Source organism: Piliocolobus tephrosceles, chromosome 16 (assembly GCF_002776525.5).
Source record: "Piliocolobus tephrosceles isolate RC106 chromosome 16, ASM277652v3, whole genome shotgun sequence".
Classification (NCBI taxonomy): domain Eukaryota; kingdom Metazoa; phylum Chordata; class Mammalia; order Primates; family Cercopithecidae; genus Piliocolobus; species Piliocolobus tephrosceles.
In genome coordinates, this window is record NC_045449.1 from 2,866 (window position 1) to 71,052 (window position 68,187).

Sequence of the window (68,187 nt, forward strand, 5' to 3'; positions counted from 1 at the left end):
TATATGACAGTAGAACTTAATATCTGCACAGAAAATATAAGTTCTCTGAGGACCAGGGCCGGGTTTATTAGCCTTTGTACTCCCACTGCCACTGTCTGGGACATCAGAGGCACTCGGTACAAGTTGGTGAAGAGAAAGAAAAGGCAGAGGAGAGACAGGAAAGCAGGACCAACACCGCAGACACAGATTCTCAGGTGGCTGGAGGAGAGGCAGGGCAGAGAAACTTCCTGGATGCTGGAATGGGGCTCACTGTGATACCTGCTGCTGGATTTCAAATGTCAAAGGTGATGCTTTGCTGACCTTGACCTCTGACTGCCCTTTAACTGTCCTTTAGCTTTCCCAACCTCAAGACAGGGCACTTAGAAACTGCAATGTCAAGAAATTATGCTTCATTAAAGCATGGGAATGTTATTTACATAGACCTTCATTACTTCATTTTTTACATGGGAATGTAAATAACTGAAGAGATTGTTAAAGACTAAATCATGCACATTCTATAACTTTGTAAAATATTAATGATAACTGAAACACAAATTTTGATGGTCCCCAAAAATGCTAAAATATAAAACAACACTGGCCAATTAAAGATACAAAACAATCCTAATGAAGCTCCCCACCAGACACATTAAAACTTCTCTGTACATTAAACATTTGGGATTTCAAAGGAAAACCCAGATTCATTCCATTCTTAATACGGCATTTAAAAAAAAAAATCTTAGGTAATACAAGATTTCATTTAAAATTTACAAAATTCCATTACATTCATTATATCATTTCATCCTCAAAACAATCTCCTGAGTTAGGCAGAACAGGTATTACTAACAACTAACTCCATTTTACAGGTGAGGGAACTGAAGTTCACAAAGTACTTGGACTTAACAAAAGCTTTAATAGGGCCACATATCGAAACCAAATCCTCTGTTCCAAAGAACTAGAGTAAGTTATCTTTTACATGTTATTCATACTTATGTCCTGTCAACATGCAAAAATGTTTTGAGGTAGCCTGCAATAATAGACATCTATCCAATAAAAACATTAAAATGAAAAACAGGTGGGAAAAAAAAAACAGTAGGTGACATGGGAGACAGACAAAGGTAGATACCAAAGACTGAGACTTAGAATCTAAGAAAACTTCATCTCTGACCTTCCAGTTCCAGGGAGATAATACTAAAGGAAACAAGATGGTTTATAGACTCATAAACTGACAAAAGAGAGGTTGCATCAGTTCTTAACTATGAAACGCTCCTGGCAGCTACGGCAAATCTCTAGGACAACATACCAATGGCATCAAAGCAAGAGTATACTTCAGTGATAGAGTGAATTAAGTTCCCTGTTTGGGACCCAGGCCAGGGCTAGAGAAAAGAACTCTGAAATGTAGAGCTCAAAAATATATCCTCTGTCAGCCAGGCACAGTGGCTCACACCTGTAATCTCCAGCACTCTGGAAGGCCGAGGAGGGCAGATCACGAAGTCAGGAGATGGAGACCATCCTGGCTAGCACAGTGAAATCCTGTTTCTACTAAAAATACAAAAAATTGGCCGAGCGTGGTGGCAGGCACCTATAGTCCCAGCTGCTTGGAAGGCTGAGGGAGGAGAATGGAGTGAACCCAGGAGGCGGAGCTTGCAGTGAGCGGAGATCCTGCCACTGCGCTCCAGCCTGGTCAACAGAGCAAAACTCCGACTCCAAAAAAACAAACAAAAAAATACATATATATATATATATATACACACACACACACACACACACACACACACACACACCCTGTGTCTTCTCCATACCCAAGTGTCCCCTTCTGTGAGAGACGTCCTTACACCATTGCGGGGAAGAGAATTTTTCTCTGCTATATTTGCTTGAAAGAATTAAAGGTGTAGGGCAAAAATTCTTGGAAATTATGTCATTTACGATCCTCAAAAGTGAGAAAAATGAAGCCCAGAAGAGAAGACCTTCCAGGAAAATTCCAGAGCCGGAGGTAGACCCAGTACATTGTTTCTGTTTTTGTTTTGAGAGGAAGTCTCACTGTATGGCCCAGGCTGGAGTGCAGTGGAGCCATTTCACTCACTGTAACCTCCGCCTCCTGGGTTCAAACTATTCTCCTGCCTCAGTCCCCTGAGTAGCTGCGATTACAGGAGCCCACCACCACGCCCAACTAATTTTTCTATTTTTAGTAGAGACAGGGTTTCACCATGTTGGCCAGGTTGGTCTCGAACTCCTGACCTTAAGTGATCCGCCTGCCTAGGCATCCCAAAGTCCTCCAATTACAGGCGTGAGCCACCGCACCCAGCCTACCTGGTAAGTTTTAATCAAGTACTCTGAACTATGCAACAAACACTAGGAAGTAATAGAAAAAAAAATTAATCTAAAAACTCTCTGGAGAGTCAAAGAATTGCAGATTTTAAATAGCATGAGTACTTGAATTCATGGTATTGAAAAAGGACCTCGCACTTACCCGCATGTACAAACTGCCTGCCCACCTCCATCAGAGTATTTTTCAAGCTGTGCTATAGTTAACTATGTACTGCCCAAAGCCAATCTGTCCCTGCAGGTCATAAGCTCTTAAAGACCAGGACTTCAGGAGAACAAGCAAAACTTCAGAGAGAAGGGAGCCACCGAAACAGAGTTCATAGCAATGGGTCGGCAGGAGCTGATGACTGGAAGTGGGCTGTAGCCTTGGGGTCTGGGACAGCGGAGGGCAGAGAAGGCAAAAGGGCCTGCATGACATGCTACAGGGCTAGGAGCCACAGCTGCGGTGATTAGTTCAGTTTTGTCTCGTATGTCTGTTACTTATACACCATCACTTGTTCAGAAAGAACTTCAGGTTGAGTATTTGGACTCCTTGAGCCTTCTGCTGTTTGTCTCCGGGAAGTTTAACACTCTTAAAAGGGAAAAACTGTCCAGTTCGATTTTGCTTCCCGGGACATTACAGGTTTTTCAAAAGTTTGATGAAAGCATTCACTAAGGAGTGATTCCACTTTCTCTGGTGGCTGAGAAATAGGCCTCTGAGGGGCAGCATCAGGTCTCCCCATCAAGCTGAGGTCGGAGTCTCCCCACCTATGGACCTCACCCTGGCTGCCCCCTCATAAATCTGACCTCTAACTGTAACTGCCTTGGCCTCATTCCGTGGGTGTGGATGCTCCTGCGTGAAACGCATTTTCAGCCCGCCAAATTCTTGGGAGAGTTTCTTCCACTCTCCAGGCGCTGAGAGCTACAACGTTCAATCTGGCTTTCCAGATTTTTTTTTTCTTCCCATTACTAACGGAAGAAATCAAGACACGCCAGGCAGAAGGGCCCTGCTCCCACCAATCAGAGCCCAGCCAAAGGCCAGAGCAGGAAGTGGGGAGGTGGGACGCGCGGTGACAGCCCCTCGCCCCCCGGGACCTGCTGGCCTGGGCAGAGGTCGGTGAGGTCGCTGCGGACAGCTCCGGGCCCACGCCTTTCGCTTTCTCCCGCCCAGCAAGTCAGAGGATAAATCACCGGGCGGGGGCAGTGCGCCCCCAGCAACCGCGCACCCCGCGCACAGACCCCCACTACACGCGTGTCCCAGGCGGGGTCGACCCAGACGAGTCACGGGGCAGCGCACAGCCCCACAAGCAGGGCAGCCAGGACCCACGCGCGCGGGTCCACGCAGCCACCTAGGTAAGTGACAAAACACTCAGGAAGCCATCATGCGGGGCCAGGAAAGAGCCCCCACCCAGAGTCACGGACTCCCTCGTCTGAGGGTCCGCGCAGTCCCCTCGGTGAGTCTGGCGAAGCAGTCTCACTGCGAGGGAGGGCGGGGAGGGCGTTGGAGTCTCCACACGCGGTGACCCGGACACCGTTCCATGAGTGGGTCCATGCAGGGCCCACTCTGCCGCAGGCGGGAACCAGCCAGGCCACGGAGGACCAGGCAGAAGCCAGCGCCCGGGTCCATGCAGTCCCCTCCGCGGCAGACGCCGGGAGCCGGGGAGCAGTGGGGACCGGCCCACACCCGCAGGGCGCCCGGGAACCCCCGCGCTGACCCACGCGGTATCGCAGCAGACGCGGAGCTCCCGGTGCCACCCGAGGCGGAGACAAAGCCCAGGCGCAGGGACCCGGGTTCCCGACCCCGGACCCTGCGGAGCCCAGCTCTGAGCCGCCACGCCCGGCGCAGAGACCCCCCCACCCCGTCCGGAGACCCCGTCGCCCAGTCTCACCTCCGGCCTTCGCCTCCCAGCGCTAGCTTCTCACTGCGGCGCCTGGGCCGACTAGAGCGCAGCTGAGCAGCCACAGAGACGCGGTAGCCTCAACAAGGGAGCGGGGCGGGGCCGCCGCGGCCGCCGCTTCAGCCGGTGTTCCCGGCTCAGGTTCCGACTCGGATCAAGGAGCTGCAGCTGGCGCTGGGCTGAGGCCGGGCCACACACCACGCAGGTGTACAGGGCCCCGCCCGCGGCCCGCCGCCCACCCCAGCCGCCCGCCGCCCCGCCCCCAGCGGAGCCGGGCGCCCACGGCCCGCACCCCCGGCCAATGGGGAGCGAGCTGTGCAGAGAGGGCGGGGCCTTAGGTAACATAGGTTGTGCCTTAGGCCTTAGGTAACATAGCATATGGTTGTAGTCCCAGCTACTCAGGAGGCTGAGGCAGGAGAATCACTTGAACCCAGGAGGCAGAGGTTGCAGTGAGTCGAGATTGTGCCACTGCACTCCAGCCTGGGACAGAGTGAGACTCCATCTCAAAAACAAATAAATAAATAAAGCCCCTTGAATGTAAGAAATGTGGTAAAACATTTACTCTTTCCCATTCCCTCATAAACATGAAAGAGCTCACACTGCAGAGAAACCTAAAGAATGTAGCAAATGTGGTCAAGCCTTCAGATTTTCCTGTTTGTGAAAATTTGGGAGGCCTCAGACTGGAGAAAAGCCTTTTGAATTTAAATTTGTGGTAAGGCCTTCAGTTGTGTTAGTTCCTTTGGATGACATCAGCTCGTTCCTGAGAAAAACCCTATGAATGTCCAGAACGTGGGAATGTTTCATTTCTCTCATACCCACTCAAGGACATATGAAAATGCACACTGTAGCTGACTGGACCTTGTAAATACAAGGACGTACACAGGATGAAAACTCTAATAGTTTAGAAACTGCAAGAATATTTTCAGTTTTAACATTCACTTGAAAAGTCATGTGAAATCTCCCACTGGAAAGAAATTCTATAAGTGAATCTTTTCTAATTTGGAAAGCCTGATGCAAATTAATTATGGTGCAGGGCTTGAAAAAAATGTATGAAATGTTAAACAAGTTACACTTAGCCAATGTGTGGGATTTTCTTATCACTGCTGCTTAACAGCATGCCAAAAGTCGAATCTTCGGACTCAAGTCTTGCCGGCCTTAGACATAATGGCCTCACTGCATGTGGAGCTAACCCCAGGAAGATGGAGTGGCACTCTCTGGAGGATGAGGTGGTCTCCATCAATATGGGTTGATGGGCTCCTGAACTCTTTCCTGTAACCATGCAGAGAGTCTACACTGCCAGCGATCATGTGCCTCAACTCTTTAGATGTAGAAACTCAAAATATTCAAAATATTCTGAAAGAGTTTCCATTGAAAGGAAAGAGAAAAGAGGTCAGGTGCCACGCTGCGGTCAAGAGAACTAGTAGATGGCTCACAAGAACACTCTGTCGCTACTGTCTGTGTCTCTGTCACAACAAATATCCTGATCCTTTAGTTTTAAGGGTACAGGGCCATTTTCCTCCCTTTCTTACTGGTAGTTCTCAAGATAACTGTATGATATACTGGGAATGCAATATCCTGATAATCAGGTGACATTGGTCAGAACAGCCCAGGCTCTGTTAGAGTCCCTGCTCGAAACAGAATGTCCTTTAATGCTTGTGTTCAGCAAACCACATCGTGTGAGAAAACCCAAGGTGGGTTCCTTTCTGGGGTCCCTCAGTTGTACTGCAAGTGAAGCATTTACAGTCAAAACTCCATCCATCTGCTCTGGGTAGCTTTCCTGATCTTGCAGTAGCGGTTCATGTTGAATCCCAGACTGCCATTGCATTGTCTTCAGTTTGCTGTTTGTAAGTAATAAATTCACTTCCTGGAATTTATGTATGAATGTGTTTGGTCTCATTGTACTCAGAAATGTTGGTAACCATTGCACAGTGAACCCGCCTCATAATTGGTGAAAACACTTATGGCCCCCTTATGCCACAGCAAGGAGGTTAATTCAATCAAACATAAACTTCGTGTTCATAAAACCCTGTAGCACAATTATTACCATGTGGGAGGCCTTTAACAATGGTGATGCTGATTTGAAAACTCTGAAGGAAGAAATTGACACAAATGGGTTGGGTACATGGGAGTCCCTGAAAACTTAAAGCAACCCTCACTCCCCTCTGCCTAAAAAATGTGGAGAGGCTGGGCGCGGTGGCTCAGGCCTGTAATCTGAGCACTTTGGGAAGGTGAGGCAGGAGAATTGCTTGAACCTGGGAGGCGGAGGTTGCAGTGAGTCAAGACCATGCCACTGCACTCCAGCCTGGGTGACAGGGCAAGACTCTGTCTCAGGAAAAAAAAAAAAAAAAAGTGGATAAGAACTGAAACAGGTTTAAAATTTCACCTAATTGGAAATGCAAAGTTTACAAAAATAATATTTAAAATAAAGGGTTAAGTGAGTGCTCATTGAATTTTATGCCTCCACAGAATAGGTTGTGATTAACTTCCACATGTGTTGAAAGCCACCAAAGTTGGGAAGCCTCCGTGTCTGAAATTCACATGTGGCTCAAATAAGAATCATCCCTGGGGATACCCCAAAGTGTAAATATGGTATCCCCTGTGATATTATGAGGAATGACTGTACATAAAACAGGTTGTCTTCCTTTAACTCTGAAAATCATATTATCTTGCCTAAATTCTCCATAACGCATTGCTCTGCAGTATCCTATAGTGGACATAGGTTTCCTGACCAATGAGCACTAAAACTAAATGTGTGCAATTCACCTATGTTCTTATCAAAATGGAAATCCCCGAATTCCACCAGTTAGAATAACGTGACAGAATGTCAGATTTTTGGAATACGTAAGTTTTCTGTAAGGTTATTAGGTATTGATTCCATTTTATTAATAGATATAAATATATTTAGATGACGTATTTCTCCTGTGTTTTAGTCTTAATAGATTGTGTCTTTTAATTCATCCAGTTGGTCTAAGTTACCAAGTTTGTGAGTTATGAAGACTGTAATATTCTTTATTATTTCTTCATCCATGGGCTCTCTAATATAAAGATCTCTTTTAATTCTTATGTTATTAGGTTGGTGCCAAAGTAATTGTGGTTTTGGACATGAATTTTAAATTTTTATAACTAGGCTGCAACACATCTTTATTAATCAAAATAGAACCCATTACAACGGGCGGGGCACAGTGGCTCACGCTGGTAATCCTAGCACTTTGGGAGGCTGAAGCAGGCGGATCAGGAGGTCAGGAGTTTGAGACCAGCCTGACCAACATGGTGAAATCCCGTCTCTACTAAAAAGACAAAAAGTAGCCGGGAGTGGTGGCATGTGCCTGTAATCCCAGCTACTCAAGAGGCTGAGGCAGGAGAATCTCTTGAACCCAGGAGGCAGAGGTTGCATAAAAATGAAGGTCCTTTCCTGTCTGCCACTAATTGCCTGTGTGATTTTTGACAAATATTTAGTCCTCGGCCCAATTCTGCTTCCTTATAAGGCTCCTTCCAGCTCTGAAATTTTGTAACTCTGGTTTCTACTCAAAGCTTCACTTTCCAACTCCCCACACTTGGCTGCTCTAAAACGTGTTTTGCCTCCTGATTTTATTTTCCATGCCTTTTTGGTTCTCCTCCACTTCTCATTACTATCCCATAGCCTTTTGGATTTAAGTTTTTCTAGAAAAGTTCCTCCTTTCTCAGCAATTACTTTTCAACTTCCGTTGTCTCTCAAAAAAAATTACAAATGGTAGATTTTATCTTGGAAAGAAGATCCAGAATGTGTTGGCTTCCTGTTTTGTTGGTGAAATGTCTAGAGCTTGGAGACTGGACTTGGGTCAGGATTCCCCAATAAACCTTACATGAGATAGCTTCAGAGCTGCTGGGCGGGCCGCTATTTCTCTCTCTCTGCTCTGTTTTTATTAAGCTCAATTAATTTTAAATATGCAGGATAGGCCAGATGTGGTGGCTCACGCCTGTAATCCTAGCACTTCGGGAGGCCACGGCGGGTGGATCACGAGCTCAGGAGATTGAGACTAGCCTGACCAACATGGTAAAACTCTGTCTCTACTAAAAATACAAAATTTAGCGGGATGTGGTGGTGCGCACCTATAGTCCCAGCCACTCAGGAGGCTGAGGCAGGAGAATCGATGGAACCTGGAGGCGGAGGTTGCAGTGACTTGAGATCCTGCAAGCGCTCTCCAGCCTGGGTGACAGAGCTTGACTCTGTCTCTCTCTCTCTTTCTCTCTCTCTCTATATATATATAAAAGAAAATATAAATATATATATTCAGGATAATGGCATATTTAATTCATCTGCTTTTATGGCCCAATATGAACGTTTAAATGGAAGCCGGAAATGAAACTTCCCGTTTTTCATCAGCTACTAGTCCCAAGCTGATGGCGCCCCCAGCAGCCGCCACGCCACACCCCCCGGCGGCTGGGGGCCCCCGATCGCCTGTATTGGGAGTCATATCATACTCTTCCCCCTGAATATTAATTACAGTATCCCAGGAATGTGTCTACTCTCAGCAATATTGCTTGTCACATCCTCCTCTCTAGCACAGAAATTCGAAGCAATATCACTGGGTGCGTGTACACCTTTTGTGATATTTAAAGTAATATCATCCTCTCCCCGGTGGATAGCAGGAACAAGTCTATTAATTATAAATATTAATAAATATAATAAATATTAATACTAATAATCGATATTAATGACCACAATAAACTTCGTAAAACTTGATAGTGGTAAAAAATAGTAACGATTTGCAATGGTAATTAATATTAATATCACCATTAATATTCAAATAATGATATCCGCAATTAATGTTACTTAAATCAATACAAAGTGATGTTGGCAAGAAAATAATGTTAGTATTAGGGACTAATAGTATTGTTAAACGAATTAATATTCATAATTAATATTAAGCGTGCATAATCAAGTACTTAAAATAATTCTCCATAATTAACAATGGTATTCTATTATTCTACCTAGCCCTAGCCCTAGCCCGAACCCAAAGCCCAGCCCTAGCCCTAGCCCGAACCCTAACCCTAGCCCTAACCCGAAACCCTAACCCTAACACTAAAACCCTAACCCTAAAACCCTAACTCTAATCCCCTAACTTTAACCCTCTAATCCTAACCCTCTAACCCTAACCGCTAACCCCCAACCCTAAAGCCTAACCCTGACCCCAAACCCTGACACCCAACCCTAAAACCTAAGGCTGACCACAGACCCTGACCCTTAGCCCTAACCTTGACCTGAACTGCTAACCCCCAACCCTGAACCCTAGCCTTCACCCTCAATCCTAACCCAGACCCTAACTGCTAACACCTAACCCTAACCCCTTTCTACTAAAAATACAAAAAATTACCGGGCGTGGGGGAAGGCACCTGTAGTCCCTGCTGTTCAGGACGTTGACGCAGGAGATTGTTTGCCCTTGGGAGTCAGAAGTTGTGGTGAACCGACATTGCACCTTTGCACTCCAGCCTTGGCGACAGAGTGAGACTCTGAGACTCCGTCTAAAAAAAACAGCAAGCAGCATGTTTGTGCACACCGCCTCGCGTTGTCCTTTCAGCATTTAAACGGATACAAAAACCTTAATGCTCTAATCGTTATTACCTTTCTTCTGCTAGGTTTGGCTTTAGTGTACTGTAATGTTTAGAATTCCTTATATGGAAAATTACGGTTCTGACTTAATATCTGTGTTCTTTCTTGAGGTAGACGTTTATGATTATAAATGTGCTGAACACTCATACGTTATGGTGTGTTATATATTCATTTTTGCTTTTCACCATTTATTTTCTAACTTTGTAATATTTTTCCTTGAGTCACATTTAAGAATGTATTATTTATCACATATGATTTTTGCAGCTTTTCTTCTTTTGTTGATTTCTACTTTCATTCCATTATGATAAAAAATATATATCTGGAAATATTTCAATCTTTTAAAATGTATTAGGACTTATTTTATAGCCTAACATATGGATAACATAATATCCTGGAGAACATTCCACGTGCCATTCAGAAGAATGTGTATTCTGCTGTTCTGTGTGTGTCTGTGAGGTCTATTTGGTATATAGTGCTGACCAAGTTCTCTATTTCCTTACTGATCTTTTGTTGTGTTGTCATATTTATTACTGAAAGTAGAGTATTGAAGTCTTCAACAATTATTGTTTAACCGTCTATATCTCCCTTCACTGCTGTCCATTTTTGCTGCATATATTTTGGGGCTCTGTTGTTAGTTATGTATAGTTTTACTATAGTTATATCTTCTTGCAAAATAGAAGTTTTTAATATCATGAACTTTTAAAAATTTAAAGTCTATTTTGCATGCCAATAAAGTCACCTTAGTTCTCATTTGATTAACATTTTCATGGAATAACTTTTTCCATAATTACACTTTTAGCCTCCTTATGACCTTATAGCTAAAGTGAGGCTTTTCAGGTAGCATATAATTATAGATGGATGTGCTCTCTTTAATCTGAGCTCCCAATCTCTGCTACTGAGTTTAATCCATTTGCATTTAATGTGATTATTGACAAAGAAAAATTTACTTTTGTCATTTAACTGTTTTTTCTTATATGTCCTACAAGCTTTATGCTACTTAATTCCCCCATTACTCCCTTTTAGTCTAACTTTTTCTAGTGTAACATTTTGATATCCTTCTTTCTTTTGCTGTATTTTTTTTACGTAAGTTGTAACCTTGGGCATTGCAATTAACATTTGAAACTGATAAGTCTAATTTGAATAATGCCAACTTCGTTTCCGCAGCACATAAAATTGTGCTCTATACTATACATCTCTGTCCCTCCCCCTTTATGTTACTATTGTCACAGATTGCATCTTAACTCATTATATGCTCAGTAACATAGATTTATTATTATTGTTTTATGCATATTAGATATTAGAAAAAGAGAGAAGTTATAAGCCAAACCCCAAATGTAATAATTCTGGCTTTTATATTTACCTATAAAGTTACCTCTGCTATTGTTATTTTTTTAACTACAGCTTCAACTTACTGTCTAATGTTCTTTAATTTCAGCTCGAAGGAGCCCCTTTAGCAGTGCTTGACAAGCAGGCCTACTGGTAATGAACTCCCTCAGCTTTTGTTTATCTGGAAATTTCTTAATTTCTTCTTCATTCTTGAAAGGTAGCTTTGCAAAATATAGAATTCATGGTTGACCATTTGTTTTTCTTTTCCTTTGAGGACTTTAAATATGTCATCACACTGCCTTCTGACCTCCACAGTTTCTGAGGAGAAACCAGCTGTTACTCTTACTGATGCGTTGCTTCTCTCTTGCTGCTTTCAAAATTCTTTGTCATTGTGTTTCAATGATTGACTATAATGTTCGTCCTCTGAGTGCATCCTTCTTCAAGGTCACTGACCCTCATGTATTTCCTCAGATTTGGCTGTTTTCAGTCATTTAAAAAATAATTTCTCATAAATAAAAACTTTTCTTTCCTGAATTTTTCAAAGCTTTATGCAATTTTTTCCAGCATTTAATATGTCTTTTCTTTTTTTTTTTTTTTTTTTTTTTTACTTTAAGCTCTGGGATACATGTGCAGAACGTGCAGGTTTGTTACATACGTATACATGTGCCATGGTGTTTTGCTGCACCCATCACCCTGTCATCTAGATTTTAAATCCCACATGCATTAGTTATGTGTCCTAATGCTCTCCTTCCCCTTGCCCCCAACCCCTCAACAGGACCCGGTGTGTGATGTTCCCTTCCCAGTGTGCATATGTTCTCATTGCTCAATTCCCACTTATGAGTGGGAACATGTGGTGTTTGGTTTTCTGTTCCTGTGCCAGTTTGCTGAGAATGATGGTTTCCAGCTTCATCCATGTCCCTGCAAAGGACATGAACTCATTCTTTTTTATGGCTGCATATTATTCCATGGTGTATATGTGCCACATTTCCTTTATCCAGTCTATCATTAATGGACATTTGGTTTGGTTCCAAATCTTTGCAAGTGTAAATAGTGCTGCAATAAACACGCATGTGCATGTGTCTTCATAGTACAATGACTTATAATCTTTTGGGTATATACTCAGTAATCGGGTTGCTGGGTCAAACGCTACACTAACTTCCATAATGGTTGAACTAATTTATATTCCCACCAACAGTGTGGAAGCATTCCCATTTCTCCACAGCCTCACCAGCATCTGTTGTTTCCTGGCTTTTTAATAATCACCATTCTAACTGGTGTGAGATGGTATCTCATTGTGGTTTTGATTTGCATTTCTCTAGTGACCAGAGACAAGCTTTTTTTCATGTGTCTGTTGGTCGCATAAATGTTTTATTTTGAGAAGTGTCTGTTCATATCCTTTGCCCCCTTTTTGATGCGATATGCCCCCTTTTTGATGGGGTTGTTTTTCTTATAAATTTAGGTTCCTTGTAGATTCTGGATATTAGACCTTTGTCAGATGGGTAGCTTCCAAAAATTTTCTCCCATTTTGTAAGTTGCCTGTTCATGCTGATGATAGTTTATTTTGCTGTGCTGAAGCTCTTTAGTTTGATTAGATCACATTTGTCAATTTTGGCTTTTGTTGCAATTCTTTTGGTGTTGTAGTCATGAAGTCTTTGCCCATGCCTATGTCCTCAATGGTATTGCCTAGGTTTTCTTCTAGGGTTTTTATGGTTTTGGGTTTTACATTTACCTCTTTAATCCATCTTGAATTAATTTTTGCATAAGGTGTGAGAAAGGGGTCTAGTTTCTGCTTTCTGAATATAGCTAGCCAGTTTCCCCAGCACCACTTATTAAAGAGGGAACCCTTTCTCCATTGCTTGTTTTTGTCAGGTTTGTAAAAGATCAGATGGTTGTAGATGTATGGTGTTATTTCTGAGATCTCTGTTCTGTTTCATTAGTCTAGATATCTGTTTTGGTATCAGTACCATGCTGTTTTGGTTACTGTAGCCTTGTAGTATAGTTTGAAGTTGGGTAGCGTGATGCCTCCAGCTTTGTTCTTTTGGCCTAGGGTAGCCTTGTCTACACGGGCTCTTTTTTGGTTCTATATGAAATTTAAAGTCGCTTTTTCTAATTCTGTGAAGAAAGTCACTGGAAGCTTGATGGGAATATCACTAAATCTATAAATTGCTTTGGGCAATATGGCCATTTTCATGATATTGATTCTTTCTATCCATGAGCATGAAATGGCTTTCCATTGTTTCGTGTCCTCTCTTATTTCCTTGAACAGTGGTTTGTAGTTCTCCTGGAAGAGGTCCTTGACATCCCTTGTAAGTTGTATTCCTAGGTATTTTATTCCCTTTGTAGCAATTGTGAATCGGAGCTCATTCATAACTTGGCTCTTGGTTTGTCTATTGATGTATACGAATGGTTGTGATTTTGCACATTGATTTTGTATCCTGAGACTTTGCTGAAGATGCTTATCAGCTTAAGGAGTTTTTAGGCTGAGACAATGGGGTTTTCTAAATACACAATCACGTGAGTAATTGAACACCAACATGGCTTCACCTCACTCCAACAGTGAAATTGCTCACAGGAAGGTCACCAGTAAGCTCAAAAGGCCTCATCTGCCTTCATTATTTGACCTCTCAGCAACTTTTAAAGTATCAGATCATGCTCTATGATCAAGACATTTTCCTTTCCCACTTCTTGATGACACCACATAAAACTAGTTTTCCTCCTTTTCACAAGCCAACTTTTTGGGTTTGTTTTTTTGTTTGAGACAGGGTCTCACCCTGTCACCCAGGCAATACATCCGAAATGATAGACTTGGATAGGAATAGTAATTGAAAGTCCAAGACTTCAGATCTGTCAGTAGATAATTTTGGACTCAAGCCTGGGATAGGTCACTTGCTAGCTGGGAGCCTAGGCAAGATATTTTACTTTCTAATTCTCAGTTTCCTCATGAGTAAAATGTGGGCACCAGAGTTATCAGTTGGTAAGGATTAAATGAGCTGGTATGGTAATAGCTTAGTCACACCACACTGTTCTCAGAATATTTCATTTCAGTTTAATGAATACGGGTCCTTATTGTGCAAGGGATTTAACACTCAAAGATAAATTTATAGAATAAATAAACTTTCTAACTACAACTTCTCACCATCATACAGTTTTTCACCTCTATGAGGAATATGAGTTCAACACCTCTATAACTCTTAATATAAAATATTGAACTGATATGATTTGATTCTGTTTCCCCACCCAAATCTCATATAGAATTTTAATCCCCACCCTAATCCTAACAATCCTAACCCTATGCTATCCCTAACCTAACCGAAAATGTTAAGAGCCTAACAGTTGAGTGAATAAATGATGACTGATCCTAAAGCAATTAAGTAAATAATTCATTAGGGAACTATTAAAGAATTAAGAATTAATATTCCACAAATACTCACTGTGCTCAATGATGCTCCTTGGTGTTCCTAGGCTTTTCTTAACCACCCCCACTTAAGCTTTGCAACCACCCCATGGCAGGTCCTAGCACCATCCCCATTTTACAGGTGAGAGGTTTGTGAACCTGCCTAGGGTCACACACCTGGACAGTGTCAGGCCTGAATATGAGCAGGCACAGGTGGTGTCAGGAGAGACGCTGATGTCATAACAGTACAAGGAAAAGGAGGAGCAGAAGTGAGTAAGGCGTGATGGCGAGACATGCCATGGGCTGACCCTATGTGAACTCTGCCCCACAGCGGGCCAGGCTACACTTTTCCTGTCCTTACATCGAGTTCTCACTTCATCATAGGAAGAGCAGGGAGCGCAGGGGGAGTCCAAACAGCACTGGTACGGACTAGGAACTAGAGACTTTGGCTATCACTGACTCAGTGAAAAGCAATCAGACAAAATACTGGAAATAAACCACAGGGACAGCTGGCTTTGTCTTTAGGTGTCAGGCCTGCATGTGTTTCCTTCTAAGTCTGTCCCCTCATTCTCCAAAGCAGACATGAACTCGGGTGATGAGTCCGGCTGCAGGAGCAGTGTGGGGTCACAGGAAGCCCCCGACCCCGGTCCCCGACGTGGGCTCCTTGCTGGTGGCTTCCCCCTCCCTGGGGTCTGATCTCGTCCCCATGTCGGGGTCCTGGCACCCCCGCACCCACGCCATGCTCCAGTCTCATCTGAGGAGAGAGGAACTGATCACGTGAGATGGTCCCATGGCCATGGGATGACAGTACCTGGCAGCCAGTGGCTTTGAAACTGTCTCAGCTCCAGGAAAGTCCGGGGCTGAGGAGAGCAGCTCCCACGGTCCTTGGATTGTCTCTGGGGATTGTGGAGGCCCCTTTTCCTCAGGTCCCTCTGCAAGTGATGAGATGGGAGGGGAGGCTTAGTGAGGCCCCGGGTCCCAGCCTCCTTCCCAGCAGGCAAGAGCAGCCCTGCTGGCTGGAAAAGGCTATTGCCACGGGGCCATCCCAATATTCTTTCTTTCTTGGCATGTCTTTGGTCTGAACCAACAATCCATTACTATCAACCAAGACACCCCAAAACCTGGTGCTTGGTACACCTCTCAAATATACTCACAGAACCCTCCTCTGGCCACACGATGCCCTCGTCTCCAGCTCAGCTCCTGGCCCTGCCACACAGTGACCTCGAAATGCAAACGGGCAGCCACAGCTGCGCCTTCCAGCCGCGCTGGAGGTTTTGCTGTTTGGAGGCAGGAGGACTTGTCCTTCAGATAAGACTGACAGCTAAGCAGGTGTGCAACTAACTGGTCTGCCAATCGCTGGTGGTGCCAAACATCCCTTTCCCGGGGCATGAAGCCAGCCCAGCTTCCATTCCTCGAGCACAGGTGTGCACGGAGGCCGCTGACAGCTCATTCCACAGAGAGAGGGAGGGAGCCCAGCCGAGCCTCTGAGCGGACAGCAGCGACGGCACCCGGTGCACGGCGCCCTGGATGAAGGAACGAGTCCGGAGCAAAAACTCGGAGAGACAGAGAGCGCTCGGCGTGGGCGGCACCCGCAGCCGCTGCCTCCCCAGGCTGCCCCCCTCCCGGGCCCGCGCAGTGCCGGCGGGGCCATTTGCGCAGCCGCACACACGTCCCGCCGGGCGGGCCCCCGCTCCACCCGTACAAAGCGGCCGGGGTCCCCCGAGTCCCTGCAGGGTCAGGGCCTGCGGAACCGCGCGGCCTTTGCCCCACAAAACCACTGCGCGGCAGAAGAGCTCTTCTGCCCGCGTCGCAAGGAAACGAGCCACACACCCGAGCCAGTGTTTCCATTTCCCCGAGAGACCCCGGGCTCCCTCCTCCAAGGACAGGAATGCAATTGCACTGGCAGAGCTCGCGGATTGGCTGGTGGGCGGAGTGAGCACCAGGAGATCCTGTCATTGGATAAGAAAGAGAAGTGGGCAGGGTGGGCACTGGGTAGAGCCTGCTGGGTGGATAAGAGCGAGAAGCAGGCGGAGCTGGCACTGAGATCCTGCAATTGGACAGGATCAAGTAGGTGGGGCGAGCACTGAGGAGACCCTGCCAACTGGACAAGAGCGAGAAGTGGGCGGAGTGAGCATTGGTAGAGCCTGATGACTGGGCAACAGACAGGAGTGGTAGGAGCAAGGACCGCGGAGAAGGCTGCTATTGGATGTTAGGGAGAGGAGGGCGGAACAAGAAGGTGGAGGACTCTGCCGATTGGACAGGCGAGATAAGTAGGAGGACCGAGCAACGAACGGAGCCAGCCTTGAAAAGAGCCCTGACAACTGAACAGGGGAGAGCAGTGGAACCAGAATTAGGGTTACGGTCACGGTGACAACCAGAAAGGAAATTACAGCAGGGATGCCCACGCACCAACGTAACACTACGACCGGAGTCCTAACCCACCCTAACCCAGCCAAAACCAAACTCCAAACCCTCACTAAATGCAAAACGCTGACCCGGACCCAGACCGGGCCCTAGTGCGAACCCAAGCCTGAACCCTAACCCCTAACCCCTAACCCCTAATCCTGATCCTAGACCCTAACCCTGACCCTGACCCTGACCCTGAGGGGAGACATAGAGGAAAGAGATTGAGAGGTTTGCACATTCAGTGACATACATTTTCTTCGTTAGTCGATGTTAGAAAGCAAAGGCTTGTATCTCTTGAGAAGTTTCTATCTGACCTAAAGATGTACAATCAACTGTATTCAATAAACTGTGTTAGGAAGGTTTTTTCCCCCTCAAAACCTACACAATACGTGTCTTAAAGTACCTTCCGACATTTAACTCCCTTGGAGACTCAGACAGGGGCTGGCGTTTGAGTCAATACTCCACAGCTGTTTGGTGGATGAGGGGACAACAGCATGGCCAACAGGTCCTGGTGCAAAAAGTCTCGGGTGGCCTCAGTTTGAATCCTGCTTCTGCCATCGACCAGCCGTGTGATTCTGTACAAGTATTTTAACCTCTCTGGTCCGCAGTTTCCCCATCTGTAACTTGAGGGCCTACCTCAAACGGGTTCCTGGTGAAGAGTAACAAGACTATATCCGGAGTAGGGCTTTCAGTTGCCTTTTCCCCCGTCTTTCCGTCTTTCCCCCTCCCCTCCAACCCTTACAAATCCTTTTTTTTTTTTCCCCACAGGGTCTCCCTCTGTTGCCCAGGCTGGAGTGCAGAGGCTTGATCTTGGCTCACTACAACCCCCACTTCCCAGGCTCAAGCAATCTTCCTCCTCCTACCTCAGCCTCCCGAATAGCTGGAGCTACAGGTGTGTGCCACTACGCCAGGCTAATTGTCGCGCGCGTGTGTGTGTGTGTAGAGACGGGGTTTCTCCATGTTGACCAGGCTGGTCTCAAACTCCTGGCCTCAAGCAATCCTCCCACCTCGACCTCCAAAAACTTACAGGCGTGAGCCACCGCCCCCACCCCGTTCAAATCTATTAAAACGTGAGCGTCTCGCCAAGGCAATGAGATCGCAATATGATGTTTCCGTTTACTTTGGATTATATGTCATTATAAATATTAACAAATGAGACTTAAAAAGGACACCTTCGGGTAGGTCAGACCAAAGTACAAAACTTGTGTGTGGGGCTGCAGTTTGAGGGCAGTGTCTGCAGCCGTCACATGGTAGCAAAACGGTGTTAAGCAGTGCACGAGAGTCTGCGTCGACGACAGCCACAGTCCATGCATCGGGAGGTTCGCTCGGTTTGCGAAGAACGGGTAGGGCATGCAAGGCCTGCGCTCGGCGGGCGGACGGGTCGGGGCGCAGTTCCCCAGGTTCGCCACTAGAGGTCAGGAGGTGACCGCTTCGGGGCTGGAAGACGGGCCCGTCGGGGATTGGCTAGTGCCGGCGGAGGGCGGGGCTGGGGGCGGGGCGGGGCTGGAAGCGGCGCCTGGTTGCTGACATCTGGAAAGACTTTTTTTGGCATCAGATTTCCTGTCTTTGTGGGGCTGATAAACCCGAGTAAACATGCCCGTTCGGGGTCAAAGGCAGAGCCGCTTCTGCAGCTTCTCAAAGCGTTTTTTGTGTTTTTTTTTTTTTTCCTCTGAGACAGCGTGTTGCTCTGTCGCCCAGGCTGGAATGCAGTGATGTGATCTTGTCTCACTGTAACCTCCACCTCCCGGGTTCAAGCGATTCTCGTGCCGCAGCCTCCCTGAGTAGCTGGGACTACAGGCATGCGCCACCACGCCCGGCTAATTTTTGTATTTTTAGTAGAGACGGGGTTTCACCATGTTGGCCAGGCAGGTTTCGAACTCCTGACCTCAGGTGATCCTCCCGCCTCGGCCTCCCAAAGTGCTGGGATTACAGACGTGAGCCATCCCGCCCGGCCTCAGCGCTTTAACAGCAAGACAATCTGCACGGGATCTAGAAGGGTGCTGGGATCCTGGGGAAAGAAGGTTTCTGAACTTCCTGGGGGGCTTCTGCCCGAGTGCCCGTGCTGCCCCCCGGGATGGCCAGTGATCCCGCCTCCCAGCCTGACTGTCCCCATCTTTCAGGCCCAGCCCCATTTGTGCAGCCTGGGCAGTAGAGGGCCCCGGACTGGGGGGCTGGAGCTCTGCGTTCTTGACCCAGCTGTGCCCCTGCAGGCCCCTTCCGCCCACAGGCCCCAAGTTCCCCATGTGCCTACAAGGAAGTCATGCTAGGTGGATGGTGGAGCCTCGTCTAGCTTTGCCATTCACTTCTGTGTCTTCAAAGAGGCTGTCAAATCTCCTCTCTGAATGAGACCCACAAAAAAAAGCAAAGCTAAGAAGATGCCCAGAACTTAAGTAGACACCAGGCCTTTTAGACATAGACCACCTCTTACCTTAGGCCCCAAAGGATGCCCACTGTGTGTGGAGAAAAGAGGGGCCCTTGCCTCAGCCCCCAGAGGCTAGGGTGGGGTGGCTGAATTTTGGGGCCGGGTTAGCCGCTTCTGGGGAAGCCTGAAGTAGCAGAAATGGTTTCAAAGCCAGTGGACGAGGGGGCAGGACAGTGGCAAGACCCCAGGTCTCCATCATGCACCGAGCTTACTGAGCCTACACCTGGGGTCTCTGCTGAGTCTCTGACAGACCAGGAGGGAAGGAACTGGGGGTACCGACCCCGAGAGAGAGAAAGTGGCAGTCATAAGACCTGGGTTTGAGTCCTGGCTCACCCCTTCCTGGCTGTGTGGCCTTGGCAAACTACTCACTGGGAACATGTTTCACCTGCAAGATGGGGATGAGACTCAAACCCACCTTGCAGGGCTGTGAAGACGCGTCCAGACAAGTGCATGCAAAAGCCTTGACACACACAACCCTTCCTAAAGGTGGGGGGACAAGGCTCCATGAGCAGCAGGTGGCCAGGGACCGTGTGGGGTCCTGTTTTCCCTGCAACCTGGGAAAGGCATGATGGGCACTTGGTGGGATTCAAATCATGACCCTGCACCTCAGGTGGTGGTGTGCTTTGTGTCTGCAGTGGCAGTCCCCACCATCATGCCTGTCAGTCCCTCTACCGGTGCTGAAGGGGTGGGCAGCAGGTGGGTGAGCCCCAGGCTGGCAGCTAGCAGGACCTCTCTCATGTGAGCTCAGCACAGCAATTCCCCTGAAGTGTGGGCTCCAGCACTCTGGGCTGGGGGCTGTGGATCCTGGTTCCAGCTCTGTGGGGGCTGGAAGGCCCTGAGCAGGTCACCTAACTCTCTGGGCCTCTGTTTCCATCACACACTGATGGGCTGAGCAGAAGGACTCTGGCTGTGCAAAGCCTTGGCTCTTGCATTTGTTCACCCGGTGTTCCTGGGGGCCCCTTGATTGGCAGGGAAAGTTTGTGGGCTTCAGGCATGGGCCCCAAGACTCAGATACTCTCAAGCCTCCTGGAGAGCCTAACTCAGGGAAGCAGACAGGCCCACCAGGCAGGGCGACTCCTGCTCAGCTCCTGGAGGGTGGAGCCAGCCCCACAGGCCTCCCCAGAGACAAGGCCCTGGAATGCCACTGATCACTCCCAGAAGGGACATCTGTGGCGCTGGTAGGACCAAGATGCCATGAGCAAGCACCTGCAGGCCCCCAGTACTGTGTGAGCCAGGAAGTGGAGGGGAAGGGAAAGGGCAGAGTGAGGACGTATAGGAATGCTTGCTTTCTTCCAAGCACAAGGGACCCTTTTCTCCACTGTAGTTGATCTGATGCTTACGCCGGGAAGGAGCGGGGGGGCGCCGTCCTCAAGGTCCCTCAGGAGTAGAAAGAGATCCAAGTGGGAGACTTGGGTCTGAGGTCTGAACTTGGCCCTGCACCAGCACCAGTTTCTCCTGGTGCTTCCATCACTTCCCCCACCTCCTGCCTCGAGCCTCACACCTTCCTAACAAACCATGCCTCGGAGAGGAGACCCTGGGTCCACAGTTCCCCAGCCCCATCGGCCTTCTCTCTCCTCCAGGCCTTTTTAGACCATTCCCACTGCCTGGGTCACTTTTCCCCTTTGCTGCCTAGAACTCCCCACTCACCACCCTCCAAGGCCTTACGGAAGCACCGCTTCCTCCAGGAAGCCTTCCCTGACCTCCCAGCAGTCAGCAGAGCCCATGGTATTTGCAGACTGACCAGGCTGGTCTCGGTATTTCTCACCCCCAGTTGGAGTGGTTTGTTCCCAGCTCCCTGACTAGACTGGAACTCCCTGAGGGCAGGCCCTGTGTTTCACTCACTCGCAGGGCTTGTGGAATCACTGAGTGAAGCATGTGCCAATTTACCCTCATCAGGAGCCTCCAGGAACTCTGCAGACTTTCGGCCAGCAGGCCCGCTTCTTCCATCGGCCCAGCAGCGATGGAGATGAGGCATGCGGTCAGCCTTTCTTCGGGTGCAGTCGGTCTTCAAGGTCCCGTCCTCCCCCGGTCTGCCTGCTCACCACTTCCCTCCTCTGTTCCCACTGTCCCCCAGGGTGCCCCCACACTCCTGCCCTCTCAGCCAGGGCTGGCCTCCAGCAGGTCTTTCCTCCCAGACGGGCCAGTCCCCTTCCCCTGGGCAGGTGCTGAGGTCTCCTTCCACCACTGGTCTCTTGGGCCCCAGAGGGCTGAGAGCACCCCCAGCTCCCTGCCCTCCCCGTCCCAGAGTGGCTGAGCCCTCCACGTCCTCCAAGCGGGGACTGCAGTGGCTCTGGGTCCAAGCAGGGGTTCTGGATCTCCCCCAATGTGGGGGCCACAGGCCTTGGTGGCTGCTGGGGAAGCCTGGGCCGGCCGTGCTGGGCGCAGGTGGCGGTGGGGGTGGCAGTGGCAGGCGGGCGTCAGTCGCTGAGCACGGCCCCCGGGAGCTCGCTGGTGAGCGTGTGCCAGCGCTCTATGCGCTTGTCCTTGTTCTTCAGGCAGTCAAACCAGTGTTTCAGGCGCTCCCCCTTGGCGTTGATGCCCAGAACCACGCCACCTGCGGGAGGACAGGAGGGGCAGCCGTGGCACAGGGACTCCCGACTCCCAGGCGTGGGACCCGTACCCCCTCCCAGGTTCTGTGCTCGAAGGCCAGCCTCTCCCACTGCCCGCTGGGTTCCGAGCATGGACAGGACCTCCCCTCCATGCCACACTCCATCAGCCGTCAGGGCCCAGCCATCCTGTCCCTCTTCCACCAGGGCAGGGAGAGGGGCAGGGTGCAGAGGCAGTGTCAGGGGTCAAGGAATGGGGCCCGAAGAGGGGAGAAAGGGCCGGGCAGCCCCACTACGTGCAGCCACCAGGCCCACCAGGAATGTGGGGCCTCTAGGGTTCAGAGTCCAGCCCGAGGCACTGCCCATCATCGTCTGTGGTCTGTGCTCCACCACAGACTGCTGTGTGACCCTCCCAGAACTCCTTCCCTCTCTGTGCTCCACCACAGACTGCTGTGTGACCCTCCCAGAACTCCTTCCCTCTCTGGGCCTATCTCTTCCTGGGGCACAACGGTCAGGCTGGAGAAGGTCTGAGGCCCCTCAGGTCTGGGGGCAGGTGGTCCGTGGCTCCAGCTTTCCCCAGGGACCAGGAAGGAGGGGCTGTGGCCTGATCCAGGACAGGCACACAGCGAGACGGTGCTCCCACTGTGCCCCCCTTACCAATAAAATCATTGGATTTTCCAATGTCGTAATCCCAAACGGTGACCTCCAGGGACTTCTTGGCCAGGTCCCCATGCTTAATCTCGTAACAGAACTCCTGCTGGTCAGAAGGGAGTGTTAGGGCTGATGCCATGAGGCCTGGGCCTTGGCCGGTGGCCAGGAGGGGTATGAGGTGTAGGGAGAGAGGGGGGACGGGGTGATCAGTACTCGGTGGACGACGGGTGGATGCTCACATGTCTCGCCCACTTCCCCAAGCTCAGCTAGGGTTTTCAGGGCCCCCATCCCCTCGCCCACTTGTTCCTTGTCCCTGAGCCTGCTCTCCCCATATCCCGCGAGCCTCCTTACTGCAGAGGCACTGCCTGTCCCACAGTCCCTGTCGTCCTGAGCCTCTCTGGGGCCTGGCTTTGCTGACCCCTCCTTTCTGTGGGTCCCTCTTTTCCACAGCTTCTGGGACCCTCCCTTCCATCCGGGATTCCCCTCACTCCCTGGAAGCATCTTCTCGACCTCCCCTGCCTGCCTCTGGATCACTGGTGTGGCGTGGGCTCTACCCAAGGCCCCTCCGCTCTTCTTTCCTTCTTGTTCCTTGGGGGGACTCGCGTTTCCAGATGTACTCGCCACCTTGGGCTGAAGACCTTCCTGGGGCCCCAGGGTATCTCGAGTCCCTTGTCCCACACAGAGCTTCTCCCCATCTTCCTCACCCCCCCTTTGCCCTGTGGCCTCCATGAGGAACCCAGGACACCCCTCAACACTTCCCTCTCCCCAGCCCCACATCTGACAAGTCCTGCCAAGAGCTTTCCAGGGGTCCCCCAGCTCCCCTGTGTCTGTGGCTTCGTGCGGTCCCCCCACCACCATCTCTGACCACCCTCCCCATCCCACGATGACCTTTTGAAAACCCAGCCACAGCCCCACCGCCCTGGGGCAGAGGAGTGGCCTTCATGAAGCTTCACTAGCCCCTCGTACCTCATTAAACTCCGGGTTCAGAGTTTTTTTCTTCACCGCTGTCTTGTGTTTGGATTTCTTGTCCACATCTGGCCTCAGGTATCTGGAATTACATCCAAGGGACAGAGGATGGCGACATGCTATGGGGTATAGATCAAGCCAGCAGGGATTCGAAGGGCTTTCTGTCCCCGGAGAGACTCCTGGACCCATCTTTTGTCCTCATCACTGCATGTTCCCAATGCTACTTTGTGACAAAGGCGAGACATTGTTTCCGAGAAGCAAGTGGTCCCTTAATCCACCGCACTTCTGTTCACACACACATTCCTGAAGTTAACCATGGTGGCGGGGCGGGGGGCCTCCATCTCCCTAGGCAAGGGATTTTTCCTCGTTTCTGGAAGTCTCATTTTCATCAGGCTCACATTTCCCAGCAGAACAGAGCTTTTAGCAGAGGTGGTCTCTTGTTCAAACTTTTTTTTTTTTTTTTTTTTTTGAGACGGAGTCTCGCTGTGCAGCCCAGGCTGGAGTGCAGTGGCCGGATCTCAGCTCACTGCAAGCTCCGCCTCCCGGGTTCACGCCATTCTCCTGCCTCAGCCACCTGAGTAGCTGGGACTACAGGCGCCGCCACCACGCCCGGGTAGTTTTTTGTATTTTTAATAGGGATGGGGTTTCACTGTGGTCTCGATCTCCTGACCTCGTGATCCGCCCGTCTCGGCCTCCCAAAGTGCTGGGATTACAGGCGTGAGCCACCGCGCCTGGCCAAACTTTTTTTTTTTTGAGACGGCTCACTGCAACCTCCACCTCCCGGATTCAAGCGATTCTCCTGCCTCAGCCTCTGGAGTAGCTGGGATTTCAGGCGCCCGCCACTATGCGCAGCTAATTTTTGTATTTTTAGTAGAGACGGGGTTTCACCATGTTGGCCAGGATGGTCTTGATCTCTTGACCTTGTGATCCGCCCACCTCAGCCTCCCAAAGTGCTGAGATTAGAGGCCTGAACCACCGTGCCCAGACTTTTTTTTTTTTTTGACACGAAGTTTCGTTCTTGTCACCCAGGCTGGAGTGCAGTGGCGTGATCTCAGCTCACTGCAACCTCCACCTCCTGGGTTCAAGCGATTCTTCTGCCTCAGCCTCCCAAGTAGCTGGGATTACAAGCACCTGCCACCACGCCAGGCTAATTTTTTTTATTTTTAGTAGAGACGGGCTTTCACCATGTTGGCCAGGCTGGTCTCAAGCTCCTGACCTCAGGTGATCCACCTGCCTCAGCCTCCCAAAGTGCCGGGATTACAGGCATGAGCCACCATGCCCAGCTTCAAGCTTCTTTTATAAAATAGCAGATTTCTTGAGATATAATTCACACACCATAAAATCAATCTTTCTGAAGTATAAAACGCAGTAGCCTTTAGTAGACTTCCAGAGTTGTACAACCATCACCACTACCTCGTTGGAGCTTTGAGGAAGGACAAGACCTTTTGTGCAGTGACAGGGAGGCCACACAGATGTTCTCCCCTCCACAGCCATTAAGGCCTTAGACTTTGATGCAGAACAGCTGTCTTCCTCTGAGGCCCAGAGAGGTGGAGTAACTTGCCCAAGGTCACACAGCCGGCAAGCACAAGCGTGGTGCTTGGAAGCCAGGCTCAGGCTTCTTTCTGAATGACAGGGAGGTCATGTGCAGGCTGGAGAAGGGGACAAGAGATCCTCAACTTCTCTGCAAAACTCCCCCTCTTCCCGCATAAATAATTGCATGACAACTGCCTTGTCCCTGCTGAGTGTGCTCTGCAGTCTCGCCCACTACCAACTCCTTGCGCTTGGCACTGGGGAGCTGAACAAACATCTGTCCAACGAATACCTGAATCCCTAGAAGTGAAGGCACCGCCCAAAGGCACGCCCATATCTGGCTTATTTTGCCAGTTCCTCTCCAGGAAGGCTGCATGGTTGACACACAGTGCCTGTGACAAAGCTGAATGCTATCACTTAAAAGATCCTTGCTGGTTTGAGAGGCAGAAAATGATATCTCATAGTTGCTTTACTTTGCATATTTTAAAATTGTGACTTTCATGGCATAAATAATACTGGTTTATTATAGAAGCACCAGAAAATGCATATGGACACAAGTTGGGATTAGGAGAGAGAAATGAAGACATATGTCCACACAAAAACCTGTTCACTGCAGCTTTCTACCACCACCAAAAACTGCAAACAACCACACACCCTTCACCCGGCGAACTCATCCACAACGGAAGACCACTCAGCAATAGAAAGGACCAGACTCCTGGTACATGCAACTGACAGATGACTCTCAAACGCATTCCTCTGTGTAAAAGCAGCCAGATTCACAGGGCTTCACAGACACACTATCTGACTGCTTCATGGGAAAATCTGGAAAAGGCAACATATTGAGACAGAAAACAGGTCAGTGGTTGCCTGGGGCTGGGGAACTTCCTGGGGTCATATTCTGTATGTTGATTGTGGCGGTGGAACCAAGACTGTACCAGCCTGGATGATACAGCGAGACCCCATCTCTATCAAAAAATTAAAAATTAGCTGGGCATGGTGGTGCATGCTTGTAGTCCCAGGTATTCACAAGGCTGAGGTGGGAAGATCGCTTGAGCCCAGGAGTTCAAGGCTGCAATGAGCTATAATTGCACCACTGCACTTCAGCCTGGACGACAGGGCAAGACCCTGTCTCTAAAAAAGAAAACAAAACAAAAGAAAAACTCACTGGATATGAATGATACAGGTTGAGGATCCATTATCTGAAATGCTTGGACCAGATGTTTTGAATTTTGATTTTTTTCATATTTTGTAATATTTGCAGTATATTTACCAATTCGGCATCCCTAATTCAAAATTTCAAAAATCCAAAAATCTGAAATCCCAAACGCTCCAATGGGCATTTCCTTTGAGCGTCATGTCGATGCTTGAAATGTTTGGGGTTTTGGATTCATGGATTTGGGACACTCAACCTGTACCTCAATAAACCTGATTTAAAAAAAAAGGTTGGGGAGATTCCCCTAAGCCCACCACCCGGAGACAGCGCATTTCCTTAGTTACTTACTAGGCTCCTTGGCCATTTTGCTACGTATTGGTTTTGTGTCTGCTGTGAATTGTCCTTGGCCTGTTTGGTAACGGGTGAGGGGCAAGGACAGAAGGGTCCTGCATGCCCTGCCTTCACAGGCCCCTGGAAGGAAAGTTGTTTTGGGATCTCTGCGCCCTCAGCCTGGACAACTTGTGCCCATCTGCTGACCCTTCAACTCAGCCACCAGACTTCCACAACAGGCACCAGCCTCAGCACGTTCAGCTATGGACAGTGCCACCGGTGTTGCCCTCTGTTCTGTTTTCTCTGCCAGGAGCGCCCTTCCCTCCTCACCTGACCCCTCTGTGGAGATCCCTCAGCACCCTCCCTGAGCACACCCTGCAAAGCCCCTGAGGCCTGCCCTGTGGCGTCTCTCTCTCCCTTGCTGTCAGGACAGTGGTCCTGGCCCCTGGGGCTCACGGAGCCACCCTGTGCCATGTACCTCTGGCCTTCTGCACAGCACCTTCCACTTGCCTGTGGCTTCGAGAAGAAACCCCTTCTGGTTATACGTAAGAGAGCCAGAGAAGGGAGTTGCCCCAGGTGGCACAGCAAGTTACTGCCAGTTACCACCATTTTCACTGGCATGAAATGGAGATAACAACAGCAGCGACTGCACAGGCTGCTGGGAGGGTCACACTCAGCCATCGCACCGCCCAGGGATATTACGTGTAACTCGACATGTCAGCGATTGTCACAGGCACTGTTACTCCTGGGGTTTTCCCACAAACCCTCAAGAGCTGGGCCTGGGGTCAAGTACCAGGGAAACTGGGGTAAGTGTCACCAGAGATGAGGTTTATAAAAATAACGGTGCATAGCTGGGCATAGTGGCTTGCACCTGTAATCCCAGCACTTTGGGAGGCCAAGCTAGGAGGATCGCTTGAGTCCAAGAGTTTGAGACCAGCCTGGCCAATATGGCAAAACCCAGTCTCTACAAAAAATACAAAAAACAACTAGCCAGGCGTGGTGGCACACACCTGTAGTCCCAGCTACTCGGAAGGCTGAGGTAGAAGAACTGCTTGAGCCCAGGAGTTTGAGGCTGTTGTAAGCTATGATCGCATCAGTGCATTCCAGCCCGGTGACAGAGTGAGTCACTGCCTCAAAAAAGATAGGAAGAAATAAAGAAAATAAATAAAAATAATGGTGCAGACAGAAGGCCTCGACCCATCTATCTTTGGCCCTCAGCATCAATGGCTGGATACGTCCCTCCCTCTCTTCTGGGTCACAGGTCACACTGTCTTCCAGGTCTAGGATGCAGCTGAGGGGTGCCCCTTTTACCATCTAACCTGTGCCCTTATTTCCCCTGCTTTTAGTGAGGAAAAGGCCCTTGGTCCATGAAGGCGCCTTTCAGAGATGGGGACCCCTGAGGAGACCCGAGCAGCAGCCCTCGTGTCTCACCCAGCGAGTCTGAAACAGACGTGGAGGTCTCAGGTGAGGTGTGGCTCAGATACAGGGAGTGGCCCACAGCTTGGCCTGACTTTGAAAGGCCACGTGACCTGACCCGTGGCTGGCAGGTGGGACCCAGCTGCACCCACAGCAGCCACCTGTGGCAGGGAGGAGCCTGTGGTACAGCAGACAGGCCCTGCCCAGGCGGCCCCCTGCTTGCCTGCGGAAGTTGACCAGCCTGTCTGTCACAGCAGGTAAGACTCTGCTTTCTGGGCAACCCAGCAGGTGACCCTGGAATTCCTGTCCATCTGGCAGGTGAACACTGAAACTGTTTTAAAAGTTTCATACCATAGGCTGGGCACAGTGGCTCACACCTGTAATCCCAGCACTTTGGGAGGCCAGGGCGGGCGGATCAATTGAGGTCAGGAGTTCAAGACCAGCCTGGCCAACCTGGTGAAACCCTGCCTACTAAAAATACAAAAATTAGCCGAGTGTGGTGATGCATGCCTGTAATCCCAGCTACTTGGGAAGCTGAGGGACGAGAACTACTTGAACCTGGGAGGCAGGGGTTGCAGTGAGCTGAGATCATGCCACTGCACTCCAGCCTGGGCAACAGAGTAAGACTCTGTCTCAAAAACAAACAAACAAAAAACAAAACCACACCATTTGGGCTTCAGATTGCACATCCTCCTGTAAGGACATATACGAATGACATTCAAGTCAATGCCAAGTCAGAAGAAAAAATATATAGACACAAACCAGTATCCTACTGTGTGTCATTTGGTATGTCTTCAACAGCTGTCCATGTTATAATAATTCATCTAGTTCTAATTTATTCATTTTTAACTGCATAGTACTATATTCTACACATATGCCACATTTTATTAATCTATTCCTCTGATGATGAATGTTTGGCTATTTCCAGTTTATAGCTATTACAAGCCATGCTGTGATAAATAGCTACCCATCCATGCCCAGGTTTCTAGGAAATCAACTTGGAGGGAAAATAATGTGGCCACAGGGCACACACATTTCCCACGTCGACTGGATATTGCCAACTTTCTCTCCAATGGTTATTATGGGAGTCTCCTGAGTGTCTTCTCAGCATTCACAGAGCTTCCCCCAACACTCATGTCTGTAGTGCACTGGATGCTTTGTTTTGCTAAGTTGTTGAGGCTGGGGCCCACTTTAGTGTTTTCCACATAGAAAACCAGTAGCCCTGCACTCTTTCTGGAAGCCTAACTTCCCCCAAAGATGCAGCAGGTCCTGGGCTTTGCTCCTGGAGCCTGGTGTGATTGGATTTTTAAAAATAACAGATTTTTTGAGACATAATACACATACTGTACAATGCACCCTTTTAGCTGTATAATTCAGTGGTTTTTGGTATATTTACAGAATTATGCAGCCATCATCACAATCAATTTTACAACATTTTCATCACCCCAGAGGGAAACCTAGAACCCTTCAGCAGCCACTGCCCATGTCCCCCCAAGCTTCCCCCGGCTCCTGCAACCACAGATCTACTCTCTGCCTCTGTGGGTTGACCTATTCTGGACACTTCATAGAAATAAAGTCCTGCAATACGTGGCCTTCCGTATCTGGCTTCTCTCACTTAGCACCTTGATTTCAAGGTCCACCCACAGTGTAGCACGTACCTGCTACACTCCTTCTTATGGCTGATATTCCACCGCAGGGACGGACCTCATTTGTGTATCCATTTATCAGTGGATGGACGCTTGGGCTGTTTCCACTTTGGGTTGTTGTGAATAGTGCTGCTATGAACATTCCTGCACAAGTTTTAGGATGGACATGTTTTTATCTCTTGGGTATATAACTAGGAGTGGAATCGCCAGATCAAATGGTGACTCTGTGTTTAACTTTCTGAGGAACTATCGGCTGCTTCCCAAAGTAGCCATCCCATTATTGTCATATTATTTTTATTTATTTATTATTACTTTGAGACAGTGTCTTGCTCTGTCACCCTGGCTGGAGTGCAGTGGTGCGATCTCGGCTCACTGCAATCTACACCTCCCAAGTTGAAGTGATTCTCCTGCCTTATTCTCCCAAGTAGCTGGGATTACAGGCTCCCGCCACCATGCCCAGCTAATTTTTTTTTTTTTTTTTTTTTTTTTTTTGAGACAGAGTTTCACTGTTGTTGCCCAGGCCGGAGTGCAACGGCACGATCTCTGCTTACGGCAACCTCCGCCTCGTGGGTTCAAGCGGTTCTGCTGCCTCAGCTTCTCAAGTAGCTGAGATTACAGAAATGCACCACCATGCCCGGCTAATTTTGTATTTTTAGTAGAGACGGGGTTTCTCCATGTTGGTCAAGGCTGGTCTCGAACTCCCGACCTCAAGTGATCCACCCAGTTCAGCCTCCCAAAGTGCTAGGATTACAGGCATAAGCCACCGTGCCTGGCTAATTTTTTTATTTTTAGTAGAGATGGGATTTCCCCATATTGGCCAGGCTGAGTGATCCATATGCCTCGGCCTCCCAAAGTACTGGGATTACAGGCATGAGCCACTGCACCCGGCCTAATTTATTACTATTTTTAACTGTAGAGACAAGGTCTCGGGATGTTGCCAAGGCTGGTCTCAAATTCCTGGGCTCAAGCAATCCTCTCAAGTAGCGAGGACTACAGGCACATGCCACCACGCCCAGCTAATTTTTATTTTCTTTGTAGAGATGGGGGTCTCACTATGTTGCCCAGGATGTTCTCAAACTCCTAGCCTCAAGCGATCCTCCTGCCTTGTTCTCCCAAAGTGTTGGGAATGTAAGTGTAACTCACTGTACCTGCCACATACAACTTTTAAAGTGACAGAAATATGATCATGGCCGTGGGAATGGTGCCCCCAGAGCTGTGCCATGAGGAGTACTGGCCTCTTCATGGTGCCAAGATGTCCCTGAGGCCTCAGTCCCCTGGGTCCTTGGTGTCCCCTGGGTCAGGGCCATTCCTCTGTCATCCCCTCCCTGAAGCACCTGCCTCGTTCTGCGAACTGAATCCCTCCCCAAGTCTCCCTTTTCCAGAATCTCCCTGTGAGCTCACGCTCATACCTACCTAGTTTCTGGAGAGCCCCAGGCACTGACGGTAGTCACTGTGGCACCTGTGGCACCCCTCTCCAAAGGGTCGCCAGCTCCTGCCTGGCTCTCAGAGCTACACAGCCTCTCCTGACCAGGCTCACAGGTCCACAGCTCTGGGGCCCAGGTCACCTGGCATGGACCCTGAGTTAGTGTCTCTTCCCAGGACCACCATCAGCCCCTGTTGGTAGAGCTGGGTGGACTCTTATCTGCATCTGTGGCCCCAGTATAGGGCTGGGCACATGTGGGCATTTGCCAAGGCCTGGCAGAGTTCCTCTACCACCTCCCCCAGTCTCCTGGCTACCCCTGGCACTGGCCCCACCTTCTGTCCCCTCCTCCGACCTCCTCATGGCCCCTCAGTCACAGAGAGGCCTGGACATATCATCAGGTGATAACTAGAATCTGCATGACTGTGGGAAGCCACTCAGCTTCTCTGGGCCTCAGTTTCCCCATCTGTGAAGTGGGCTGGCCATGTTTAACCCCTGGAGTTGCCAAGGGAGCCTATCAGGAACACAGCGCCCCTGTACCTCAAGTACTCCCTGGGTGCCTGCCACCTGAGACCACAGAGCCGGCACACGGACTCCCGTCCTTAGAGGTGAAGAGGAGGCAGGTGGTCGCACGCACAGCACACTCACGTTTTCACATAAGGGTCCGAGTAGCCATTGGCATCCATGGCGGCCAGATGTGCGCACCGCACGATGCCCACCAGCAGACCCTGCTTCTGCGAGCTGTACTTGAGGGAGATGAGGATGCGGCCCCGCTCCTCCAGGGACTTGTCTTCGGTCTTGTCCACCTGTTGGACGGGACGGTCACTCAGTCCTCACCTGCTCCCACCACTCTCTTGGCCGTACTTGGCCTCCTCTTCCTGAGCCCAGCCACTCTCGCTGCTGTAGCCAGGCCCGGTCAGGATCACTGGTGAGTGGTCACACTGTGAACTCACAGGCCTTCTGTCATCTCTTCCCTCCCAAGGGTTCTGCTGGGGGTGGATCTGACCCTCACCCTCCCTGTTCTTGGTTGCATGGCCTGGGGTGCCCATCACAGCCCAGCAAGGGCCAGCCCAGGGATTGGCAACTGTAGCCCAGGGCCAGATCAGGCCTGACGCCTGGCTCTGTATGGGATGTGAGCTAAGAGTGGCTCTTATCCCTTTTTTAAAAAATTTCCTTTTCCAAAAAAGAGAGAGGGGGTCTCACTATGTTGCCCAGGCTGATCTCAAACTCCTGGGCTCAAGGGATCCTCCCACCTTGGTCTCCCAAAGTGCTGGGGTTACAGGCGTGAGCCACCATGCCCAGCTGGTTACTTTTCAGAATAGCAGAAAGAAAAATGAAATGAAAAATATGTTGTGACACATGAAAATGATATGAAATTCACACTTTGGCTTCCATTAATAACATGTTATTGGAACACAGCCTTGCCAGTTCCTCGATGCCTTCTCTATGGCTGCTTGTGCTCTAAGGACAGAGCTGCGTGGTGGCCACAGACAGCATGGTGCACAGACCCTAACACGTGCTAACTGGCCCTTCACAGCTCTGCAGGCCTCGGCCTGGCGTGCTTGGCTTCCGCGGATGGTCTCCCGCCAGGTCCTCCTTACGGCCTGCCCTGACTCTCTGCAGTCCCTCGGCTTTGAAGCCGGGTCCCACCTCCACACCTTAGTGCACGCTTAATCCACAGCTCCAGCATCCTCCTCTGTGTTCACCATTGATACGTTCCTGGTCCTTCCGGGCCTGGGGGGCTTTTCTGACCCTCAGGGTGGGTTGGCCGTCCCCTCTGTGTGCCTACTGCCTCGGGTTTATCCTGTCATGGCCTGTGTGACCCCCTGCTTCCTCATGGGTCTGCCCCAACCTCTAAGTTCCTTGAAGTTCGAACTCTGCCTGTAAATTTTTTTTTTTTTTTTTGAGACAGAGTCTCACTCCTGTGACCTAGACTGGAGTGCAGTGGCACTATCTTGGCTCACTACAACCTCCGCCTCCCAGGTTTAAGCGATTCTCCTGCCTCAACCTCCTGAGTAGCTGAAACTACAGTCTAATTTTTGTGTTTTTTGGTAGAGACAGGATTTTGCCATGTTTGCCAGGCTGGTCTCGAACTCCTGACCTCAAGTGATCCACCTGTCTCAGCCTCCTAAAGTGCTGGGATGATGGGTATGAGCCACTGCATCTGGCTAATACCTGCATCATCTTTAATACCTCAGGGCTGGGCAAGGGCCTGGCACTAAAGGCCCACTGGAGGCTTATACTAGTGAAGGCAGGAATGGAGGGACCCCTGCGTGTTCAACCTTACACAAGCAACTCCAGCCTGGAAGGTTCAAAGAAAGGCAGAAACGTCTGCCCACGCCAACGGAGCCCGGTGGATGGAAAAGGGTAACCCTGGCCCCAGTCCCCTGAAGGTGCTTCCTGGAGCCTCTCAGGGTGCTGGAGGTGGCTCCCTCAGGAGAACCCAGAAGACAGAGCTCTGGTACTTTCCTCACCCTGGGGAAGCTGGGAGCCAGGTGGGGAGGCCACTCAGTCCCCTCCCCTGCCTCAGCAGCTGCCCGGTGCCTGCCTCTCAGGGCAGATCTCAGTTCCAGGCCTCCCCATCCCCAGCCAGACTGATGCTTCTCCATTCCTTGACCTCCCAAGACCACCTGGCCTCTTTCTTCTGGCTGCTGCGCACCCAGACCCTCTCTCCTGGGCCCTGAGCACAGCCGGACTTACCCAGCTTGAGCCCTGTGTCCCCCTGGATCCCCTCAGGACTCTAGCGGGCTCCTCTCCTAAGCAGGCCCAGCCACATCCTTTTAATTCACAACTGTGCCCAGCCTAGCACCAAATTGAGTCCCTCTGGCTACATCTAACCCTTTCTGGAGATGAGACTCCTGTGAGGTGAGCAGGGATGTCAAGCAGGGAGGACACGCATGCCCCACTGACCACCTTCACCACCTCCCACGCCAGAGCAGGCATGGCTAATGGATCTCAGCCCCACACCAGAGCAGGCATGGCTAATCGACCTCAGCCCCACGCCAGAGCAGGCATGGCTAATCGACCTCAGCCCCACGCCAGAGCAGGCATGGCTAATCGACCTCAGCCCCACGCCAGAGCAGGCATGGCTAATCGACCTCAGCCCCATGCCAGAGCAGGCATGGCTAATCGATCTCAGCATTTGCCCTGAGCTCCAACGCCCCCTCATAATCCTTTTCAACAGTGCTCAGGCAGCCATTCCCAGCGGATCAGGCCAGGCCTGCGAGATCTCGCTATCTGCCTGTCAGGCAGAGCTTTGTGTGTCAGGGCCTCGATGCACTGTGCTGCCTGTGTCAGTGTGTGTGGTGTGAAAATTAAACAATATAAACCAGCAGGGGCCAGGCACAGTGGCTCACGCCTGTAATCCCAGCACTTTGGGAGGCCGAGACAGGCAGATCACCTGAGGTCAGGAGTTCAGGACCAGCCTGGCCAACATAGTGAAATTTCGTCTCTACTAAAAACACGAAAATTAGCTGGGCATGGTGGCAGGCAACTGTAATCCCAGCTATTGGGAGGCTGAGGCAGAAGAATCACTTGAACCCAGGAGGCGGAGCTTGAAGGGAGCCGAGATCGCACCACTGCACTCCAGCCTGGGCGACAGAGCGAGACCCCCATCTCAAAACCACCAGCAGCAGCAGCAGCAGCAGCAGCAGCAGCAGGGATATCTTTCGCTGTTTTTTCTGGGATATTTTTCACTGCTTTTTCAGGGCTGGGATATTGTGCTTTGGGTTGTTTCATATGAAGACCATTGGGTATTGCTCAGTATTGACTTAAAACAGACAATATTCGCAGACTGTAAATTCTAAATGTACCGCCAGAGGCCTGGCACAGGGGCTCACACCTGTAATCCCAGCACTTTGGGAGGCTGAGGCAGGAGGATCACTGGAGATCAGGAGTTCGAGACTTGCCTGGCCAACCTGGCGAACCCCCGTCTCTACTGAAAATACAAAAATTAACCAGCCATGGTGGTGCACACCTGTAAACCCAGCACTTTGGGAGACTGAGGCAGGTGGATCATTCGAGGTCAGGAGTTTGAGACACCTGGCCAATATGGTGAAACCCCGTCCCTACCAAAAATACAAAAATTAGCCGGGCGTGGTGGCACAGGCCTGTAGTCCCAGCTACTCGGGAGGCTGAGGCATGAGAAGTGCTTGAACCCGGGAGGTAGAGGTTGCAGTGAGTCAAGATTGTGCCACTGAACTCCACCCTGGGTGACAGAGCAAGACTTGGTCTCAAAAAAAATAATAAAAATAAAATAAAAGTATCACCAGAATGTGGCTTTACTGCCAGGGGTGTATCCCAAACTGTACTCCTGTGGTCACTGAGTCCCTGAACTGCACCAATGAGCTGGTAGCGCACCCAGTAATGCCGTGATCACAGCCATGCACAGGGATGCACACACATGCACATGCTTTCACGAGCACACACCACACACACGTAGACAGTCACACACAGATAGGTACTGACACATGCTCTTACACAAGTCACACACAAGCACACACCCACACAGTTGTTTATGCCAGTGATCAAAACTCAGGAACACTACAGTAGGGCTGGTGTTGCCTTTTCTTTTTTTTTTTTTTTTTTTTTTTTTGAGACAGAGTCTTCCTCTTGTCACCCAGGCTGGAGTGCAATGGTGTAATCTTGTCTCACTGCAACCTCCACCTTTCAGGTTCAAGCAATTCTCCTGCCTCAGCCTCCTGAGTAGCTGGGATTACAGGCACCTGTCACCACCCCTGGCTAATTTTTGTATTTTTAGTAGAGACGAGGTTTCCCCATGTTGGCCAGGCTGGTCTTGAACTCGTGACCTCGTGATCCGCCTCCCTTGGCCTCCCAAGATGTTGCCTTTCTTAAGTGGCATAGATCATGTGGAAAAACCGGGTTACCTGTGGTTGGTGACTAATAATATACCAGAAAAGGTTATACCCATCACACAAATGTCTGAGTGGGAGAGAATGTGACAAGGGAATAAAACTGGATCAAATTATGAAAAAATAACTGGGATTCTGGGCAGAAGCCCTGGCCACAGGCTGACTCACTCCCAGGGCTTGAGGTGAGTCTACATCCCCGGGCCCACTGGGGCTGGGTACACTGGGGACAACCGATGGGCTTTGTCCTTCTGAACGTGCCCCTTGCCCAGCCCTCTTAGGCAGGCAACGTGCCAGCGAGGGGACCACGCCTCTGCCTGTGTCCTGAACACTGGGAGGCTGAGGCCCCAGCATTTCTCTTGACCCTGGTGGCACTAGGGACCCCTGGCTTCATCAGCCCTATGAACCAGGTGAAGGCCAGGCCAGAGACAAGGGAGGGTGGGGGAGGGAAGACGACATAGAGACCAAGACGCGGCAGGGCGCAGCTGCTGGAGCAGGCCAGGGGGCAAAATCTGTTCTGACATAACATTCAGACAAAGACCATTTCTAGGACAGGGTACTCTTCTGTCTCCTCTGAGTATCTCACAGGCACTCAAGTCTAACACGTTCCAAGCATGCTCCTTGAGAGTCCCGTCCACCCATGGCCCCTGCTACAGTCCTCTGAGTGCAGCAAACAGCCCCTCAGGCTCCAGTGGCTCAGGCCCCAAACCTCGGACCTGCCCTTCCCTCACCCAAGGATGTCTTATCTGCTGCCTGGACATCCGGTTCAGAGTCAAGCTCTCCTACCGCCGCCAAGGTCAGGCCTGGGCTGTGCTCATCTCCCCATCTCCCCAGGCCTCCTGCCCTCTCCTCCCTCTTCTTCAAGCCATCCTGAGCCCAGGCCAGCGAGCCTGGTAAAATGTCATCCCCCGCACTCCCTCGGCTTAGCACCCTCCCGTGGCCACTCAGAGTGAAAGCCAGGGTCCTTCCTCACCTCCACCCCCGTGCCTCTCCACGCTCACCTCCTCAGTCTCCCCTCCCCTCTCACTCTGCCCCTCAAGTAGCCCCACCACAGGCAGGAACTTCTGCCTTCCCAGCACCTGCCACCGAGCCAGGTACACAGCAGGCACTCAATGAATCCTCTCACCGGCAGCTGCTTCTCCAGGCAGATACTGAAGGTCTTGGTGTGGTTGGCTTTCAGCTTCTTCAGGGGCACACGTGTCTCCCCGATGAACTCATTGTGCCGGAATTTGTCCTCGTCGCACACAGAGATCCTGGGTTGGGGGTGAGAGGCACAGCCAGCAGCTCAGACGCACTGGGCGTGGGGGGAGTGTGTGCGGGTAGGGCCAGCCCTGGCTTGTCCTGCCCCAGGCCCTGCCCTGGTCTGGGGTGGAAGGCGCACAAGATGCCTGGGCCCTGACAGGGCCAGAGTGTGGCACGATGTCAGGTACTGTCCTCCTGGACACGTGTCCTCGGGTTGGAAGAGGGGACAGGAGAAGGTAGGGCCAGTGCCGGGAGGTTGGGAGAGCCGGTTCTCTGAAGGGATCCACCGCCAGCACCCGGAGAGGCCCCAGGAAGCACCTTCAGGGCACTGGGGCCAGGGTGACCCTTTGCATCCACCAGGCGCCACTGGCGTGAGCAGAGCTTTCTGCCTTTCTTCAAACCCCAGGCTGGAGTTGCTTGCATGAGGCTGAACCCACAGGAGACCCTCTGACCCTCCAGTCCTGCCTTCACGAGGACAAGCGGGCGGGGGTGGGGGAGGGGCAGGTGGCCAGGGCCTCACCTACCGCAGCGTTTTGCGGATCATGTCTTCGTCTGTGATGCCGTAGTAAGTGAGGGTCTCGTTCCACGTGGGGTTCAGAGTGTTACGGAGAGTTTTTGTTCTGAGCTTATTTGCCTGGAGAAGAGAAAAATGATCGTCTTAGCATCAAAGGGTGTGTCAGACGGAACAACGGCCCCCAGAGATGGCCACATGCTCATCTTGGAGCCTGTGAATGTGTCATCAACACGGCCAAGCGGAAGGGAGGATGTAGGTGGATTTAGGGTTCGTAACAAGTGGACATTAGAATAGGGAGATTATATCCTAGATTGTCGGGTGGCCCAGTGTGGTCACAGGGTTCTTAACAGCAGGAAGGGCAGAGTCAGAGTGAGACGTCACCAAGGCAGGAGCCAGAGAGATGCAACGGGGCCTGCTGTGAGGGCGGAGGAAGGGGCCACGAGCCCGGGAGGGTGGACGGCCTCTAGAAGCTGGAGAGAGCTAGGACAGGGTGGGGTCCCCAGGTTCCACAAGGAACGCAGCCCAGGGAGACCACTGTTGGGCTTCTCCCCTGCAGAGCAGTCAGAGAATGAGTGAGCTGCTTTAAGCCACGAAGTTTGTGGTCATTTGTTGCAGCAGCCATAGGAGGCCCATCCAAAGAGGACTCCACCTCCAGCCCGAGGCCCTGGGGTGGGTTCCGCAGGAGGCCTGCGTGGAACTGGAGTCTCCTTCCCAGAGCATTCCCTTCCTTTGCGGACTGTCCCCTTTGCGTGGAACCCATCCTGTCCTCGGGCCTGCCTCAGGGGTGGCCTCTCCCAGCCGGAATATTGCCGCCACGCCCTCCTCCTGTGCCAGCGACTCTGAGCTGCTTGTCTGCATGGGTCTGATGTCGGCCATGCCTGGCCCAGGCTGGGAGGTCAGACAGCCCGGGCTTCCAATTCCAGCTCTGTGGCAGCGTCAGGGTTCCCGCTGTGGAAAGGGCACGGGAATCCCCCTCTCCCGCTGCTTTCGGGAGCTTGTGTGTAAGGAGACTGCTCTTTGTAAAACACTGGGGAAAATCCTGGGGACTTTCTACAACTCGGCAGCCAGGCACTACCGGCTCCAGTCCCACAAATGAGGGGTCACTGAGCTCCCACGCGGGGCACACTTCCCTGGTCACACTCGCCCTCGGCCATCACATCCCCGAGCCCCTCTTGCAGCATAAGGACACCGAGGCCCCGCGAGGGGAGCCCATTTCTTCCCCAGGAGTAGGTGGTGCGGCGCTGCCGTTTCTCCTACAGCCCTGCCTTCCCGAGGGAAGCAGGAATGGCCCCTTCTGGGGTGGGCCTCCTGGATGGCTGCGGGCCCAGGCCTACCCATTTAGGCCCCCAAGTCAACTCAGACTCTGCCCCATGAAATTAAAAATAAAACAGCACTGAAGTGCACGATGCACAGAAGGAAGTCTAATTAAATTCTGATTTTCCACAGCTCGAGGTCACCTTGATGCTTTTACTTAACGGCAAGTTCTCTCTCTTCTCCTAGATGCACCTGCTGTGCTAGTGCCCTTTCCACATGTGTGGCCGTACTCTTGGGTCATCTGGCGTAGGAATGAGGATCCTGTGGTCAAATATACTGGGCAGATTCTGCCCACTTCATCCCCCTTACAGAGTCAAGGAGCAGCCCCTCAACACGTTAAATGCTCTGATAGGTCCATAATAGTAACCTCCAACTGAGAACGCTTCTTATAAAATGCTGGCCTGGAAATTCTGGAATTCCCAGATCAGCAGGCAGGTAACACTGAATGGCTGAGTGTGCAGCTGAACAGCTGAGGTCCCACCAGCTTGCTTGGGCTCTGAGGGGAGTGGCAGCGGTGGGCCTCCCTGGGTGCCTCCAGCCCAGTCCAGGCCCCAAAGCAAAAGGACCAGTGTGCACTGCCTGAGGTGGTGGGTGGGTGTCGCTGGTGGGCAGGCCCGGGTGAAACCCTCACCTTACTGGCTCCTGGCAGCAGGTGCAGCTTGACGTAGGGGTCTGCCAGCCCATTGTGGTCCATCGGCTTCAGGCCCTGGGCAGAGAACAGCAAACGGTGGGAAGTGGGAGTCGGGGAGATGGAACTGACAGGGCCTGCAGGTGCCTGGGCCAGCAGATGCCCTTGTCCACTGGGTCCATTCACGGCCCTTTCACAGAAGCCCCCAGGCCCCATACCTCCACATGGAGGGAGTGAGGATGGCTCAGTGCCAGTGCAATCTCCCCTCCCCAAAACATTCTGGCCCAGGAGAGCTGTCATAGGGCCTCCGTCAGGACACACTTTTTCTTTCTCTTCTCCTCATCCTGGAAGCCAGGTGGCTCACCCTCCTCTGAGCGTCCTTCCCCCCTCACGCTTTGGTCAGGTCCTTCCATCGTCCTGACTCCCCTCCCCCATCTTCCAAGCATGGCCTCCTGAGTGGTCACGCCCCTCATCGACCTTAAATCCACGTAACCCCAGGACACGGTCCGAGACTAGGCCCCATTTCAGGCCATATTTCCCACAACTCTTAATCAGTCCACAGAGATCACACAAGCCTGGCCACAGAGGGTCCCTCCACAAGACGGCTCCCTCACTCACTCCGGTTCTTTCAGAAAGCCTCGCCACGCATGACAGCCAGAGGCACACAGAAGCACGGACAGATGGGGGCTTTGCTGACCTCGGCAGGCACCTGTCTCCGAAAACTGCATTTGTTTTCTTCTGGGATGGTGCTCAGGATGCAGGGAGGCAGCTGTGGCATCTGGGAGGTGCAGCCAGCAATCCCAGGACAGGATTCAAAGGTGCACCGCCAGGCTCCTACCCAGCAGGGTCGGGGAGGCAGCGTGGCTACTCACACCAGGTCCATCTCCAAGGGGAGGCTGGGGCTCCCTCCCAGGCCCACCCCACCTTGCTTTGATGGAGCTCTGGGGGATGCGGCACGGGCTTCCAAACACCTACTTCCCTGCCACTGGCAAAGGGCAGAGGTTTGGGGGCCTGGCTGGCTTGGGTTCCAGGCTCAGCTCCTGTGTTCACCAGCTGGGAAGTGGATGAGTTACTAAGCCTCAGCTTTGTCATCTGTAAAAGGGGTTGGCCAGGCACAGTGACTCATGCCTGTAATCCCAGTGCTTGAGCCCAGGAGTTCAAGACCAGCCTGGGAAACACAGTAAGACCCTGTCTCTTCAAAAAACTAAAAAATTAGCTGGGTGGGGTGGCAAGTGCCTGTGGTTCCACCAACTAGAGAAGCTGAGGTGGGAGGATCGCTTGAACCTGGGATGCAGAGGCTGCAGTGAACCGTGAGAGCACCACTGCACTCCAGCCTGGGTGATAGAGCAAGACTCTGTTTCAAATTTAAAAAAAAAAAAAAAAAAAAAAAAGGCGGGGGTATAATTAATAGTCCCATCTTCCTAGGGTTGGAGTGAGAGGTAGGGAGACCGTGTGGACACAGGATCTGGCAGGCAAGGCGTCTGCTCTCTTCTCTGCATGCCAGGCCCCTGTGAGATGCCGGAAAAGTGGCTGAGGTCCAGTGGGTGCATCTGAGCTGTGCCCTGCACTGTGGGGCTGCCTCTGGGACAGGGCCTGGCTCAGTGGCCCAACATGTGCTCAAGGTGACAAGGCTGCTCTTCCAAACTCAACTCCCTCACCCTGGCCTTGCGCTTTCCCACCAAGTGCCTGAAGTGCAGAGTTCTGGGAATCTGGCAGCCCAGCCTGACCCGGGGGGGTGCCTGACAGCTGTGTCTTATCCTGACAGTTCTTATACATTTGTTTGTTGTAGCTTAAAATGTTTCCATGTGGGCCATGTTTCTTGACACATTTCACTTACAAATCTTTGGGCCACCAGAAGTTCTGGCGTGTCTTTCCAGTGGCTCTGGTGGTCCCGCCACTGTACCCGGAGACACCCGTGGGAGCCAGACTAGGTCAAGAGGCACTGTCATGCTGGGACAGGCGTGACGCCTGCTCTGTCCTTCAGACCCCTGGACAGTGACGAGGCCCCTGCTGCTGCCTCTCTACTCCTCCACCCGGCAGGTCCCAGAGCACCCTGGGCAGCCACACATTTGGCCAAAAGCAAAAGGACCAGTGTCACTGCCTGAGGCCGTGTGACGGTGCTGCCACCAGCTTCTGTGCCCAAACAGGCAGCTTCCCTGGCCCTGACCTGGGTTCCACCCACGCCTCCACCCAGCCCTCTGTGGGGCTGGCCTCCCACGGAGCCTGACCTCTGTCCACGGAAGGGGAAGGGCAGGAGGCTGTTTCCAGGGCAGGGAGCTGTTAGTGGGGCTACTGGGCACACCCTCCCCAGCTTGGGAGTTGGCAAGAGACAGAAACTAGGCCGGGCGCGGTGGCTCAAGCCTGTAATCCCAGCACTTTGGGAGGCTGCGACGGGTGGATCACGAGGTCAGGAGATCGAGACCATCCTGGCTAACACGGTGAAACCCCGTCTCTACTAAAAAATACAAAAATCTAGCCGGGCGAGGTGGCGGGCGCCTGTAGTCCCAGCTACTCGGGAGGCTGAGGCAGGAGAATGGCATAAACCCGGGAGGCGGAGCTTGCAGTGAGCTGAGATCCGGCCACTGCACTCCAGCATGGGCTGCACAGCGAGACTCCGTCTCAAAAAAAAAAAAAAACACGGAAGTTTTACATGCACTGCGATAGGGATGAAGCCTAAAGACTTTCTGCTCAGTGAAAGGCAGACTCAGAAGGAGAGACGCTGGGGGACTGCAGGTATATGGGGTATATGAGGTCCTTAGAAGAGTCAAATCCATAGAGAAGGAAGCCAAATGGCGGCCTCCCCAGGGGCCAGGGGAGGAGGAAGGGGGAGCTGTTGTTTAGTGGGTACAGTCTCAGTGTTGCAAGCTGAAGAGGGCTCTGGAGATGGGTTTCACAGCAGTGGGAAGGTAGAACGTACTTAGGACAACTGAACTGTATGCTAAAAGTGGTTGAGCACTGAGAGGAGGAGTAAAAAAAAACGGTTGAGATGGGAAATTTAGATCTGTGTAATTTACAATAATAATAAAGAACAAAAACAAGAGTCTCCCAGAACTGGCAGTGCCAGGGGCCGCGTGTTAACTCAATCATGCTCACAACGGCCGCGTAGGGCAGGGACAGTCAACCCTCCTTACAGAGGGGCAACCTGAGACTGACCCTTATCAGGGGTGACAAGCAGGGGTGCACCTAGACTGTCCAGCCCCCACCCCGGCCCTCCGGAGGCCAGCCTCACTTCAGCTCGCCCACCCTGGGCCCCTCCCCACACCCCAGCCCAGAACCCCAGCTCTTCCCCAGCCTGTGCCACCCCTTCCCTACAGAACTGGATTTACACAGAGAAGGAACTGGGCCTCCCATCCCCACTTCTCATACCTGAGGGATACAGCCCAAAGTGGACATACACTTACATGTGTGCACACACAGTACCCACACATGCACACACACAGTACCCACACATGCACACAGACACACACATGCACACACAGTACCCACACATGCAGACACATGCACACAGACACACACATGCACACACACAGTACCCACACACGCACCTGCACACACACGCACCTGCACACACACACACCTGGAACAAGGAAGGAAAGGCCCTGGTGCCTGGCAGAGAGAGAGCAAGGTGTGGGCTTTGGCCAGAGCGCCCTGGCAGCCAGCACCTCTCCAGTCCCCAGGCCTGCACCACCTCTCCAAAGCTGGACAGAGGGAAAGTAGGGAGGGTCTAGCTTGGTCTCTACCTTGGCACAGCTGGGGTGTGACAAACGCTCAGTTCTGCTCCTAGGGGTGGCTGGAGCCCCTGCCAGGCAAGGCTGGGCATGCCCTGAGCCACAGCACAGGTGGTTCTAGAGGGCAGGGTGGGGGGGGATGGAACATGCAGGCCTCTCAGTGCCCAACCAGGGCCCTGGGCCTGGCGTGGATGGCACTCACACCTACCCATGGCAGTGCACGTGTCGCGGCCCAGGCTGGGCTGGGGAACAGCCTGGGGTGGCACGCAGTAGCCTGTCCTACTGGGTGGGCACAGTGCCAAGGGCAGCCCTCACTGCCAGGCTGGGAGGAGGGGCAGGGAGCCTGCAGGTTGGGAGTCTGGGTGGGGCTCTGCGGGAGCCGCTGGATCTGAGCTGGGCTGGCTCAGGCCCTTCCACGGTACTACTAAGGGGACTCCACTGGCCACGAAGGCCCTTACCTTGCGAGAGAACATCAATTTTGGCACCTTCCTCCCACAGGGAGCAATGGGATGAGGGGGCAAGGGAACAGGACAGGTGAGAACATGGAACTGACACATGCTGGCTCGAGTGGCAAAGCCAGAGTGGAGCACCAGGGGCCGGGCTGGGCTGCAGAGGGGCCCACACACACCTACAACCCCAGCCCACGTAGTGAGGCTCCGAGGGCCTCTGGGCTCAGGCCCTGGACGCCCTGCCTCAAATGGTGTCAGCCTCCTCCAGGGGCTCGGCTTCCAGGGTGCACAGTGGCGTCCCCACTCCTCTGGCGTCTGGGAGGACTGGAGGCACCAGCACCCAACCCACCCTCCCTTGACCTGCAGGACCTGTCCCGCTCTGTCCCTCTCAGCAGCCCCTCCCCAGGCTCGGGAGGCCTCCGTCCAGGCCTTCACCTTCCCATTCTCGGCTGTTTCTTGGCTTCCCCTCAATGCCGGACTATCCAGGGCGTTTCTTGGAGTTGGGTATTCACGAAGGTTTAAACAAAAATTCCTTCCTGGCCCACACCCCACACAGCTCAGACATCCAAAAGCCTGGACAGGAACCTGGCGGGTGGTGTGGTCTGGCCTCCCTGACCTAGGCCCTCTCTTGCGGACCCCGGGGCAGGGACTTTGGGGGCAGGCCGGCGGGGCCTACCTTGGCCTTGGTGATGGTGCAGTGGAGGGCGCTGTTCTCCTGGTCGTACAGCAGGCTGAAGTCCAGCGTGCCCAGGGCGGCTGCAAACAGAGGAGGGCACAGGTCCCACCCTGGCCACGTCTTGGAGAAGCTTCACTTGTCCCCGTGAGGCTGGATGGGCCTGGCCTGGGCAGGTGCCACCGTTCCATGGTGGCTGCCACCAACGGAGCACCGGCTGTATGCCAGCCCCTCACCCGTCCTCCCAGTCCCACCCAACCCTGGGAAGTTACAATATTCTCCCCACTTTCCAGAGGAGGTGCTGAGACCCAGAGAGGTCGGGTGGGTCACGCCAGTCCCCTGTCTGGCCCAGTGTGTGGCCCGCCTGAGCTGGGCACCCAGTCAAACGAGTTCCTGCCCTACTGGTGCAACTGCCAGTCTGGGCCCTGTGCCTCAGTTTCCCTCACCTGTGAGATGTCACAAGGATCACATAAGAAGGCAGAGGAGACGAGGCTTTGAGAGAGGCAGGCCCTGGCCAATTCACAGGACTGCGGCTCCTCTGTCTCTCGGGCCCCTTGGGGACCCCGAGCAGGCTGTGAGGAGTCAGCTGGGTCCTCCTACTGCTGCCCCCAAGTCTCTCAATGGCAGTGATAACTCCCTACAGCCGGGGGGGAGGGTGCAGCCATAATTGGGTGCAGCTGCCTCCCTCCCCGGGGGCAATCACTCACAGCAGCTGTGGCTTTCCATGCAAAAGCGGCTCCCAGCATGAAGGCTGAGGCGATGGTGGGGGGCAGAGCATGGGGGCAATCCCCGGACAGCAAGAGGCACATTCACAGATGGCCTCAGAGGCCCAGAGTCTGCTCCCAGGCTGCAGGGCTGGTCAACTGGTGTCACATGCATTTATTATTTACCAAGTGCTTACAATATGCCAGACTCTAGGGAATGGACATCTGTGATGCAGAGTCCCTACCCCAAGGAAAGCACAGCTTAAGGGGAGGAACAAAAGGAAAGAATTTGCCGCAGTAGAGTCTGCTGAGCCAGGAGCCACGGGGAGCCCATGTGAATTGGGACCATCAGGGAAGGCTTCCTGGAGGAGGTGATGTTTCCGCTGAGCCATGAGGGATGAGTAGGAGTTGGCCAACGGCACAGTGGGGCTGGGGGAGGTGATGATTCCAACCGCAGGCCAACCAGCAGGTGCGGGCTTAACGACTGGTGTGATCCTGGGATAAGGGAAGGGCAAACTTGAAAGACTCTATTCTTCAGGCTCTGAGCTACGCTCCCAACATGGATCTAGATCCAATTATGGCCACACCTGACTGGGCCCATCATTTACATCTCGTCTGCGGCTGCTTTCCTGCTTCAGAAACAGACCATATGGCCTGCACAGCTGAAAATATTTACGGTCCGGCCCTTTATAGAACAAATTTGCAGATCTCTGGGTGAGTGCTGGGCCCAGCCAGGCATAATAAAGTTTCTTGGGTCTGCAGGGAAATTGGCTAATGAAAGGCCATTGGTGTGGAGTGTCCTTTATTCTGAGCTGGTCATGGGAGTGGCATTTGTCCAGATCACCCCCTTCTAACACGGATCAGCCACATGTCTCTGTCTTTGCAGCAGTGTGGGGTGCAAGACCTGCCCTCTGACATCAGTCTCCTGGGTTCAAATCCCAGCATGCACCTCCCTGCTGTGTGACCAGCTTATCTAACATCTTTATGCCTCAGTTTACTCATCTGTAAAATGGAGACTGCAGCGGTATCCACCTCACCGCACACAGTGTGCCTGGGGTGTAGGAGGGAATCAGCAGATCAGTACAGAAGAAGCACATCCCTCTGGTGGGTTCTCCAGCTAACAGTACTGGTTTCTGTGAGACCCGTTCTGGTATGAAACCGTCCACAAGTGGATCGTTTCCCTCCCTGCCTTTGGGAACAGAACTACAAACGGTCACTTAAGCTTTTCTGAATAACCTGGGTCACTGCTATGGCTACGATTACTGTTCCGAATGTCACAGTCATAGTCCAGATGCGAACGGGGACATGAAGCAACCAGAGGGTGCCAGGTGGTCCTCTTTTCGGTTTAATTTTTCTGCTTCTTTCTTTGACATCAGCCTGAAACTCCTATTAGATTACTTGTCTGTGGTAGTACAAACAGCTCTCTCGCCTGCTCAGTAATTGTTTCTCCCAAGAAACCAGGTGATGATACTTGTTTCAAACTAAGTGCAAACTATGTGCAAACTAAGACCCAACAGATCTTGGTGGCTGGCACGGTGCTCACGCCCATCATCCCAGCAGTTTGGGAGGCTGAGGCGGGTGGATCACTTGAGGCCAGGAGTTTAAGACCAGCCTGGCTTGGCCGGGCACGGTGGCTCAAGCCTGTAATCCCGCACTTTGGGAGGCCGAGACGGGCGGATCACGAGGTCAGAAGATCGAGACCATCCTGGCTAACACAGTGAAACCCCGTCTCTAGTAAAAAATACAAAAAACTAGCCAGGCGACGTGGCAGGCGCCTGTAGTCCCAGCTACTCAGGAGGCTGAGGCAGGAGAATGGCGTAAACCCAGGAGGCGGAGCTTGCAGTGAGCTGAGATCCAGCCACTGCACTCCAGCCTGGGCGGCAGAGCAAGACTCCGTCTCAAAACCACATCAAGAGAAAAAAAGAAAAAAAAAAAAAGAAGACCGGCCTGGCCAACATGGCAACACACACCTCTACGAAAAATACAAAAATAGCCAGGCATGGTGGCGCATGCCTGTGGTCCCAGCTACTCAGGAGGCGGAGGTGGGAGGACCTCTTGAGCCCAGGAGGTTGAGGCAACAGTAAGGGTGACTGTGCCACTGCATCCGACCTGGGTGACAGAGCAAGATCCTGTCTCAAAAAAATCAATAAACACTAGGTCTTGAGTGAAGCCTGGGGCACGTTCTCCTGAGAAGGGTACGTGTGCCTCAGCAATAGCTGTAGCTGGCATGCTCGCTGCCATCTACACACCAAACAGGTGAGGCTGCTGGAAGGTAGGTATATCCCACCGCTCCTGCAGCAATGCACACAGCCACAGCCCAAGACACACCAATCTGTGCTTTTGTAACAATATTCTCCAAAGCTGTTGGTTTTACGTGACAGTCAATGGATCTGCCGTTCAGGTCAGGCCTACCTGGGGTGTGTTCCCCCAATGGTTCAGCTTCCTGAGCAACGGGACCATGCCTTGGCCACACCTCTGAGACCAACAAACAGATGCAGACACACGTGGCTGGTCCATTCAAGCCCACCTGCCCTCCAGGTGCTCCGAGGAGCTCGGATCTGGTGTGACGTCACGTGTGAAAATGCAATTTGATTTCTGCCTGTTTCCCAACCCCGGAGAAGGACAGCCAGAAGACGGAGTGGCTGTCTGCTCCCCCCGGGACATCCAGCTCCTGGAAGGGAGGAGCCCCTGCACTGGCTCTACAGAAACCCTGTCCAAGGAGGGCAGCGACCTGCTCCATCTGCTCGGCGGGGGGGGGGGGGGGAAACTGACACCTGTCACCACCTCCTGGGAGGGAACACCACGCCCAGTGTGTCACCAGGAAGGCACTGACGAATTTCTTTGAACTCCACTGGAAGGTAAGAAATGACAGTTTATAAATAGAAGCTCGGTCATAATTTTGAGAGGCTGGTGAAGCTCTCTTAGGGAGCACATGGCCCAACTTCATTTCCCTTCAGAGAACTGAGGCTCAGAGAGGGCAGGTGAGCTGCTCAGCGCAGCCCAGCAGACCAGGGCACAGAATCTAGGCCTCTTCACTTCCATCGTGACAGTTTCTCCCTGGAAGCCTAGTGGCTCCCAAGAAGTTTTTTTTTGTTGTTTTTTGTTTTTTTTTCCTGAGACAGGGTCTTGTTCTGTTGCCCAGGCTGGAGTGCTGGAGTGCAGCGGCACAATCACAGTTCAGCCTCCCAGGTTCAAACGATCCTCTCACCTCAGCCTCCCGAGTAGCTGGGACTACAGGTGCCCACCACCATGCCCAGCTAGTTTTAAAAATATTGACGTAGAGACAGTGGTGTGTGTGTGGGGAGAGGGGGGACAGTGGTGTGTGTGGGGAGGGGGGACAGTGGTGTGTGTGTGTGGGGGGACAGTGGTGTGTGTGTGGGGGGAGGGGGGACAGTGGTGTGTGTTGAGGGGGGGTCTCACGATGTTGCTCAGGCTGGTCTTGAACTCCTGGGCTCAAGCAATCCTCCCGCCTCCACCTCCCAAAGTGCTGTGATTACAGGCACGGGCCACTCTGCCCTGGTCCAAAAAGGTTTTTTGTTGTTGTTGTGTTTTTTTTTGCCACTTTGTTTAGCTGAAATCTTAGGAGGATGCAACTAAGAAACAAAAAGAGAGAAAAGCAGAGTTGCTCTCGGGAAAGGAGGGTGAGGGCTCAGCCGCTTTGCTGCCCTGGAGAGCCCTCTGTGTTGGAAAAGCGCCGCGGGCTTGTGCGAGGAGTGAGGAGGGCCCTGAGGGCAGGAGAAGGTGCTTCTCTGTGAACCACAGCATGCTGCCCTTGGAGCGCGCACATCACATGACCTCACTGAAGTTTACATCTTCCGAAAAATAATGAGGGTTGGTCACTAATGGGCCTTTGAGAGTTGTCACCCGCTTGTCGATAATGATAGAGCTTTAATGGGGCTCATTCAGAGAAAATCAAACTCAAGCCCCTTAGCCTCCTCTAAGGCCGAACACCTCCCTGCTTGGCTGATGGAGACCGACAGCATCACCATAACCTTGGTTTGTGCCTGGACTTTCCCGACACCCTTGGGAATAGGAAATCTGCCCTGATTTCTTTATTTGTTTTTTTTTTTTTGGAGAAAAAATTCCGCCCCTCAAATAGTTAAAAAAAAAAAAAAATCTGTGGCAAGGACCATAGAAAACCATCAAGCTTGTGTTGAAAGCTTTTATAGTTGGGGAAACTGAGCCACTGAGCCAGGCTGGCACTGCAGGGAGGATAGAGAGAAATGAGCCGTCATCCCTGCTTCCCAGGAGCTTACAGATGAGTGTTAAGCTTTTTATAAACATCTTCATCATCTGCTTTAAATTGTTGGAAGGTTCTCCATCAACTCCTGGACTCAGCTCAACCTCCATGGTGTGGCCTTTAAGACCTTCTGTGATATGACCGCTTTGACCTCCTCACAGGTCTCTTCCGCTTCTTTGAGCCACTTGGTTCTACTGTTTTGCTTACACTGGGCTGAGATTCTGACACTTCAGGACCTGTGTACACAGCGGTTCAGGAGCACCTCCCTTTCCTCTTTCCCCTCTGCCAGCCCGCCTCCTCCCTCCTCCCAGTCTTACAGTTGAGCCCTCTCTGTGAGTGACCTCTGCAAGCCAGAGCTTCCCATTTGGGTTCCTGCTTCCCTGACCCTCGCTGCGGGGTCACCTGTTTGTCCTGGTCTTGATGAATACCCTCAGGTCAGAGACTGCCTCTCAGCATTCTTGTATGTTACATGTGCATACCACAGAGCCTGTCACATAGTCGGTGCTGTAACATTGAGTGCATTAAAAATATCACAGGTCCAGGTAGAACATGACTGGAGCCAAAGAGGTTCTGGGCTCAAAGGAAGGGGCACCACAGCCGGTGGGGGCTGGAATATGCCCCCTGACAAGGAGAGCCTTTGCGGTGGACTCAACACTTTGTCCTTGCTCCAGACCTGCATGGGCATCAGTCCTGACCCGGTCCCGGGTGAACCACACAGGGCAGGTTTAACATGGACACAGGATGCAATTCCGGCCAACAAGACAAAAGGACAGGTCTCCTGGGGACTTCTGGGAGAGATTTCCTTGCTCCTAAACTGAGACATGAGAAAAGGAATCACTCCTTACCCAATCAAGGACCTTATTGTTACGTGTGATACCTGGGCCTGCAGCAGCCACCTTGGACCTGAGGCTCCTGCTTCGCTGATGGAGACTGACAGTGTCATTCTGACCTTGGTTTGCACCTGAACCTTCCTCACCCAGACACCCTTTGGAATAGGAAATGGGCCTTGATTTTTGGTCTACAAGGAAAATCGCACAGCCACGTGCAAAGATGGACAGAACCATCACCCCTGACGGTGCTGAGGTGCTGACACATTGGTGCACCCTGGTGTGGCAAGACCTCAGCTGTCCTCATTGTTTAAGCCACTCTGAGTTGGTTTTCTGTCACTTGCAACCCACAGCACTCTAGTGATTACAGCTTTGAAGAATGAACTGGGCTTCCACAGGTGGGGGCCTGGCAGGAGAGCAACTCAGGTAGGGGCAGCGTGTGGTGTGTGGGGCCCACGGCCCACCTGGAGGGCAGCATGCCACAGAGGCCATCCTAGGAGAACTGGCAGGGCGGACACCAGGTCCTGCTCATTAGGACATTCACTGCCTTTCCTCCCTGTCATCGCCCCTCTGCGAGATCTGCTGGGAACATGTGAGTTGTGTGCTTGTGCTTTGACATGACTTAATAAAGGAAGGGCTTTAAAGAGCCAGGAGAAAAGGCTGAGTAAATAAACAGCACTTCACTCTCTGCCTTGGACGACAGAGCAACCGCCCTCATTTCTTTTTGTCAGAACAGAGATAATCCAATAATTAGGGCAGCAAATAGCATAACCCTGGCTAAAGCCATAATGAACCATCTGGCTTGAATCACTTAGGCTTATTCTAGGGATCTGGTTGTCACAGCCCAGAGGGGGGCACGGCCTGGGGTACTGGGTGGAAGGCAGTCCCACCCCAGAACCTGTTCCCCCACCACGGACAAGAGCCAAGAGTTCTGGGCTCCTGTGCCTAGGATATTTGCTCAGCCTCCCATAGGATCCAAGCCTGGGGTGGGGCACCCCTTGAAGGGGGCGACAGGGGCCCAAGCAGGCCCTGGTTCGGTGGCACACCGTCCTCCTTAGCTCCTTTGAGCACGTTTTCAGCATTTCTTTGGCGTGTCCTGGTAATACGGGTGTGGCCAGCCCACAGTTCAAGCTCGCAAAGCTGCGTCCAGCTCTGCCCTGCACTGCTGACCCCATGTGAGTCTGGCCCCTGCATGGCATGTATCTGAGGCCAGGGACCCAGCACTGCTGCCAGGACATGCTCCGTGAAGGGCTGCTGAGTTGATGAATTGGACATGGGGCCGGCTGGCCTGAGTTTCGAGCTTCCTGGTCCCCTCCTTGCTTTGTGGGTTCAGAGACAGGAAAAAAAAAAGTCTCTTGGCCATTCGCTATCCAGAGGGCCCTCTGTGGAACCAGGAGGGTGGCCTGAAGCTCTGCCCTCCCCTCTTACTTCCTTGGTGCAGTGGCAGTGATGAAGGAAATGGGAACAAGTTTCCCATCCCTTCTTCTGGGGGAGGCTTTGGATTCAGGGCAGCGGAACGAATGACTTGGGTCCCACTTAGGGCCTACCCAGAGGCTCAGCAAGCTCAGGGTGAGCTTTACACAGGGTGCCAGGAGCAGAGGGGAGGGGGTGGATCTAGGGCACAGCCCTTAGGGCAAAAAACTCTTCCGACCCAATTTCCCCAAGCTGGCAGGAAAGTGGAGGGACAAGACGGCTCCCCAGCCCCCACACCCCAGGGCAGGGCCTTCATATGCCAGGCACTGGCCCGAGGGCCGTGGTCCAAGCCTCGAGAAAGTGCCTGGCGGGCAGTTTCCCTACAGGGGCCCTGCTCTAACCGGTCACTGCTGATGGGCCTCCCCAGGTGGAGCGATGGGGGGTCTCCGCCCCGGGGGCACTGGTAATCCCTACCTTCAGCTTCTGCTGGCACATCTGATGCTTGGGAAGCTCCAGGCCTGCAGCCCACAGGCCCTGGTGAGTGCCCAAGCCAGGCGCAGACACCCCTGCTGTGCAGGGGTGGGGCAGCCCCAGCCCTGGAGAAGCTAGAGCAGGACTCCTGCCCGGGCCACAACCAGGGAAGGGCTGGGGTTTGACGCTGGTTTTCCAGGTCTCAGTGGCAAGTCGGGAGCCACAGCTGGGCTAGGAGGGGGTTCTCACATTCCATCCCCACCCCGCGCAAACCGGTTCCTCACTGGACTGCGACCTCTTCCGGCCTCAGTTTCCCAGCCTGTCCGGCCCGGTGGATGGGAAGGGACGCCAGGAGCGCCCACCGGCCGGGCCTCGGTCCCGGGACTCCGGCGCTTGCCTGCTCCCCGGGGCTCAGGGCTCAGTCCAGGAGGAGGGGGCGCGGGCTGGGAGGCCCTTTCTGCCCGGGGGCCGCGGGCGTAACAGGTGGGCGCAGGTGCCCGGCCCTGGCCAGCGCCGCGGCGGGGTCCATGGACACTGGAGGAGGAACCGCCAAGGTTTTTCCAAAGGACAAGCGGCCTCGCGGTCCTGGTCCTCTGCCCGCGCACCGGCAAAGCCGCTGCGCTCTGCGGGCCGCCGGGCCCACGCGGGAGGCCGGGCCGCTCCCAGCCTCGGGCCCCTCCTCAGCCCGCCCCAACCCCGACCCTCGGCCGCGAGGCCCTCCCGGAGCGGCTGGCGAGCGGGGAGCGAGCGCGAGGCCGGCAGCAACTGGTGTCTCGCCGGGACACAGCTCCGCCCTTCCCGGGAACAAAAGCAGCCGCCCGCGCCGGAGCTTGGGGAGGGCGGGCTGGCAGGGAGGGGGCGCGGCGCCGGCTCCTGGGAACCCGGCCCCGGAAATGGGACACCCCCAGGGGGTGCCCCCAAACTTCCCTCCCCTCCGGTCTGGGTCAGGGAGGGCTCGAGGCGGGTGGGCAGGGCGCGGAGAGTGCACGGAGCGCGCGAGGGGCCCGCAACCCCGCGGCGGGGGTGTGCGCCGAAGCAGAGCGCGACCACGCGCGGGGGACCGGCCGAGGGGACCCGCGAGGCCTGGGGGCGCCAAGCCCGAGCCAGGGGAGGGGGCGCGAAGTCGGCGAGTTGGAAACTTACTGCAATCGTCCGACTCGTAGCCGTCGGCGTCCGGCTCGTCCTCCGGCGGCTTGGCGGGCGGCCGCGCGGGGCTGGGACCCGGGCTGGGGCCCGGGCTGGAGCCGTAGGCTCCGAAGAGCTGGTCCACATCCTCGTCGTCCTCGCGGGCGCCGTCGGAGGGGCTGCGGCGGCCGGCACCGGCCGCGGCCGGGCGCGCGGAGGCGTCCGGGGGTGCAGCGGCGCGGGGCCCGGCGTCCGGGGGCAGGCCCCGCGGGAAGCGGGGGAAGTAGTCGGAGATCTGCTTGATGGGACGGATGGGGCCGGGACACACGTCGATGGCCATATGCTCCTGGATGCTGATGGTCGCCTTCTCCCCGCGCCGCCGGAGGGTCATGCAGGCAGCGCCGCCCCGCCCCGGGCGCGGCCCGGCCCGGCGCGACCCCGGCCCGGGGGCGGCTCACCAGGCCCGGCGGGGCGCGGCGGGGGCTGCAGGCATCGCCGGCCGCGCCCCCGGACGGCCCTGACTTGGCTGCTGCCCGCTCCGCTGCGGACGGCTCGAGTGAGTGCCAGGGGCCGGCAGGCAGGGGGCGGGCCCAGCCCGCGTCACCCGGCAGCAACCAAGCAGGGTGAGTGTGCGGACTGCGCGGGCGGCGCGGAGCGGAGGGAGCCGCGCGGCGCCACACTCACTCGCATTCACACCGGCGCGCACGCCGGCCCGGGACCCCGCCCGCGCACACTCGCGGCCGGGCAGGGCCGCCAGGCGCCTTCCGCTCATGCACGGCCGCGGTACAAGCGGGGAGCCAGCCGGGCAGGAACCCGCAGGACGCGCACCCACACGTTCCCGCGCCTGCCAGCCCACGCTGGGCTCTGCTCGCTCTCTCGGGACGCACGCAGGTGTGCAAGTGCACACACGCGTGTGCAGAGATACGTGGTGGAAGCATCCGCTCGCTCACACCGTAGGACACACATGCAAACGTCTGCATGCGCACATACAGAGCTGGTTGAGGGTGCTGTGACACAGTGCACCCCCAGTGCACACGCACGCACACCTCATGGAGCACACACAGGTCAAGGGCACCCAGGGCACAGAGGCTTCCACACCCCCAAGCACCCCTAACAAGACACACAAACATGCGCCCATAGAAGTGACCAGGGGACCCTGAGCACGAGTCCCTCTCTCCTCCCCCATCTAGCAGGACATGGAGTCCCTCTCCTAGCGTGTAGGGACAGGCTGCCTACACACGGGCAGGACGTGTAGACGCTCAACTGTGCAAGGACACGGGGGCACAGCCTGTGCACACATGTTCTCAGGTCACATACAACACAGCACTCGAACCTCGGGTCAGTCCTTCACTTGGTCAGTGAGTAGTCTGAAGGACCCACCGCGGCGGGGTGGCTGACAAGCTGGACAGGGCCTGGTCAGGAGCGGGTGAGGGCAAGGTCTGGGCGGTGAGTGATGCAATGAGGCTGGGCGGCACCCTCCCCCCATGCACACTCCTGCTCTAGGCCTCCCACATGGTCAGATCACTAAACAAATCCCAGTGGGTCCAGCCCTGGTTCTCTGGCTTTCCAGACCAGAGCTCTGTTGGGAACTGCTGCTGCTTGGACAGGTGTGTTCCCGGAAAGCCCTGGGCATGAATGGAATCCTGTTTACCCTCTGGTTTCCACTGACGTGTAAGACACTTAGCTTCTTAGCTGGGTGCCTTTGTTGAGTCTGAATAAGGGGCTCCAAGCCGCTCTTGTTCCCCTACCCGTAACCCTTGCAGAGTGATGGGGAGCAGAGTAAAGGAGGCAGAACCTTGCCCTACGGCTTCCAGCTGCACAGTTCTGGCTCTTTGACCTCTTTGAGCCTCAGTTTGGTCATCTATGAAGTGAGGCTATTTCCCACTGCACAGCATTGTGGCAAAGCCCCATCCAGCACAGAACATGACAGATAAGAGGGGCTCAGTTGGTTTTCCCTTCTCCCTTCATTTGGAAAGACAAGACTCACGGTGAGAAGCGATGAGAAATTCATGTTTTGTATTGAGTTCTGAACTGGGTGGTGGCGGGCACTACCGGCCTTTGAAAACACTGGAGAAACACATGGCATACGTTGTACTGTGCCAAGAACATTCACAGCTGTCATCTCATTGATTCCTTAAACCACCCCAGGATGTAGGCAGAGCCTGCTGTTCCCATTTCACAGGTGAGGAAATTAGCGCTCAGGCACAAGGATGTGCCCAGGGTGACTGCTGGCTGGCGGCAGAGCTGCGATGAGAGCCCAGTGTCCTGACTTTTTGATGCTTCTACTTTCCCTCCCTTCTCCCTTTCCTCCCCTCCACTACAGAGCTCAGAGGCTCAGAGCAGAGTTGGAAACACAGGTAAAACCTTGTTCCCAAGGCTCATCCTGAGGCTTCTTGGACATGGGAAGCCCAAACTGAGGAGGAGGGGAAGGAGGGGGAAAAAAGGAGGAGGAAGAGAAGGAGGGAAGGAGGCCAAGAGCCTCAGGGGTTACAGTGGGAATGACTGGCCTAGGGGTTCCCTAAAGATAGTCTGAGGTCCTGGTGGGAGAAATATTCAGCCTTCCAAGAGCCAAAGGCCAAAGGAAGGACAGAAGAGCCTGGAAGGGCAGCCTGGCACAGAGGGGTTCTCATTTTCAGGAATGCTTAAGGGGATTAATCCTTAAATAGGCACAGAGTGACTTTTTCTGTGCCAGAGGTGGCTGCATCACAAAATGATTATATAATGACACAGGTATTAAAATACAGACGCTGGGCTGTCATTTTATCATTCCTTTACTAAGGAGCTATGGGGTGTCGTCATCATCTTACAGTTGGGGAGACTGAGGCTGCGGGAGGTCAAGTGACTAGCAAGAGGCAGAATGAGGATGAGACCTGGATGTCCTGACCCCTGACACTTGCCCTTTTAACATCAAGGCCCTGTGACTGTGTTCACTGAGAGCTGGCTGCTCCCTCCTGGCCTCTTTTCTCTTGTGGGTCTGGTTTTTGGAGGATCAGCTCACGGCTCTTGGCTCTGCAGGAGCTGGCTCTTGGGGAGGGTTTGGAAGAAGTCAGGTGGAGGGCCCAGCCTCCTGAGCATGGAGCCAGGGAACCCCAGGATGCCCACGGGAGAAACACATGGCATGCTGGGGTCCAGCCTTTGGCAGGTGGCAGAGTTGAAATCCACCCTAGGTCTGAATTTGCCCAGATCTGAGCCCAGCTGAAATGGGGTGGGGCCTCCCCAAAGGACAGAAGTGGTGTTATCTGGGCAGGTGTCTACTTTCCAGAAAGAGCATAGGTCAGGGAGTAGGCAGACTTAGCGTCAAAAGTCAGCTGTTCCTCCTCCTAAGCGTGCCAGACTTTGGGCAAGTTGTTTAACTTAGGCCCTGGGTCTCATCAGCAATGGGGGAGAATAAGAACAAGCTTGTGTGAGTTAAAGGTGAGGATGGGTACACAGTGCCCAGTGTGCAACTGGCGCTCAGGGAATTGTGATTCTGCTGCTCCTGCCTTCCTGGTGCAAACCGTCCCAGTGCAAACCTTCCTGGTGCAAATCGCCCTGGTGCAAACCTTCCTGGTGCAAACTGTCATTGCACTCCCAGTGCCTGGCTCGATTTCTCTACCAGTGACATGCGGTTGGCTGCTCCCTGTCTGCTGCCAGGACCAGGTGACAAGTGGATGCACTTACTAAGGCTGAGCGCTGGCTGGCATGTGTGGGCATCTCTAAGCTGTTGGATATGTCCAGAGCCTCATCAATCACGTCGCCTTCCATTCCCAATGCTGAGGTGGGCAGCTGGGCAGCTGAATCAGCCTCTGGCAAAGTTAAGTGGATAGAGTCTGCCCTTGGTCACAGCCCTCAGGAGCCCCATGCCCTTGCCTCTCTGCCCCCTGCTTTTCCCAACAAGCTTCTCAGCTTTCTCCTAACTCCCCACAGACCCTCTCAAAGGCTCCTGTCAAATGAGATTAAGTGGGTTCTTTAAAAAATGATCCAGGTATCTGTAGCACTAGCGTGTCTATTTACTTTGTTACTGAGGCTGGAGTGCAGTGGTGAGATCATGGCTCACTGCAGCCTCGACCTCCTGAGGCTCAAGTGATCTTCCCAACTCAGCCTCCCAAGTATCTGGGTCCACGTGCATGCACCACCATCCCCAGCTAATTTTTAAAATTTTTGTAGAGACGGGGTCTCCCCATGTTACCCAGGCTAGTCTCAAACTCCTGGCTTTAAACAGTTTTCCTGCCCTGGTCTCTCAAAATGCTGAGATTACAAGCAATGAGTCACCACGCCCAGCCCAGGATGTCTATCAATAATGCAGATTCCAGGCCCCCACCTCACACCCACTGACTCAGAATGTGTGTGTGCACACTCAGGATGCATCTTAAGTACGCCGATGATTCTGGTGCACAATGAAGGTTGAGACTTGCTGCGTTAGAGGGTGCTCATGGTTTAACAGTGATTTTTCAACCTGCTGGGCTGCCTCTGTGCTGTTCACATGTGTAACATATGCCCATCAGTGACATTTCTCAATATTTAGTGATTCTTCGCTGGGGAAGTGAGTGCCAAACCCAAGGCAGGTGTTGGAATTTCCAGAAAGGTTTGGCAAAGCCACACTGGGGAGTCTGATATCCTCCTGTTTGGGTATTCTGACCTCTTTCCTGGTGGAGAAGGACCAGCTAACAGATCTTTAGAGTAGGTAACGTGTGTTTCTGAGGAAATGCCCTCTGTGCAGCACTTGACTGGATGTTCCTTGGTTGGCATCTTGGCTGGTGTCCATGTGCCCGGAGAAGAAGGGCCCTCTCTGACCCAGGCCTAACATATGTCCCCCGTTTCCACCCTTCCCTGATTACCGGAGGAGCTCTTGTCCTGCTGTGCTGATAGAACGTTCTTTGTATTAACAGCAAATGTTAACCCAACAGAGGCGCTTGGATGGAGGAATTCCAAACAATGTTGCTGGTTGATGGAGAGGGGCCTTCCAAGGTCTCTTGTCCATTCATTTATTCATGAAGCCACAAATATTTATTGTGCACCTACCCTGTAACAGGCCCCAGGCTGTGTTCTGTAGGGGGCCCAGGGATAAATGAAGCCCCTTTTTCTTTAGATTCCAGATGACAGAGGGGAAGTCAGGAAGGGAGGTAGGAACCACCACTATGGGGGTCTCCTGCCTCCTTCTTGGCATACACTATGGCCTCGGCATGGAGAGCATGGTGGAGCGCTGACGCCAGCAAGTCAGTTCAGCGTTTGCAATATAGCTTGTGGCTGCTGAGAGGCCAACTTGATATATTAAACGATATTAAAAATGCAGCCTATTTCTGATGATTTATTATGCACATTCTCATAAACACATTACACTCGTCACAGTACATTTACGAGCACCAGGCCTGCCAATGGGGAAAAGTTAACACCTACCTAATGATGTTTTGCAGATGTCAGATGCTCTGGTGCTGCGGTGATGGGGTCAATGGTGCAAGAAATGCGAGTCTTTTTTCTATCCTGGGACACCAGAAGGCTGCCCAGGGCTGGCTGGAAGAACCAGGCTGTCTCCCTCCACACTGCCAAGGTCTGCGCTGTGGGATTTGAAAGAGGCCGGGTGAGAGGCTCCCTGGCCAGGAGAGACTTAGCCCAGGATCAGGCTGCCTAAGGCAGGAGATTAGATGTCACAGAGGGATAATGCTGAATCCTCTGGGGAAGCTCTAGAAATGACCTCTGGGAGAAAGAGGGGCAGAGCCTGAGGCTTATGTGACAGCACAGACGAGCTTCCCTCCCACAGGCTGGAGACCACTAGAGCCCAGGGTCTTTGTTGGAGCTGTCTTCATGACTGGGGTGAACATCTCAGCGTTATACATGAACTAGAACGGGTAGAAACTCTAACCAGCCCAGGGCTGCTGGAAACCTAGGAACAACAGCCACAGACGTTCCCTCCAATAGCTTTGAATTGAGGATGCAATTCAAAGGTATTAACAATGCAAGTGGTAGCTTCCAATGCTAATGTGTTCCACTGTTTGTCTGTTTGTTTGTTTGTTTGAGACAGAGTCTCACTCTGTTGCCCAGGCTGAAGTACAATGACATGATCTCGGCTCACTGCAACCTCCGCCTCCCAGGTTCAAGCAATTCTCCTGCCTCAGCCTCCTGAGTAGCTGGGACTACAGGTGACTGCCACCATGTTTGGCGGGCATAGTTTTTGTATTTTTAGTAGAGATGGGGTTTCACCATGTTGGCCAGGCTGGTCTTGAATTCCTGACCTTAGGTGATCTGCTCACCTCAGCCTCCCAAATTGCTGGGATTACAGGTGTGAACCACCATGCCTCGCCCACTTTTTTTTTTTTTTTTTTTTTTGAGAGACTGGACCTTGCTCTGTTGCCCAGGCTGGTGTGCAGTGGAGTGATCATGGCTCACTGCAGTCTTGAACTCCTGGGCTCCAGTGATCCTCCCACCTCGGCCTCCTGAGTGGCCAGAACCACAGACCTGCACCACCATGTCCAGCTAATTTTTTTATGTTTTGTTTTTTTAGAGATGGGTCTTGCTATGTTGCCCAGGCTTACATGAACTTAGTTTTACATTTACTACAAATGTGTGTACCTATAAACAATATATGGTATTGTTTTGCATGCTTTAAAACTTTGTAAAAATGGCATCATACTGCATGTAACCTTATTAAACTCATTTTTGACTTATTATTGTTTGTGAAGTTTATTCCTGTTGATGCATCTAGCTATAGTCTGTTTTTATTGCTGTCTACTATTCCACTATGTGAATACACCATAATTTATTTCTCTTTTCTCCTATTGTTGAACATTTAAGTTGGTTCCTATGCATGGCTATCATCAACATGCTGCAAAGGCTATTCCTGTTTCCTGGTCCATATATGGGATTTATTTTGAGACCGGGTCTCACTCTGTTGCCCAGGCTGAAGTTCAGTTGTACCATCTCAGCTCAGCACAGCCTCAAGTTCCCTGGGCTCAGATGATCCTCCCACCTCGGCCTCCCAAGCAGCTGGGACTGCTGGCACACACCACCACATCTGGCTAATTTTTATAATTTTTGTAGAGACAGAGTTTTGCCATGTTGCCCAGGCTGGTCTGAAACCCCTGAGCTCAAGTGATCCTCCCACCTCAGCTTCCCAAAGTGCTGTGATTACAGGCATGAGCCACCACAGCTGGCCAGGGAGAGTTTCTTTAGAGTTTCTTGGATAGGAAATTTGCTGGGCGTAAGGTCTGCATACCTTTGGCTTGACTAGAGAGTGCCTAGCTTCTCCCCAAACTGGTTAGAACAATTGCCACTCTCACCAACCATCTATAACAGTGCCAGTCCCTCCCTGTCCTTGTCAACACTTGGTATTGCCAGACTTGGATTTTTGCTAGTCTGATAGTTGTTTTTTTTTTTTTTTTATGTTTAATTAGTTCTCCTTGCTAAGTAGGTGCTACTTCATTTCTGCTGCTAAGGGTGGGCATGTGGTATCAATAGATAAATGCAACAAATTAAAAATTGAAGAGCTTCTATCAATAAGGGATTGGCTAAATACAGTATGCCTCACCTATACAATAGAATACGGCACAACCATTAACAAGGATGTGCGTGCTGATGTGGAAGATATACTGATATTCTGATGTACAAAATATCTTTTCATCTCTCAGATTTATTGTTAAATAAAAAAGCAAGAGGCATAAAAAGCATATTCACTTTGTAAACAAATGAAAGGATATGTATACACATGCATATTTGTATGTGCACAGAATATCTCTGAAAGAATGAACAGGAAACTGGCAATAGCAGTTCATCTGGGAAGAGCACTAGGGGACAGGGAAACTTTTCTGCTCCGTGAATTCTTACCATGTATGTGTATTAGCCCGCTGGAAAAAATTCACCCTAGAATAGGCAAATTCATAGAGACAGAAAGTAGAACAGAGGTTACCAGAGGTTTTGGAGTGGAGAATAGGGGGTTTTTAGTTGATTGATGCAGAGTTTCTTTTTGAGATGATGAGAGAGTTCTGAAATGGATAGTGTAGATGGTTATGCAACATTGTGATTGTACTTAATGCCACTCAACTGGATGCTTAAAAGTTGTTGAAATGGGCTGGGCACGGTGGCTCACCCCTGTAATGCCAGCACTTCGGGAGGCCAAGGTGGGCAGATCACCTGAGGTCAGGAGTTTACAACCAGCCTGACCAACATGGTGAAACTTTGTCTCTACTAAAAATACAAAAATGAGCCGGGTGTGGTGGTGGTCGCCTATAATCCCAGCTACTCAGGAGGCTGACGCAGGAGAATTGCTTGAACCTGGGAGGTGGAGGTTGTACTGAGCCGAGATCATGCCACCGCACTCCAGCCTGGGCAACAGGAGTGAGACTGCATCTCAAAAAAAAAAAAAAGGCTGAAGTGGCCTGGCACAGTGGGTCACACCTGTAATCCCAGCACTTAGGGATGCCAAGGCAAGATCACTTGAGCCCCAGGAGTTTGTGACCAGCCTGAGAAAGATGGTGAGACTGTGTCTCTACAAAATGTTTTTTAAAAATTAGCCGGGTGCAGTGGCGCACATCCTGTGGTCCCAGCTACTCGGAAGGCTGAGACAGGAGGATTGCTTGAGCCTAGGAGATGGAGGCTGCAGTGAGTCATGTTCTCAGCACTGCCCTCCAGTCTGGGCAACACAGTGAGACCCTGTCTCAAAAACAAAGAAAAGAAGGAAAGAAGAAGAAGAAAGAAAGAGAGAGAGAGAAAAAAGAAAAAGAAGAAAGAAAGAAGAGAGAGAGAAAAAGAAAGAAGAAAGAAAAAAAGAAAAAAAAGGAAAGAAAAGAAAAGAAAAAAGAAAAAAGACAAGACCAGGCACAGTGGCTCACACCTGTAATCCCAGCACTTTGGGAAGCAGAGGTGGGAGGAGGCCAGGAATTCGAGACCAGCCTGAGCAACACAGTGAGACTCCATCACTACAAAACATTTTTTAAAAAAGTAGTGGGGTGTGGTAGCATGTACCCGTAGTCCCAGCTACTCAGGAGGAGGTGGGAGGATCCCTTGAACCAGGGAGATTGAGGCTGCATTGAGCTATTATTGCACCATTGTATACCAGCCTGGGTGACAGAGCAAGACCCTATCTCAAAAAAAAAAAAAAAAAAGAAAAGAAAAGAAAAAGAAAGAAAAAAAGGAAAAGAAAAGAAAAATGGTTAGAATGATATATCTTAGGTTATGTTTTTTGCCACAATAAAAATAGCAGGAAAAAATAAGCTCACAATAAACAAATTTTAATTGCACCGGGGGGAGTGCTTAGTCCACAGGAGTGAGCAGCTTCCTCACGCTCCCTGGTCTCCCAGTCCCTAGTCTGTGCATCTCTGCCTGCCTGGAAACTTCTGGGGCTCCCAGGGTCTGGGGAACAGTTCGAAGACTATTGGGTCCAAGGAAAACCCCAGCTGGCATTACCTTCACGTTCGTCACTTACAAATCAGCTTTCCACCTGGAACCTGCACTATTATTTACTCAGTACTTTTCTTTAAACAGACTTACTTAAAAATCCCTTAAATACCCAGGTTAGCTTTGTTCTAACAATAATATCTATGATGGGAATTGATGTGCTGATTGTGTCTCTCAATGGCACATTGAAATAAATACATCATTATTACAGTAGAATAGGCTGTGTTAAGTCAGCGAGGGTGAAGCAAATGGCCAAGGTCTCATAACCAGAAAGAGGCAGGCTGGCCTGAGGCTTGGCAGTCCGGCTCCAGAAGTGACACCCTTGACCATTGCCACCTACCCCTGGCCTGTGACAGTCACCTGTTCCCCTGCCCTCAGGACGGGACGTGCTTGCCAACATGTTAAGGCTGTAGGTGGCAGAGCATAGTTCTTCGCTGGTGAGTAGGGATGGCGAGCTGAGCTGAGCTTTGTTTACCATCCTCGGTGGCACCTGCCAGTGCTAGGCTAGTCCTCTGCTCCCTCGAACCCAGAGGACAATGACGCAGGGGTCCCAGACTCCCTACAAGGCCTGGCCTTCAGGCTCACGTCCAGCCTTCCTCAGAGGGCTGGGGGTCTGCATCAGGGTAACCACATGGCAGCCCCTGCCTCTGCAGCCCCACCTGCTGTCTCCCTCATCTGTCTTCTGCCCTCAGGCAAGAGCTGGAGGCACTGCGTTGGCCTCAGCCCTGAAACCTGAAGGCTAGAAAAGGTTCGCCCAGCAAAGAGCTGCAGGAAGGAGGAAGGGGTCCAGGCAGGGGGTATAGCACGTGCTGAGGCCGGGCATGGGGAGGAGGGTGGTGTTTGGGGAGCTGCTTGTGGTTGAGCCTGGCTGGAGCTCTTGGTGTGAAGGGGCCCTACGGGGCAGAGGGTGGAGGCCCAGTGGCTCCTGTTGCACCTGTCCCTTGGGCTTGGCACCTGGTCACCCTCCTATCACATTCCCCTGGATGCCACTGATGCTGTGGGCTCCACCTGCCTTATGGGTCAGTGCGGGGAGCCCTTTGCTGTCTGCATTGAGTCCAAGACTCAAGGATGAAGCGTCCGTATAACACATTCAGTACCCCCTCTCCCCACCCCCACAGCAGCCCAGTGCCCAAACACACCAGTGAGCTCCAGCCACCACGCCTCTGCTCGGGCCGCCCTGCCTGCTGGGCACCCTCATCCGCCCTTGACCACCGGGCACACTCCTACGCTGCCCTCAACACACTACGCACGTGTTGCTTCCTCCGTGAAGCCAATGCAAACGAGCTTCCCACGACGGTCCCCTGGCATGGCCACATCTGTGCCACCCTTACGGGCCTTATCACACTTGGTGATTACTGTTCAGGGGTGTCTCCCCGGCAGTGCTGAGTTTCTTGAGGATCTGCATGGAGCATCACCATCTTAGTGGCCCGTGAGCTGTGGGGTCCAACCTGATTGCCTCGGGACCCTGTGGGAGATTCTCAGGACCCATTCCCAGGGAGCCCAGGCTTCAGGCCCAGGGTAGGGCCCAGTATTCTGAAGCGGGGGTTCCGGCAGAGCTTTCACCAGCTTTGCGAACGTGGAAACGGAGGCTGAGAGGTGGCCTGAGCTGTCCAAGGTCATAGAGCAACTATGAGGCAGGGCCAGGGCTCCCGGCTCCCTCTGGGGTTCTAGCTCAGAGTTCCAAGTCCACCCCAGTGAGGTCAGCCGGGTGACTGTTCCTGCTGTTCCTGCCCCACCTGGCTTCCCGCAGCCCCAGTGGTGACTGTGGCTCATCTCCTCCCACAGGGCCTTGGTAGAAAGTTCTTAGTACTCAGGAAGAACCCATTTCAGTGCTTTGGTCCTACCCTCCCCACATTCACCCCTGCCCAGGCTCACAGTCCCCCCTCCCTCAGGGCCTTTGCACTGGCCGGGGCCTCCTCTTGGAATATTCTGGCACCAAACCATCCCATGGGGGGCTCATTCCCACTGAAGGTCTCACTCGAGGGCAACTCCTAGAGAGGCCTGGGGAACGTGGAAAGCAGCGGTGTTCAGGTCCTGCCGTTTCTGGTCTGCAAGGCTCCCTGGAGGCAGACCCAGCCGGGTGCCTGGCTCGTGGCGGGCGAGCACTCAATTCACGGAGGCGGAAGGGAGGCAGCCGCGGGGGACACCACGGGGTGACGGGGCAGCTGGGTGGGAGGAGGAGGGAGGCCAGCCCGGCTCCTCCCTGCCTGTGCATCTCCCACTCTGGGCCTGTGGCCTTGGAGACAGCAGCGTTTAGAGGGAGGAGGGAGGGCGAGCGGAGGGCCATCCATCAGCGGGAACGTGGAGAGCCTCGTAAATCAGGGAGGCTGTCTGAGGCCCTTTGCCAAGCATCTGCTGGCATCCGGGAGCCTGGGAGGGCAGGTTGCTCCTCTGGGGATTGGAGGCAACCACACCTCAGGCTCCCCTAGTTGAGGAGGGCGGGCAAGCCTCCCTCCCTTTCCCCAGGCACTTCCGTGTGTCATCCCAAATACCTCACAGCCCCCACCCCAACCTGCAAGGCAGGCCATCATTTTTTAATTATTTTGAATTTTATTACACAGGACTGTAGAAAATAACATAACAAATTCCAAAACGTATCCACCCAAACTAACATTTTCATTTTTTATGGAGGGTTTTGTTTGGTTTGCTTTTCTTTAAGAGTCAGAGTCTTGCTCTGTCGCCCAGGCTGCAGTGCAGTGGCACAATCACGGTTCACTGCAGCCTCCGCCTCCTGGGCTCAAGTGATCCTCCCACCTCAGCCCCCTGAGTAACTGGGACTACAGGCACATGTCACCACAACCGGCTAAGTGGTTTGTATTTTTTTTGCAGAGACAGGGTTTCGCCACGTTGCCCAGGCTGCTCTCAAACTACTGGGCTAGGGTCATCCTCCCCCGTTAGCCTCCGAAAGCGCTGGGATTACAGGTGTGAGCCACCATTCCCAGCCTGAGATTTTTGAACTCATAAGATTGTGAACGATAGCACATAAAACTGCATAAAACACAGTTGCCTCAAATGATTAGTTACAAAGAGACATCAGCATAATCACCACCCAAGTCACGGAGCAAGAAGTTGCCAGCGTTCCCCACCCCAGCATGGCTGGGGTTGCCAGCGTTCCCCACCCTTTCTCCCATTAGGCACCTTTCCCTGCCCCCATGATTATTTTTTAGAGATGGAGACTTGCTATATTGCCCAGACTGGACTTGAACTCCTGGACACAAACGATCCTCCTGCCTTAGCCTCCCGAGTAGCTGAGAGCGCAGGCCCACGCCATTGTGCCTGGCTTTGCCTTTTTTATACTGTGACTTTACGTGACACCATTGCACATGGCGCTTTCCTGGTCTTTTAAAAATATAAATACAATAAAACATTACAGATAAAAATTCCCTTCTTGTGTCTCAACCCCACTCCAGGGAGCAAGCATAATTATGAAATCTACATATATCATTCCAGGCTGCATTTGATATTTTTACTACATATATTTGTATTAGAGAAGTATTGTTTTACATAGTTTAAAACTTTTCATAAATGACAAGAGTGTGTATATTATTCTGCAAGTTGCTTTTTCACTAACTCTAAGTGCTTTTTAAAAAACAGCTTTATGGAGGCATAATTTATACACCATAAAATTCAACATTTCAAGTGCACAATTTAATGATTTTTAGTAAATTTAAAGAGTTGTGCAACCACCAGCACAATCCAATTTTAGAACATTTCCATCCCTCCTAAAAACTCTAAATAGGCTGGGCATGGTGGCTCATGCCTGTAATCCCAGCGCTTTGGGAAGGCAGGATGAAGGGATTTTGAGAGGCCAGGAGTTCCAGACCAGCCTGGGCAACATAGTGAGATCCTGTCTCTACAAAACATTTTTTTTTCAAACATTACCTGGACACAGTGGCTGCACCTGCAGTCCCAGCTACTTGGGAGGCTGAGGTGGGAGGATTGCTTGAGCCCAGGAGTTCCAGCACGTAGTGAGTTAGGATCTCGCCGCTGCACTCCGGCTTCGGGCGACAGAGCAAGATCCTGTCTCTAAAAAGAAAAAAAGTCTAAATGCTTTTTTGCTTTCTCTCTTTTTTTTTCCTCAGGGCTTTTGATACACATTTTAATAACTGCCCCTTATAAAGCTCCTGCTATGTGCCAAGAACTGCTGTGAAGTGTTAAATACGCCACCACATTCACTCCTCATAGCAACTCCACAAGTGACGGTCTTCGGGATGACATGGAGGCACAGAGCGGGCAACAAACTGTCCACAGCCACCCTGTTAGAAACTCACAGAACAGGCTGCAAACCCAGTCTGACCCCAGCGTCAGCCCTTAGCCACCCACTACATAGCCACCCACTCTGCATTCATGCACTCTTACTGTCGTGTGCTATGTCAGGCAAATGTTTTTATCCCACGGTATGAATGAGAAACTGAGGCTTGGAGGGGTTAAGTGACTTGCTCGGTATCACTGGACAGAGAAAGCAGAGCTGGGGTTTAAATCTAGGTCTACGTGACTTCAAGCTCGCTGGCGCTTTGCTGGTCTCCTCAGCTGCCTTTCCCTTTTTTCATTACAGTAAAGGAATAAAAGAAAGAAAAGAGGAGGATGGGTGGAAAGCGGGAGAGAGAGACGTCAGAAAAAGCTTTTTTTTTTTTTTTTTTTTTTTTTTTTAAGACAGAGTCAGGCTCTGTCGCCCAGGCTGGAGTGCAGTGGTGCGATCTCGGCTCACTGCAACCTCCGCCTCCTGGGTTCAAGTGATTCTCCTGCCTCAGCCTCCTGAGTAGCTGGGATTACAGGCGCCCGCCATCATGCCCAGCTAATTGTTTGTATTTTTAGCAGAGACAGGGTTTCTCCGTGTTGGCCGGGCTGGTCTCAAATTCCTGACCTCAAGTGATCCACCGTCCCAGCCTCCCAAAGTGCTGGGATTACAGGCATGACACACCGCACCCAGCCAGAACAAACTTTTAAATTTTTTTATGCTCAGCCTATATCCACAGATACTTACATACATACATGTGTGACACAGGATCTCTGAACACCACCTCTAGTCAGTTGAGTGTATGCACAGCTCTGTATGTGTAGGCTGCACATGTGTGTGCACACACATGCATATGTGTACTCAAGACCACATATGTGTTCACACACCATTCCAGATGCACACCCACACAGGTGTACACACCCTAATAGGCACACCCACACAGGCACATACAAGTGCACACCCACACAGGCACACGTGTACACACAGATGCTCATGTGCACATGCACACACACACAGCTGTACACGCACACACAACTGTACACACACACAGCTGTACACACACACAAAGCTGTACACAAAGTTGTACACACCCACAGCTGTACACACACAGCTGTGCACACCCACAGCTGTACACACACACAAAGCTGTACACACCCACAGTTGTACAGACACACAGCTGTACACACACAGCTGTACATGCACTCACACAGCTGTACATACACACAAAACTGTACACGCACACACACACAGCTGTACACACACAGCTGTACACTCACACAGCTGTACACAGCTGTACACGCACACACACTGTACACACACACAAAGCTGTACACAAAATTGTACACACACACAGCTGTACACACACTCACAGCTGTGCACACCCACAGCTGTACACACAAAGCTGTACACACAC

At 52.3% G+C, this 68,187-nt stretch overlaps 1 protein-coding gene and 1 long non-coding RNA gene across 2 annotated transcripts; both read right to left on the reverse strand.

The window, feature by feature from the left end:
* Positions 1 to 9,401: 9,401 nt before the first annotated feature.
* Positions 9,402 to 16,381, reverse strand: LOC111527146. Its single transcript, XR_002726578.1, has 3 exons — positions 16,319 to 16,381; positions 15,300 to 15,420; positions 9,402 to 9,680 (listed from the first exon to the last, which is right to left on the reverse strand). It is a non-coding gene; the product is annotated as an uncharacterized LOC111527146 (long non-coding RNA).
* Positions 16,382 to 21,111: 4,730 nt separating this feature from the next.
* DOC2B (double C2 domain beta) lies at positions 21,112 to 53,712 on the reverse strand. The gene is made up of 9 exons (XM_023193347.2): positions 53,189 to 53,712; positions 44,394 to 44,473; positions 39,544 to 39,618; positions 37,609 to 37,718; positions 36,969 to 37,095; positions 31,623 to 31,780; positions 23,480 to 23,561; positions 22,520 to 22,616; positions 21,112 to 21,870 (listed from the first exon to the last, which is right to left on the reverse strand). The coding sequence occupies exons 1-9, from the start codon at positions 53,559 to 53,561 to the stop codon at positions 21,734 to 21,736; spliced, it is 1,239 nt and encodes a 412-aa protein (XP_023049115.1). The 5' UTR covers positions 53,562 to 53,712; the 3' UTR covers positions 21,112 to 21,733.
* Between the last annotated feature and the right edge of the window lie 14,475 nt (positions 53,713 to 68,187).

What these genes read in the sequence shown, in the direction of transcription:
- DOC2B (XM_023193347.2), bottom strand. Translation starts at nt 53,561, where the DNA reads ATGACCCTCCGGCGGCGCGGGGAGAAGGCGACCATCAGCATCCAGGAG. An exon ending in CTACGAGTCGGACGATTGCA is followed by an intron (nt 44,474 to 53,188) that starts GTAAGTTTCCAA and finishes CTCTGTTTGCAG; the next exon opens with CCGCCCTGGGCACGCTGGAC. An exon ending in TCGGACCCTTATGTGAAAAC is followed by an intron (nt 23,562 to 31,622) that starts GTGAGTGTGCTG and finishes ATGTAATTCCAG; the next exon opens with ATACCTGAGGCCAGATGTGG.